The sequence below is a fragment of the Xenopus laevis genome, chromosome 5S, assembly GCF_017654675.1.
Source record: "Xenopus laevis strain J_2021 chromosome 5S, Xenopus_laevis_v10.1, whole genome shotgun sequence".
Classification (NCBI taxonomy): domain Eukaryota; kingdom Metazoa; phylum Chordata; class Amphibia; order Anura; family Pipidae; genus Xenopus; species Xenopus laevis.
The window spans coordinates 104,140,556-104,199,796 of record NC_054380.1 but is presented as its reverse complement, the minus strand read 5'-3'; the positions used below and the strand labels follow the sequence as shown (position 1 = coordinate 104,199,796).

The window sequence follows — 59,241 nt, the reverse complement described above, 5'->3', positions numbered from 1 at the left end:
ATAGATAGGCTGTGCAAAATAAAACATGTTTTCAATATAGTCAGTTACCAAAAATGTAATGTATAAAGGCTGGAGTGTCTAACATGTCAGTCAGATCCCATTTCTATTGGTCAAGTCCTTAGATTGGAAAATTGTGCTGAGCCTGCATTATCATCATTTATTTTTATAGTGCCAGCAAGTTACTCATAAGTTAATAATTGTCTTATAACACACAATAAATGATCAAACAAGGGTAAAAGAACTGCAGCATTAGAGAGTTAAAGAGCAAAAAATCAAAAACGAAGTTTACAGTGTATATTTGAAAGCATGATGATTATTATAAACTTAAACCAGTGCTAACATTTTCAACTGTTAAAATACTGTAGCATGAATGCTATTAATATAACAAAGAACCTTGATGTTACAGATTTTTTTGTAATACAATGTCTGTGTTATAATGTTCCCAGTGTCCATTTAAGGAAAGGGAAATCTTTAAAACAAATGAATGTAAAATTGGCTCAGAAGATTTTTCTAAGAAATTTTCTTACAAATGATGAATAGCTGTTCCATTCTAGCACTGTTTTTAAATTCAAAAGGAATTATCAGCTACAACCTAAACTAAACCAGCATTCATTGCTGTTGATTCATGTTATTATATGTCAATTCTTCTGCTGCCACCTTGTGGTCATAATAATCAATGGGTGTAAAACGAAAAAGACTTCTGGATTAGTATAGGAAAGATAAACATTAAATCAATTGCACTGCAAAATCATTATTTAAACAAATTTACCAAAGGGAGAACAAAGGGAGCACTTTATCAGCCTTAGAATATTAGCCAGAAATATGCATTGTTGCTTACTGCTAATAGATTAGGGTGTGTGAGAAATGAAACTAAAAATTGTTACAATATAAAGTGATGGGCCAGGCAAAACAGTTTAAAATGGCGGATTAAAAACGCTAAAAGAGTTAAATATAATGTTCTTGTTTTCAAGAAAAGATCTGATACACAGTATTCAACCCAAATTGATAGAAACCAAAACTGTCCACAGAAAATATTAAAATTTAACATTGACAGGTGGCAACAGAATTTATCAAAATTTTAATACTTCAAATGGAACATTCTCTGCTTACTAGTTCGGCATTGCTTTTTTACACTGTGAGCTTACATTTACACTGATTGGCTTGAGGGCCATATTGTGAGAGGGACAAATAATAAAAATAACAATAATAAATCTCCAGCTGATGCTAAACTACAGCTCCCTGCATCCTCGGAGCAGCATCGCCCAAAGGGCCGAAGACTAATGTGCAATTAATAAACACTATAATCTGTCCTTTGTTCTTTAATAAACATTTTCCTCTTGTGGCCCCTGTGATGCTGTTGGCCAAGGGTAAATATTGTCTCTAACTTAAACTACTAACATGTGTATGATAAAGTGATAGAAGCTGGAACATTTAGATGTTCCCTAAATGACTCCTAATTCTGTTTTGCTAATAAAATGGAATTTCCATTAAAAAACAGATAATGTGGGGTTATTGAATGAACTGAGATTCCCCCCCCCCCCAACATTTTGTTCAATGAAGCTAGGGGCATAAGAAGGAAAAATATTAAGCAACAGAATAGTTATTAGGCCTTATTGTATATAATTAGATTGATTTCCACCTATTATTCATAAAGAATGGTGACTGGGCAGTCCACCCATAGAACATCACATCCACAGAATTAGCACAGTCATACGTAAAATAAAAAACACTAAGGGGCAGGTTTTTCAAGGGTCGAATTTCGAAGTAAAAAATACTTCGAATTCGATATTCGAATTCAAAGTATTTAAATTCGATGGTCGAATTTCAAACTTTTTTCATCGAATTTGGATATTCTGCGGTCGAAGTAAAATCGTTCGATCCAACGATTACATCCTTTGAATCAAACGATTTTACATCGACTTCAAAAACGTAGAAAAATGCTGTAGAAGGTCCCTATAGGCTAACATAGCACTTTGGCAGGTTTAATTTTTCGAAGTACTGAAGTCGAAGTTTTTTTAAAGAGACAGTACTTCGATTATCGAATGGTCGAATATTCGAAGAATTTTACTTCTAATCGAATTCGAAGTCGTAGTATCCTATACGATGGTCGAAGTATCCAAAAAATTACTTACAATTTCGAATTTTTTTACCTCGAAAATTCCCTCAAATTCACTTCAACCCTTGATATATCTGCCCCTAAATAAAATAAATCCCATTAAAGGAAAACTATAACTACACACTGATTCTATGAGTATTGTGCAACTTGAAGCCAGTTGTAGATTCTCTTTAACGTTGTAGATGCTCTTAAAAGGCAAACATAGCTCAATCTGCTAATAACAGCACGCAATCTAAATCATTTTCATTATACTTTGTTTATGTGTAAGTGTGTAGCTGTGAGTTTTACCAGTTAGTAAAATTCACAGGTAACCTGGGTGCCTCCTACTATTAGCAGATGCACCCCTAGGACACAAGCTCATTAGAAAGATGGGGTGCACCTTCTACAATAAACAGTTAAAGGGATCCTGTCATCGGAAAACATGTTTTTTTCAAAACGCATCAGTTAATAGTGCTACTCCAGCAGAAATCTTTGGATCAAGTACAAGGTACTGTTTTATTATTACAGAGAAAAATTAAATCAGTTTTAAAAATTTGGATTATTTTGATTATAATGAAGTCTATGGGAGGTGGCCCTTCCATAATTTGGAGCTTTCTGGATAATGGGTTTTCTGGGTAAGGGATCCCATAACTGTACTAACTGTTGAACTGTGGAATTGTCAGATATAAAGGTAGATACAATAGAATTCTGCCTGTATCGGATGATTCAGCAAGAACAGTGGCTGATGTTCCTGGTGCCTTCAAAGGCGCCTGATCAAAATTTTCCGGCCGATATCGACTGGCTTGTCTCCTGCCATAGATGCACCGAATTGTGTACGAAATTATTGTTGCGTCTATGACCACCTTAAAGGGATTCTGTCGTGATTTTTATGGTGTAGTTTTTATTTCTAAATTACACTGTAGGCAGCCATCTCAGGTTACTTTGCCTGGTCATGTGCTTTCAGAAAGAGACAGTGCTGCACTATGGAACTGCTTTCTGACAGGCTGTTGTTTCTCCTACTCAATGTAACTGAATGTGTCACAGTGGGACCTGGATTTTTACTACTGAGTGCTTTTCTTAGATCTACCAGGGATTTGTAGACTAATTGATTCTTATCCCTACCTACCTGTTTACAAGTTTATCAATAAGACAGGGGAAACAACAGACGGAAGCATAACTGTAGGACAGGGTAATTATGTCACTATTAAGAGAAAAGTCTCACGTATGTCAAACAATTCTTTGTATTATTCTGCTAACGATTTTGCTGTAAATACAGACCACTGACAAACTGATATGTTTTAGCCTTAATTATACAGGTATGGGACCTGTTATCCAGAATGCTCAGGACCTGGGTTTTTCCAGATAATGGATCTTTCTGTAATTTGGATCTTCATATCTTAAATCTACTAGAAAATCATATAACCGTTAAATAAACCCAATAGGCTGATTCTGATTCCAATAAGGATTAATTATATCTTAGTTTGGATCATGTGCAAAGGTTCTGTTTATTATAAGAGAAAAAGGGAATCATTTTTAAAAGTTTGGATTATTTAGATAAAATGAAGTCTGTGGGAGACAGATTTTCCATAATTGAGAGCTTTCTGGATAATAGGTTTTCGGGGAATGAATCCCATACCGGTACTAGTGTGTGTGTAATCACTTTAAATGCATGGGGGCAAATTCACTAACCTCCGAAAATCCGCCTGCGCTGGCTTCGCTCACATTGCAACAATTCGCCAGGCATAGATTGCCAGGACAACCCGAAGTTGCGTCCAGGGTTCCGAAAGCTAGCGAAGTTGCGCTAGCGATAATACGATAAGCAGTTCGAAGTTACGCTAGCGTTGCCTAATTAGCATACGACGTGAAGTTAACGTACAATGGACGTATATGTTGCAGCAACTACATTACACTACACGAGTTGTTATATTACCCTACACATGAGCCCACTGTATAGGTGCCAAATGTTAGGAAATGTAGGGGGGAAGGAGGGTACCCCAAAAAAAATTTACTATCTATTTCAGCCTATCACCCTGTAAAAAGTAAAAGACGCCAGCGTTTTTTGGGACTTTTTTTCAACTATTTTTGAACAAACTCCTATCTACTCTATTGCACTTCGCTTGGTCTGAGCTGGCGAAGTAAACTCTGGCGCAAGAGGTAACGTTCAGAAAAATCCACATCTTAGTGAATTAGCGTAGTGGCGTCCCTTCACCAGAGTGCAACTTCGCCTGGTGTTAGGGAGAGAAGTACCGCTAGAGTCTGTCTACTTCGCTAGTGAATTGATGCCTGGGACCCTTAGTAAATCAGCGAAGTGGCAAAATGACGTCACACTGGCGAATTTTTGCCAGCGTTAGGCACTTCGCACTGAATTTGCCCCATAGTTGGCAGAACAGTGTCCACTCCATAACAGACAGTTCTACCCTCTGCAAGCACTTAATAGACTATGGGGGAAATTCACTAATGGGTGTAAATTTGCCAGCGACGGCTTTGCCGCCTTCACACTTCGTCAGGCGCAACTTCGCACAGACAACGCTAATTCACTAAGTTGCAAAGTTTTGTTGCCAGGGCCAAACGCTTGCGAAGTTGCGATAGCGTTACTACGGCAGGCATAGCGAAGTTGCACTAGCGTTAGACGATTTGCATACGATGCAAGATGCCAGCGCCCATTAGTAAATCAGCGAAGTGCCGGATATGACTTCACGCTGGCGAATTTTCGCCAGTTAGCCACTTAGCCCTTTAGTAAATTTCCGCCATAGACTCCACTATAATCAATTAATCCGAATTTTTACAAAGTATTGCCTATTTGTCTGTAATAATAAAACACTACCTTGTACTTGATCCAAATAATAATAATCTTTATTGGAATCAAAACCAGCCTATTGGGTTACATAATTTTTACATGATTTTTCTTTTCTTAAAGGTATGAAGATCCAAATTACAGAAAGATCCATTATCCGGAAACCCCCCAGGTCCTGAACATTCTTGATAACAGGTCCTACAGTATACCTGTATAAATTTATGAGACAGATAAAGCTAGGGAGGGCCACATAATTATTTTAGGGATATTTCTGCCATGATTCAAGGCGAGAACCTCACTTACAGGAGAAAAATAAAAAATATGCAATTAAATGATACGTTGGAGAAATAAACCATGCCTATATGTTTTACTAAGCAAATACAAAAAAACGGAGTGAATTGTAAACCCTACGATTTACCATTAAAATAACACTACATGTATCTAATCTCTGGGCCCTGTCTGTGTATGTTGGTCAAATTGTGACCCTCCCAAAACCAGTGCTGATTAGACCTTACTCCCAACCCGGTCTCACACTTATTAAATACACAAAAGTTAAAATTAAACTATAGCCCTGAACAATTTAGGTCTCTATAAAAAGATATTGCATAAAACAGCTCATATGTAAAACCCTGCTTCATGCAAATAAACCATTTTCATAATAATATACTTTTTAGTAGGGTGGGCCATTGGGTAATCATAAATATACAACTGCCATTTTAAAAAACAAGGGCAGTCCCCTGAGATCCTAAGATTCACTGTGCACACAAACAAACCATACATGTTAGGTCACATGAGCCAATTAATGGACAAAGTTCTGTCTTTTGCTTCCACACTTCTTCCTGTTACAGTTAGAGCTGCAGTATTTCTGGTCAGGTGATCTCTGAGGCAGCACACAGACCACCACTAAATGCTGGTTCAAGGCAAGAGATGTAAAAGGGCAATTTTTACTTAAATACATATAATAGGAGTTTTTTTCAATAATGGCTCATGGTAATACTTTGATTAAACCCAATAGCTCATCGCAATACTTTGATAAAGAACTGTATAAAAATATAACACAAAGAACTGTTCTACTGTTGAGCCTGATGTATGTTGAGCCCAATATAGTGTACAAGACAGCTTTATATTGTATAATTGTGTATAACAAAGCTTTGTATCATAGTATACAAGACGGCTTTATAATCCATAATCCTGTATAAAGAAGCTTTGTGCAAGAGAAGTCATGCAAACTAATCAACTCCATGACCTAATACTTTATAGTATAGTAGTTCTTTATTCTGGTTATCCGTATATGTATTATGTAATATGCTTATGATTTCTGCAGCCCTTATCAGACTCTTCTTTATTATAGCTAGGGGCACAATATGCTATTCAGCTACCAGTTAGCTAGATAGAATGTTTGCTTCAAACCAATAATCGTTTGACTGTTCGAAAGCCGAAGTACTGTCTCTTTAAAAAAAAACTTCGACCCCCTACTTCGCCAACTAAAACCCCCCATAGGCTTCCAAACAAATTTCTGATCGAAGGAAAATCGCTCGATCGAACGATTTTTCCTTCGATCAAAGTATTTGCGGTACATCCTTCGACTTCGATATTCAAAGTCAAAGGATTTTATTTTGACTGTTGAATATCGAGGGTTAATTAACCCTCGATATTCGACCATTAGTAAATGTGCCCCTTAGTGTTTTAGAGCATATATAAACTGGGGGTTACCATTTGGTCAGTTGATATTGGCTTGTGGGGTTTACGCATGCAACTACAGGGCCTGTGGTATAGCCATAGGATCTTTGAGCCTCGATCTGCGGATTGTTTTATGGATCTCCCAGGCAGAGAAGGGTTTGCTTGCACACTTTGCTCATCCGGTAATGTAGATCTTCTTCATCTATTGTCTGTAATAAACCTTTGCTTAGACGTAGCTGGTGTGTTTCAATTATTTCCGAGAGACTCGTAGAACCGCAATTAAAACAACCAGTTTAGCAAGATTCATTATTGGATATAAACTATCTGTTGCTTAAGTTTTCATTTTGGGGGTATAGTTTTCCTTTTAAGATATTAACACCAAATGTATAGCTTTTCCACACAATTTGACTGGTCTGACATTATTATTACTATATAACTGAAATATGAAAAAACTTACAAAGAGTTTTTCTTTCATATACAATGTAACTGTAAGAAACCTAAAGAGGTTGTTTTCTTTTAATCAGTGATTATAAGAAAATAGAACATGTCACTAATGATTCTTGTTTTTACAAACTGTTTCAATAGATATTTAAACATTCGGGCAATGAGCGACTTACAGATATTTGGTGTGTCTTAATTCATAAAAGCTTAGAAAAACACAAACCAAATTATAGTAAAATCACCTTTGGAGAAACAGGTTCCAGTAAAAAAAAAATATGGACAGCAAGGCTGGAATAAAAACTGTACAATCCTAGGAATGTTGCTTAACATGGGACTATGAACATTTCCTGAAGTTTTGTTAAAAAAAATTGCAATATATATCCTTCCCATTTGTGTTCAAATACTATGTACCACATGTGGTAGCAGTCAATATGACAGTACTTCAGGGCTCTGCTCATAAATAACCACACAATGATCCAAAGATTTGGAATAAGTTCTGCCTTAACAGACTGAAATGAGTTTACGCATGCTCTGGTCTGGGAATGGGTTCCTCCATGATCACATATAATTACATCCATTAGAGATGGATCCAAGCATTCATTTGTCTGCATTCAAGCTAAACTAGGAACCCATCTGTAGATCAGAGATGAAAAAAAATTGGTATTGATATAAACACTTAGGGGGTTATTTATTAAAGTCTGAATGCCAAAAACTGTTTTTTTTTTCTCTATAAAATACAAATTTTTAGTGGGAAAAAAAACGAGGATGGAAAAAGTCTGAATATGAAAATCCGCCTTCTCAGACCTGCCAATGTTGTATATAAGTCAATGGGAGAAGTCCCCAAGATATCCTGATTTGCACTGGGTTTCATGCAATAATCCAAAGACTTAGTGGTTTTCGGGCACAAATCGGAAAGAAATCTGAGTTTTCAGGTGGAAAATCAATTTGTATTATCCAAATTTTTTACAAGTTTTTCGAGTTTTTCCCCATAACAGGAAATATTTGGGAAAATATATTGATAACTAAGGGGAAATAACCTGTGCAGCTTTGGTCAGAATAGATTTCACAAATTAGAAATTTTGATAAATAACCCCCTTAGAGAAAGTGAATACCTACAACAGCTAGATCATTCACGTTCACTGTAGAAAGCTACTGATTCCAGTATAAACTCACATATTGCATATACAGAAAAAGGATTAAGTATCTGGCGTGGCGTGACATCCTGGAATTGCAGGATATTTATAGATGAGCCATACTGTAAATACAACAGTAAAAGAACAAACTTTGTGTGAGTGGAATGTTTGTTTGTCGGATATTCCTTTCTTTTTTGCTTTAGAGCAGTTTGCTGTATTGAGTAATATAAAACCCAAAACAGGCCCTTCACACAATATTTAGATGAGAATTAGCATTCATAAACAGACACACCCCGAGAATTATTTTTTGCAGTTTTGCTCCACATTAATAACAGCCACGTGATCAACTATTTGTATTTCCAGTCGATTTTTAGAAATAATTCCTCCGTCTACATTTCCATGAAGATTGTCCTTCATCCTGGAGTTTCTTAAACTTTGGGCCAAAAAAGTACCACCAGCAAAACCCAATGACAAAACATACAATTGATTCCACATAATATCCATCAATAAGGGTAACGCAAGAGCCACCAGATTTAATGCAGAGCTGGAATACAAAAGAAATTCAATTAAATAAGCTTTGCGTTTGAGGGCAGGTGACTAAAATGACCATTACTACCTTAAATGAAGTGGGCATTTTAAATAATACACAGTTAGAAAGAGTAAAAAGCTACAGTGGTGTGAAAAACTATTTGCCCCCTTCCTGATTTCTTATTCTTTTGCATGTTTGTCACAGAAAATGTTTCTGATCATCAAACACATTTAACTATTAGTCAAAGATAACACAAGTAAACACAAAATGCAGTTTTTAAATGAGGGTTTTTATTATTTAGGGAGAAAAGAAATCCAAACCTGTGTGAAAAAGTAATTGCCCCCTGAACCTAATAACTGGTTGGGCCACCCTTAGCAGCAATAACTGCAATCAAGCATTTGCGATAACTTGCAACGAGTCTTTTACAGCGCTCTGGAGGAATTTTGGCCCACTCATCTTTGCAGAATTGTTGTAATTCAGCTTTATTTGAGGGTTTTCCAGCATGAACCGCCTTTTTAAGGTCATGCCACAACATCTCAATAGGATTCAGGTCAGGACTTTGACTAGGCCACTCCAAAGTCTTCATTTTGTTTTTCTTCAGCCATTCAGAGGTGGATTTGCTGGTGTGTTTTGGGTCATTGTTCTGCTGCAGCACCCAAGATCGCTTCAGCTTGAGTTGACGAACAGATGGCCGGACATTCTCCTTCAGGATTTTTTGGTAGACAGTAGAATTCATGGTTCCATCTATCACAGCAAGTCTTCCAGGTCCTGAAGCAGCAAAACAACCCCAGACCATCACACTACCACCACCATATTTTACTGTTGGTATGATGTTCTTTTTCTGAAATGCTGTGTTACTTTTACGCCAGATGTAACGGGACGCGCACCTTCCAAAAAGTTCAACTTTTGTCTCGTCGGTCCACAAGGTATTTTCCCAAAAGTCTTGGCAATCATTGAGATGTTTAACAAAATTGAGACGAGCCTTAATGTTCTTTTTGCTTAAAAGTGGTTTGCGCCTTGGAAATCTGCCGTGCAGGCCGTTTTTGCCCAGTCTCTTTCTTATGGTGGAGTCGTGAACACTGACCTTAATTGAGGCAAGTGAGGCCTGCAGTTCTTTAGATGTTGTCCTGGGGTCTTTTGTGGCCTCTCGGATGAGTTGTCTCTGCGCTCTTGGGGTAATTTTGGTCGGCCGGCCACTCCTGGGAAGGTTCACCACTGTTCCATGTTTTTGCCATTTGTGGATCATGGCTCTCGCTGTGGTTCGCTGGAGTCCCAAAGCTTTAGAAATGGCTTTATAACCTTTGAAATTGAACTCAGGTGTGATAAACCACAGATAAGTTATTTTTTAACAAGGGGGGCAATCACTTTTTCACACAGGCCCATGTAGATTTGGAGTTTTTTTTCTCCCTTAATAACGTAAACCTTCATTTAAAAACTGCATTTTGTGTTCAATTATGTTATCTTTGACTAATAGTTAACGGTTTTTGATGAGCAGAAACATTTAAGTGTGACAAACATGCAAAAGAATAAGAAATCAGGAAGCGGGCAAATAGTTTTTCACACCACTGTATTTTCACAACACGGATACAAGTATCACTATTTACAATAGTAATTCAGGGACAAGGAGCATTGGCACAAAAGGCCATACAATGCCTACCACATTATGGTGGGTAAGCCTGATGGCTAATAGTCATACATGATATGATAAAATAAAAATTATTTATATTACAGAAATGTCAGATTCATGCATAGAAATCTTTAAAGGATAAGTAAACCTTTAAAATAAGTAAATGTAAAATTGATGAGAGTGTCCTTTTGTCATTTACATTCTTTATTTATTTTCATTCCAAGATATCAAGGGATACATGTGCTGTTAAAGGGCACCAATCATAACTAAAATCATTTACTAAGTAAATACACTATGTAAAAGTTCAAGAAGTCTGATTTTTAAAAGTTAGAATTGTTTGTATAATGTAAATCATCAGCTCACTATACCTTCTGCAGAATCTCCCCTATCTCCATTGCAGTTCGAGCTGAGGCAGTCATCTTGGATTTAACCGTCTCCTCCTACCTATATCTTCACAGCCAACTGCAGCTCTGAAATCTCGCACATGCTCAGTTGAAATTCATTGGATTCCTGGCAATCCTTCTAAGCTATTTTCAAATCAGCCAAACTTCTGTTAGCTGCTCTTCAGTAGTGCTTCCACCTACTGGAAGTTAGTGTGTGCCCTTCATTTGCATAATAACATCACCAGCAGGGGACAAGATAGGGAAATCTCGTGATACTTCTAGTGGAGGAGTTTACTAAAGCTAGGCATTCTGGGTAGAATACCCAGGGCAGTTCTTCAATCTGAGCATGCTTGTGAGCTCATTTGCATGTAATAGTCACCGTATGGACTCAGTAAAAGAACCCATTCGACAAAGTAAGGGATTTTTTTTTTTTTTTTCAATATATGCAGTTTGATTAAACGTGTTTAGGTTGTACTGGTCAGATTGTTAATATGTGTTTGATTTTGGCTGTGATAGGTGTCCTTTAAAATGAATTAATTTTGTCCCAACAGCGCCACCTGCTGGTCATTTTCTGACCGGTCTGACTACCAAGTAGTCAAGGAAGAAGATGTGAGGAGAAAGAAAGAGGCTCCTCTGATGTTCTTCTTCAGGAAAGATTTGAGAAAGGTTTCTCATTGTTTTCCTAAGCAGAAGAACATCAGAGCAGCCTCTTTCTTTCTCCTCACAACTTCCTGTTGGAACAAAATTCATTCATATTAACAGCACATGTATTCCTTAACATCTTGGAATAAAAAGAAAAGAAATAATGAATGTAAATTACAAAAGGGCTTAGAATATCACTCATCAATTTTACAGTCACTTATTTTAAAGGTTTACTTATTCTTTAATAGGAGGGTTTTTTGTCAAATAAAAAAAAAAAACAACAATGGGAAGTTATGGGACAACATTATTTTATAGTCGGAATATGCTGTTTTAAAACTTCATGCAAAGGTGCTGCTTACATGGTGCAGCTGAAAACAGAAACTGAATTATTATTTCTCATCTGGTTTACAACCATTAGACAATGCTGGGATTTTTTTTGTCTATACATTTAAAGCTTTCCCAAATTCAACAGTCTATAAGAAAATACCAATGTGCTTGACAACTTACTTCTGCAGCTTCATGGCCAATACAACCGTGTCCTTCTGCTCCAACACATTCCTTGCTTGTCAAGTGGTCTACCATCCCAAGGGCAACTGTAGCAGGCCAGTTTCCCCCCAAGTTAGACACTGTATTTAAAAGTGTCATGTATGTCCCTCCAATGAGAGGGTCACTGACTTTGGCGTTAAAAGCCATAATTGCCACAAACATGCTGTATAAAGCAATCTGGAACACAATAAAGAGAGAAGAAAGCATCCATTAGCATGCAGCAAAGTAATGACTGTTCTCAGAAAGCAAAAAAGTTCAACCAGTGTATATTAGAAAGCATTATAACATAATAAATCCGGATTTGAGTGCGGCTGCCTGAGAACATACACTGAGGAGAGCTGGGAGCTGAGTGTGGAAGCGGCTGTTTATGTTTCCCCAAAGGGAAAGGACTTTGCAACGGTACTGTGACTCTGGGGAGTTGTACTGTTTGTGTTTGACCGGAAATCCCAGTAGGGGACCGGTAGTAGAGAGGGAAACTACTCTGTGTATTAGTTAGAGAGTGGGGCAAGGATTTTGCTGGCACTTACAGGATTTGGAAAAAGAGAAATCATTGTTTAGTGAATGAAAAATAGGTTTATTAAGCCGACTTTACGGTTCTGCACAGGAACTTTTCTTTCCTTTCGCGGAACTGAAACGTCGGCTTAAAGGGATCCTGTCATCAGAAAACATGTTTTTTTCAAAATGAATCAGTTAATAGTGCTGCTCCATCAGACTTCTGCACTGAAATCCATTTCTCAAAAGAGCAAACAGATTTTTTTATATTCAATTTTGAAATCTGACATGGGGCTAGACATTTTGTCAATTTCCCAGCTGCCCCTGGTCATGTGACTTGTGCTTGCACTTTAGGAGAGAAATGCTTTCTGGCAGGCTGCTGTTTTTCCTTCTCAATGTAACTGAATGTGTCTCAGTGGGACATGGGTTTTTACTATGGAGTGTTGTTCTTAGATCTACCAGGCAGTTATCTTGTGTTAGGGAGCTGCTATCTGTTACCTTCCCATTGTTCTGTTGTTAGGCTGCTGGAGGGGGGGGGGTGGTGATATCACTCCAACTTTCAATACAGCAGTAAAGAGTGATTGAAGTTTATCAGAGCACAAGTCACATGACTTGGGGCAGCTGGGAAATTGACAATATGTATAGCCCCATGTCAGATTTAAAAATTGAATATAAAAAAAATCTGTTTGCTCTTTTGAGAAATGGATTTCAGTGCAGAAGTCTGATGGAGTAGCACTATTAACTGATGCTGTATGGTCAAATATCTACTTCCTTGCTGTATGCAGAGCTGGTTGCTACAATACAATTTCCCTTTTTAATTCTAAATACAATATATTAATTTTAAAAGAACAACTCTAGGTTGGGATAGAACAAATTACCTGGTGTAAAGCATAGCTCAGCAAAAGCACAAGATAATAATAGAGAGGGAATCCGGTCGCATGGCTTACTCTTGGAGTCCACCAAACTAAAAGGGCAAATTCCAAGCCCATCAATAACCTGGTAAAAGAAAAAAATAATGAATATTACGATAAATCTTAAGCACTGCCAAAATCACTACCACATTCCTGTTACCAGTAAAACATACTGTTCAATTTTGCTATCACATCATATGGTTACTGAACATCTGAAAGGATGTTTATCAGGTAGCTATATCTATTTTGCAAGACTGGTGGAATAACAGTACAACCCCCATTTTACAGCAAAAACGTGTAAAATCTGGGAAAATGTACAATGCGTTAAATGAACAGTAACACCAAAAAATTAAAGTGTTTTAAAGGAATGACAATATAATATATTGTTGCCCTGCTCTGGTTAAACTGGCGTTTGCTTCAGAAACTCGACTATAGTTTATATAAACAAGCTGCTGTGTAGCCATGGGGGCAGCCATTCAAGCACAGGATACTTCACAAATCAATAAAAAGATTTTGGTGGTCCCTCACTCCATACGTTTTAGTGTATTCTCAACATAGTAATGGCCCCATCAAGCTACAAAATCTTCCAAATCAACTCTGGAGACCCACAGCATGTTCAGTGTAATTTATTTCACAACATGTTTCGGATATAAATATCCTTCATCAACAAGCACCTGATGAAGGATATTTATATCCGAAACATGTTGTGAAATAAATTACACTGAACTTGCTGTGGGTCTTCAGAGTTCATTTTTAAGTTGATTTGCAAGGACAGGATATACAGCAGATAACAGATAATCTCTGTAGTTTACAATGGGATTCTTCAGAACGTATCTATTATCTGCTGTATATCCTTTGCCTTTTCTCCTTTTTCTGCTTTGAATGGCTGCCCCCATGGCTAATCAGTAGCTTGTTAATATAAACTATTATAGAGCATCTGAAGCAAACACACCAGTTTTACCAGCACAGGTCAACACTACATTTTCTTGTCATTACTTTTAGACACTTTCATTTTTTTGGTGTTACTGTTCCTTTAAAGCAACTTATTCTTCAAGTACTCTAAAGGATATAAGCAGAGGAGTCTTACTTTGAAATATGAACGTTGTTAATGACAAGGGTTAAGCATTGCAGCATGTTACACTATAGGGGACTAATATACAACTATATGCAGACTAATATGCACAAACTATTTACAGACAGAACCATGGTAAAATATGCATCTGGTTAGTATTTCAAACGTTCGGGGACAAAATGTTGGTGTAAAATCTGCACCCACTGAAATGCATTATACATTGGTGGAACCACAAAAAATGGTGTAAAAATGCAGGAAATGTAAATTGGTATGTAAAGTTGAGGTTTCAACATAGTATCTTACACAGATTGCAGCAAGATATTCATCCTAGCTGTATCACTACCAGTTCCCTTTCAGACTTCCTTTCCACTCTTTTTCTAAACTCTTTTATATGCCCTTCTACCCAGATTTCATGCTGTCTATATTAACAATCCCATATCCATCTCATATAAACCTCTTCAGTGGCAGATAGTAGCAGATAAATAGGTATTTTACTTCTGGTAGGGAACAACGGACTCATGAAATGGAAAGGATAATTGGATGGATGGCAAATATCAATTATGAAAATACTCCCTGTGGTATTGGTGTAAAGCACACCACTTTCTTGTGTTCCTCGGTGTGCAGGTGTTTTACTCTGATACTGGTTTTACCTTTGTTTTAGCCAAGCAGAACCAAAAAGGAACACATTTCTCGTATGTTATAGAACGTTTTATTCTTCGAAAAATTTCAGTTAGTCTTTTAATTGTTCTGAATAATTTGTCTTTTGCATCTTTTCAGCTTCCAGATGGAGGTTACCGACCCTAGAGGCCAAAAAATGATGGCTCTTTGGAGGCTACAATTTTATTATTACTTATCTTTTTACTCCACTCCTATCCACGTTCAAGCCTTTTTTTTTTTTAATTGTAAGCTCTTTTAAGTTTATATACTGTAAGGGGCCGATTCACTAAGGGTCAAATATCAAGGATGAATTAACCCTCGATATTCGACTAGGAATTAAAATCCTTCGACTTCGAATATCGAAGTCGAAGGATTTAGCACAGAAAGTTCGATTGAACGAACAAAGGATTATTCCTTCGATCGAACGATTGAATGATTCGAAGGATTTAAATCCAACGATCGAAGGAATATCCTTCGATCAAAAAAAGTTAGCCAAGCCTATGGGGACCTTCCCCATAGGCTAACATTGACTTAGGTAGCTTTTAGATAGCGAACTAGGGGGTCGAAGTTTTTTTTTTAAAGAGACAGTACTTCGACTATCGAATGGTTGAATAGTCGAACGATTTTTACTTCGAATCCTTCGATTCGAAGTCGTAGTCGAAGTTCGAAGTAGCCCATTCGATGGTAGAAGTAGCCCAAAAAAAACTTCGAAATTCAAAGTTTTTTAACTTCGAATCCTTCACTCAATGTTAGTGAATCGGCCCCTAAGTAATTGTTTTTATATGTTCAGAGTCTACACCAATTTATTGTACAGTGCTTTGGAATATGTATCAATTTGTGTTGATACTGCCAGGTAGTTATTGCACCTTAGGACCCAGATCACTGCTGAAATTCCAATTCAGAAACCACAGAAAATAAATATTGAATATCAATTGCAAATATCACTATCTACGTCATCTTAGGAGTTAAAGGGAGTTCTATTAACTGTGTCACAGTTTTATTTAAAGTTTATTTTAAAAGGAAAAAAAAATAAATTAAAACTATGCCACCTAAAACATATGTTTACATTTTTCCCCCCATGATTTTTATCATCCACAGCTTTCTTGAAAATGAATGGAAAAATGTAATTTGGGATTTTAAAAATATGAGCATACTAATGGCGGGGGGAAAAGAAATTTAGAAATGAAATTGTGCACCTGATGATTTGCCTTAACCCTGAGCCACTATAGAAGGTTGCAGTCTTGCCTCACTAACAAATATGGTCATGCAATGGCAGCAGCTATTTCATACTATAGGGTGAGATATGTAATAAAGAATAATGCACTTGGTGAAGATGTGCGATCTTTAGACTGCTCCGCAATAGTTTCATCATTCTGAGTGCAGAGAAAAATGGCTTATGTTGTCAGCATGATATACACAAGGGAATACACAGTGAAAAGTTAAGGCAGGTACATTGCACGTAGCATAGAAAGGCATCTGGCACAAAAAAGGTAATAATTATACTGATTAAAATACTAGTATCAGCTTTCTTGAGTTTATCTTGGTTAAACGGTTTAAAGAGCACTCTCTAATGTAACCCAAAACTTTGTTTTTATTTTTCTCCATAATAAGTATTAAGATCACATAATACAAAAATTAGTTAAACAAGCAATTATATAACGCACATAAATGAGCACAAATCCCTGTTTAAAGGAACAGTAAGGCAAAAAAAATAATACAGTGTTTTAAAGGAATGACAATATAATGTAGTGTTGCCCTGCACTGGTACAGATGGTGTGTTTGCTTCAGAAAGACTACAATAGTTTATATAAACAAGCTGTTTCAAAGCTGAAAAAAGGAGAAAAGGCACAGAATACACAGCAGATAACAGTATACAATGAGCGCTTTCAGAATTTCTGTTATCTACTGTATATCCTGTGCTGGCATAGCTGCCCACATGGCTACACATCAGCTTGGTTTATATAAAATATAGTAGAGTTTTTGAAGCAAGCAGACCAATTTTACCAGTGACAGGCAACAATACATTATATTGTCATTCCTATTATATTGTCAACACTTTCATTTTCTGGCGTTACTGTTCCTTTAAGCAGATATAACAACCACAAGCAATCAGGCTTACCCATTTTTCCTTGAATGCAAAGGAAAGGGGTAAGGGGTACATTGTACACCATAATCATTATTGTTAAGGTACAACTTTACCTGTGTATAACAAAAATAATCGAAAGAGATAGTTTTTTTTTTTTTTTTCAGAGATCACATCTAAAAGTTAGCCTTGTTTAAACTTACTAACCTAAAAGGAATGGCTTTGTGGAAGATATCCAGGGGTTTTGGGCCAGCAGTATACTTGCTGATTATCAAAGGCAAGAGAATCTGCAGGGGGACCATAGGCACTGCCAGAAGAGCCAAGTGTTCTTTAGGAACTCCCCTTTCTATAAGTTTGAGGCCTGTGACTGCATCAGTTGCTGAAAATCCAATCTGTAAATATAGAAACAAAAGAGATCACAGTGAAATATAACACATTGCAGGCGCAGAGAATACTTTGAAACAACAGAATTCCAATTTTAAATAAGGTTGACTTTTACCTGTGTTTCTAAGCTGGGTCATACACTAAGGGGAAGATTTATTATGTGGTGTAAAAACAGGGTGGAATAATTTTTCACACATCACCAGGCATTGCAGTGTTAAAAAAGCAGCGTAATTTTGTATGCACTTTTTCTTTGAGCGACTTCTGCCGGAACTTACGCACAAAGGTCTGAAGCAGTGTAAAATAATGGCGAAAAATCTGGTGTTCGTATGGAGTAAAATATCACATACACTCATAAATTTGACATTTATTTAACAGCTTTTTACATCATTGTTCTGGCAGCTAATCCCTGTTATTAGAAATATACTCTGTCACCAGTGATCTTGTCAGGTAAACAGACTTACAGTATTTACAAAAAATTGGCCAAAGAGCAAAATATAGACATAAAGGAGTCTGGGTTGCTTATGAAACGGTTGCAAATGTAGCTCATTACTACATACACCTGTTATGAACCGTGCTATGTTAACAGCCATAATATGATATCACAGATTAACCAGTAGGGTGTGATTAAATTTCTCTCCAACAAAGACGGCTGAGCCTGCCCAGACTGAGATAATTAGGGGCCGATTCACTATGGGTCGAATATCGAGGGTTAATTAACCCTCGATATTGGACTAGGAATTAAAATCCTTCGACTTTGAATATCGAAGTCGAAGGATTTAGCGCAGATAGTTCGATCGAACGATTTTAATCCAACGATCGAAGGAATATCCTTCGATCAAAAAAAGTTAGGCAAGCCTATGGGGACCTTCCCCATAGGCTAACATTGACTTCGGTAGCTTTTAGATGGCGAACTAGGGGGTCGAAGTTTTTTTTAAAGAGACAGTACTTCGACTATCAAATGGTCGAATAGTTGAATGATTTTTACTACGAATCCTTCGATTCGAAGTCGTAGTCAAAGGTCGAAGTAGCCCATTCGATGGTCGAAGTAGCCCAAAAAAAACGTCGAAATTCGAAGTTTTTTTTACTTCGAATCCTTCACTCGAAGTTAGTGAATCGCCCCCTATATCTGTTCATATATTGTATTCCACACTCCGGTGTAAAAAATGCATTAAGAATTAGGCACTTACTTTTGCTGTAAGGAGTAAGGCACAGAACTTGAGAACGGCCGGCATTCTCACTATGCGCAACAGGAGGCTATAGGCCTCTTTCACACTCTGAGTCTCTTCTCTGCTTGCTCTTTCATTCTTGTTCTCTTTTTTCATCAGCGCGACGAAGGTTGTAGTAACCAGAAATATTGCTCCCCAGTAGAACAAGAAATCTGAAAATAGACATTATAGGCATGTGTTAAAGACTCCCTGTACAACAAAAAGTGACAAATATCCCTGCAAACTTTTTCATTCATTATATACAGTATATAGAACAGCCAACTTTCTAAAAACAATGAAGGTTATTTCTTGTCATCTACAGGTAGCAGCTACTAATCTCCCTATAGGACATAAGTCCTATAAGCATAGTCCTATAAGCATAAGTCCATAAGTCCTGTAGCCCATGTGGCAGTTTGACCTCCACTCGGAAAAGAATGCGGTATTCAAAAAACACTTTTCACTCAGAAGCTTGCTTTGGTATTTTCCATTCTTTAGGATGAGAAACAGTGACAAGAGGGAAGGTTCTTTAAACCCAGAAATCCTCATGAAACATTGCCCAAATAATCTGGTGTACATAAAGCCTTAAACAGTACTGCTGCACCCAAAGTAATACTTTTATTACCGACTTAGTTTCACAAAGAATTCTTGCTTCTTTACATAGGCACTGATTACGCCAAATACTCTTCTTGACTGTGAGCCAGTGGGAAACAACCCAATGTGCAACGCTAGAATGCTCAGATTTGCTCATTGTTGTGTCCATGGCACTAAAAGAGTTTGGCTGACGTCTAACTTGTCTGAAGGTTTGCCCACTAACCTAGATACATAGATGCACATTTATCAAAGGTTGAATTTGAATTCATGCAAGTTTTTAAAAACTCCTAAACTCCCATAAAATCGAAATTTATAAAAAAAAAAAAAAATTCAAATTGAGTTTGAATTGATTCGAATTGAAAAAACTCTGAAAAAAAACTCGAATGTCAGGAAGGCTGCCAAAAACTCCAAATTGATCCCTGGACGTCTCCCATTGACTTAAACAGCAATTTGGCACGTTTTAGGTGGTGAATAGTTGAATTCGAGTTTTTAAAGGGCCAAAGTATGATAAAACTCAAATCAAATTCTAATTTTCAATTCGACCCTTGATAAATCTGCCCCATAGTGTTTTCAGGTTTAAAAAAAATGTTTCCTGTCCATGTTTAAGTCCTTCTGTGTAATTGTGAATCATTACTGACCCCATTAGTGGGGTGTGGGGGGGGGGGCTGCATCACATAGAGTACATATATCAATGCCCAGGTTAGAGTAACATTATTGGGGGGGGGGGCACAGAGAACTTGTACACATTGAATTCCACTGAATACATGGTGTGTGTTTAAGGGCAATGCCATACATGGCACTCAGAGTACTGTATTTTTTGGTAGCCCAAAATGTGGAACTGTAGAACCCACACTGACAGACAAAGTTTCCAAGCAAAGATCACCTGACAATTGTTAGCACAAGCTTGTCATGGAAATCACAAGTTATGGTGCTCTGTTTCAAGGAGCTCTCTAAACTGCACCATTCAAATATATGCCAGAAATGACAGAAGTGAATGTTAGTTTCTTGTGTCTATGGAAGCACGTTCCTCAGATTCTAGATATAAGCTGTTGAGACAGTTATATATCAGCTATAAGATGCAGATGAACCGTGCATCTTATTTATTTTCCCATGATATCCACAGAAAGAATTAACGATTATTCTGGCTTCTGCATATATGAGAAGTTTATACCCAATAAGAAACTATTCTCTCTTTATCGACCAGTCTTGTAAAGAAAAAGTTAAGAGGTCTAAATAATCAATCCTACCGGGCTGCATGGAATTACACTCTTATATCCACATTAGCTGGCTTATTGGGGGAGCAAAAGGCATATGTGGGGATAATGCTAATTATATAATAATGTCATACTCATTACCCACTTGTAATAAAGTTTAAAAGTATCTAGTAACAGTGCAAGCAAATAACCAGTTGTGTATGCCCAATAAGATTAACCTGCCATACTGCAAGAGTTGCAGTATTTCTGGGGCTGCACAGAGAATATCATAAAATTGGGGTTCAAGGGAAAAGATGTAAAAGGGTAACATTTACTTAAATATATATTCCAGTTTGACAAGATTCTTTAATATGCCACTTAATATGATGTAAACTGTTGCTTAAGTATTTATTTTGGGGGTATAGTTGTCTTTAACCATCTGATACTCTTGTGAAAGCAAACAATGATTATTACTTACATCGTTTTTGAGTCACAAATGCTAACATACTTTGTTTTTTTTTGGAATGATGAGCATTACCCTTTAAAGCTTGTTTTCACAAATTGCTTCCTGCACCAAAGTATGGGTGCTTAAAACACCTCTTTAAATGATGCTCCCTGTACTAAAGTGTAGTCACTTTAATTGAGAACGAAAGCCTAACTAGTAGGCTAGAAACTTGGGCTTCTGTACTAGCCCTAGGCAACCATAGCCTTTTAGCAGGGAACAGCTGTGCTTCTGAAGATGCCCCAGTAGCTCCTCATCTTATTTTCTTCTTATTCGCTGCACATGCTCCGTGCTGCTGTCACTTACTGAGCTTTAGGGACTGACTCAATATACAATATGCATAGAATTTAAATGTCACAATATTAGACTGATTAGTAATTAATACAGATGATTACTACACGGCAGCACAGGAACAAGTGCAACTAGCATTAGAGTTTAAAAATCAGCCTACAGCATCAGCTTATATGACAGGCCAACCTCATTTTCTGCTTGAAAATTTGGGACAACCCCTAAGCTTAGCTTCTCAACAGCTGCTTAGAGCCCACTCAACATTGAATGTCACAGACACTTTCCAAGATGGTGACCCCCTGTGACAAGTTTGAAGCCCTGGATCATTGATGCTATTGAGAAAGGCTGGTGCAATAAGGTAAATATATAAAATATGTCATTTTTAGCCATATTCATTTTTAGGGTTTAGTTCTCCTTTAAAGCTCCTCTTAACAGATCACACCCCATACAAAGGCATGGCTACTAAACATTCTACATAACATTTTTCCTCACTGAGCTGAAACATAGGTCATTAGAGACCTCCTTAAGAAATAGCCTGCTGTCCTACACAATGGCTAAACAAAGCTCAGCTTATATACTGTATATCCCTGTAACAGAGTTTTCACTTAAAGTTTACCTGGAAGAGTAACCAATCCCTTTGGCTGAGGAGTAATTCTTAAGTACTTGTTGCAAAAGTCTGCTGATTCCAGTGCAAGGAAGAGAACATTTCCCATGAAGTATCCAGCAGTCTGTCCTACAGAATTGCACGTTGAAGCATACCCCACATTCTCTTTGGAAAGCATGGTCAGAGCCCAGCCATCCACTGCAATGTCCTGAGTGGCAGCCAAGAATTCAAATAAAAAGAAAGTAGCTGTTAAAGCAAACATATCAGGGCCATGTTCTCCACCGAGGAGATCGTCTACTGTGGCTGCTAAATACATCATAAACAATCCCAAGATATACTGTGTAGGAACCAGCCAGGATTTCCTGCGGCCGAATTTCTTGATGTACAAGGAGTCCACCAATGGTGCCCAAAGCAGCTTGAGGCTAAATGGCCAGAAGACAAAGCTAAAGATTGCTTGGTCTGTGTAGCTAACATTTTTACTTTGGAGTATTAAAGGAATACTAGCAGCAAGTCCCAGGGGAATTCCTTGTAAAATGTATAGAAAAAGCAAAAAAAGAATATTCCCTAGCTCTGCTTTATAATTGGCAGTTTTTGGGGGAGCAGGCACTTCACAGTCTTGTAGTAAAGCTTCGCTGTCATCTTCTGCCATATCATCCTGACCACTGTATTCAACACTGTTCAAGCCAGGATGCAGGTTGTTTTGACGACGCTGCCTGCTCGATTTGTGAGTTAGTGATGATGACATATCACTTTCACTCTCTTTGGCTTCAAAGTTGAGGAACTGTTATCTCTGTGGGGTAGAGGGGAAGAAGAAAACAACCTTCATCAGTATAAACATTTACCTTTTAAAAAAAACTCTGCTTCAGTGTCTGTGTTTGAAAAGGTCACATGAAAATAAGTATTTTAAAATAAAGGAGGTAGCTTTTTTTTTTACCTGTTTAATCATTCTTTGAAGCACAGAAATTATGCTGAGGGAATAAAAGGGAGAGTACATAGAAATTAGAAAAGAAGAAGTGACTGTGAAAACAAAATAGGCAGAAACGGGTAGAGGCATGGGACCTATTATCCAGAATGCTCGGGACCTGGAGTTTTCCGGATAACGGATATTTCCGTAATTTGGATCTTCATACCTTTAGTCTACTAGTAAATCATGTAAACATTAAATAAATTCAATGGGCTGGTTTTGCTTCCAATAAGGATGAATTATACCTTAGTTTGGATCAAGTACAAGCTACAGTTTTATTATTGCACAGAAAAAGGAAATCATTTTTAAAAAAATGTGGCTTATTTGATTATAATGCAGCCTATGGGAGATGGTCTTTCCGTAATTCAGAGCTTTCTGGATAATGGGTTTTCAGATAACGTATTCCATACCTGTACTAGATGTAGGAAAGCAGCTCAGACACATGCATTTATGAATAATGAAATCACGCACACAAAAAAAACAAGCTTTACATTGGCTTGGCATATGCTGACAAGAAAAGAAAATTAACCAACCTCCAGCATGCCATATATAGGCAGATTATAGGAAAACCTCTGTCTATAGGGCCAATTTATAATTCTGAATATTTAAAATCTGTCCGGACCATGTTTCAGTAGAAATAAGTCAACTGAACTTGCTGCTTTTTTTAAAGACATTTCACCAGTCATCCGACTGGCTTTCTCAATTGAAAATTTCTCAATTGAAAATTGAGAAAGCCAGTCAGATGACTGGCGAAACGTCTTCAAGAACAACACAGCAAGTCCAGTTGATTTGACTTATTTCTACAGATATACCATGACTTGGATTAATGAGAATCTTCACAAACATCACTGTACAGAGTTGACTGTTCTAAGAACAAGACCCTCTGCTTGTAATGGTGTGAAGGGTCGCATTTGTTATTTTAAAGGACTCATTTGTATGTAACCTGTGGCTCCTCCAAAGGGCAACAACACAACCATATCCCCTGAATATGTGACTAAAGCGGAAAGGGAGAAAACAAAAGTTTTAAAATGTGGGGTTTATAAATTACACTGACATGCACCATATTTAAAAAAGGAATTTTAGGGTCAATTCTCATTTTAAAAGGAGACCTATAGAATAATTGAATGAAAAAACCCTAATTTTGTAGGCAATTATAAGTAATATATGGTGTTGCTTTTACATGGTGCTAAAAATTATCTTTAAAAATAGCCCCTTTATTGGAGCTCCCTATAGATGTTCACTGGTCCCTGTCAAATGAATGGTAGGAGTGTACTAACAGTCCATGTCAGAAGCACAGTAGGAGGGGGACAGCCAATCACAGCCCTGCAGTCACACAAGCACAGGCAGGCTTCAGTTTCCTATCAGGTCCTGCTAGCTGCTGATTGGTCCCTGTCCCTTCTCCAATTTAAAAGACTGACAATTTAACAGCCAGAGGTCAAGCCTAGAGGTGAAGGTCATGCCTAGAGGTGATCCCCAGGGAGGTAACAGCCGAGAGACTGTAGGAGGCAAAACCAATAGGCAAACCCCTGGGGGGCACCAGGGCTAGAATTAAAATTGTGGGCCTCATATACTCACAGCAAGGGCTACTCAGTTTGCTGCTCTCGAGTGATCCAAAGCCGCGGTTCCCAATAGAGCAGCTGCCACGAGATTCAGTACCAGCCAGCGCTAGAAAGTGGAGGTTCCAAGGTGGGAAAGCTAAAAGCCAGAGCAGGGTAAAGTGGCCCAACCTGAAGGTTTCCCAATGGACAGCGCAGGCGAAACAGACCCAGAGCATTACTCTCCTGCCTCTCACTGGCAACTCAGCATTACCATCGTTTGCCGGTCAGCTTAGAAAACCAGTGCATCCCAAATAGGGCTCCGAGTGCAACTTGCTCCCTCCTGGCTCCGAACGCTTTTCTGTACCGCCGCGCAAAAGGAACTATCAAGCAGATGTGCAGTTCATAGGGGAACGATCTATTAGCGCACATGAAACGCATTACTGTCCAATCCAGAGCGAGCAACACTCAGACCAACCAGCAAGGCCGAGGTGGCCATCTTTTAAGAGGGCAACACGCATTACAGGCAGCACTGCATGTGATCCTTATAGCCAGAATGACAACGGTGCAAGGCAAGGGTACACCATATTACACATTCTCCACATAGGATCAAGACTGTGCATGCTGAATGTTCCCGTAATAGATCACATTTTGCTAACAATCAAGAATCCACCACCCAGTGAAATACATTCATCATAAAGATTAAACCATTCCGCCAAAATGTATATACCAATGTTAGAAAGAGTATCAACACTACTGACTATCCCTAATGCAATATGGCGGCGCCCGCCTCACCGTACGGTCCCACAATGATTGCGCCAGGGCACCCCCTAGTGGTAGGACAGGAGGGGGCGGGGAAACTGCGGCTCAAACAGTCAGCACGGCTCTCCTCCTCAGCGCCACTAGCTGAGTCCACCCTGTGCTAACAGCCTTCTCCTCACCACCCTGCCGCCTATACCGCGGCCACTCATGGCTCTGTGCAATGGAGACTCCAAGGTCAGTGCCGGCGCTACGTTTCACATGAATGATGTATACAGCTGGCGCGGGGTAAACCAACCTGAATGGAGTGATAGGGGGAGACTTCAAAGTCCCTGTGCGAGGCCTTGCCCTGCGGCGCCTTTAAAAACGATATATTCTGACTGGGGCTCCCCTGTAACCCCTTGTACAACTGCTAGGGATGCTGGGAGTTGTAAACGAATGCAGACGATGTTTCGTATTTCCTTGTCACAGGCAGTGCTTAGTTGTAATAAGTGATGTCCCCCACAGGTGCTCTGTAATAAGCCAGTGGCTTGTTGCATGAATGAACTGGGATACAGTAGTGTAGGCGTCCATCGTGCGGCCCTCTGCATGTTCCATATAACCAGCAGTGGCCCTGATTCTGAGGCTGGATGCTGCTTCTTACTGCTGATGTGTTACCTGTGCCATTCACTAGCAGTGTGTGATAATGACTTGCCTTGTATGGCGAACACGTGTTGGGTACCTGTGCCTGGTGGAGACATGGAGGGTGATGGAGTTGAAGGAGAGTCGTAGGATGACTTGCCTCTGGCGTTGCTTTTTTATACTATGCGCAATCATTTGCTATTAAATGTATTTTACGTGAATTATACAATGTTTCCATCAGCCCTCCCCCCAGTGAATCTTACAGTTTAAAGGGATATTGTCATCTGGGAAAAATTTAAAAACACACCAGTTTATAGTGCTGCTCCAGCAGAATTCTGCACTGTAATCCATTTCTCAAACATGCAAACAGATGTTTGTATATTTAATTTTGAATTCTGACATGGGGCTAGACATATTGTCAGTTTCCCAGCTGCCACCAGTCATGTGATTGTGCTCTAATAAACTTCAGTCACTCTTTACTGCTGTAATGCAAGTTGGAGTGATATCACCCCCCTTCCTCTACCCCCCAGCAGTCTAACAGAACAATGGGAAGGTAACCAGATAGCAGCTCCCTAAAACAAGATAACTGCTCCCTGGTAGATCTAAGAACATCACTCAATAGTAAAATCCAGGTCCCACTGCGACACATTCAGTAACAGTAGGAGAAACAACACCCTGCCAGAAAGCAGTTCCATCCTAAAATGCTGGCTAAATGGACGGGCCCTGACGGCAACAGGGCGGGCCGTGACGATAAAGGGGGTGGGGTCACGATGCGTGATTGGCTGGGCAGGTCGTGCCGTCAAAGGGGGCGGGACCACTGCGTACGTTTGGCAAGAAGCCGTCAGGAAAAAAGTTAGTTTTGACCAGGCTGGGGGCAGCCCACGGGCTTTTGTTAGGTGTATTACAAATTTACCGGCAGCTACATTGCCGGTAAATTAGTAATACTGGCCCCGGCCTTGGCAGGTGTTTTACTGACTAGGCTGGTAAAATACCGGCCAGGTGGCAACACTAATGGCAGAGTGAATTATTTGCAGTATAAATAGTGTAATTTAGAAATAAAAATCATGACAGGATCCCTTTAAGGTCCCTATCACATACACACTGGTCCGTATTATCCGCTGCCAGTTAATCTGTCGGTATGGTTTTGGAGTAATGGAAGAAACCAACGCAGGCATGGGGGGAGATAACTTCCATGCACCCCCACCCCAGCCTAAACAATCCGCCTCCTCTATTTAGAATTATGCCATATATATTATCACACTTGACGCTAGCTTTTCATAGGCTGCATTTATAAATGTAAGAAAAAGAATCACATGATTAACCCCCTGTATTACACAATTATTGTGCCGTGCCTCAGATGTGTGTAAGCCATTAAATGGAACTAGTATGTCACTTGTTTTGAGAGCTGGTCGTTGTGCAACTAGAAATATAAAAAAAGCTCTGGAGCTGTGACAGTTATTAGCTTATCCTTTGACATTATGTCAATAGCTCACCCCTCCCCCCCCAAAAAAATTTACATTTTTGTGCAGAACATCTGTACTATAATTGCACCGGATAGACACAATAACCTAATACCATCCATCAACATCCAGGTGATAATGAAGAGACGACTATACAGTATCAACCAGACATACAGGGAATAATTTAGCCACTGTTGTAAAACATAGAGATATTAAAAGTCACTGAGGAGTTGAGAACATTTTGTATGGTTGTGTCTAAAGAAACGTGAAAAATTGACATTCCTTCTGCCAACGAGTAAAACTCACATGCCTTGTTGTGCTATTATAGACTGAACATCTGGGAAGAGGATGTATCAGTTAATCAAATTAGGAGATGAATCATGCGACTTTCCATTAATTGTGCAGTATTAATCACATGTATACAGGCATGCGTTGCCTGCTTGCTTCTCTTCAATGCAGCTTTTAAAACCTCACATCTAAATATTGTATGTTTGAAACTAAGGGATGAGATCTTGATATCACAATTTTTCGTTTAATCATCCTTTGTAGTTTCTTCTTATGGGCAGTGGTTAAATGAGAAATGAGCGGTACTGTAGTTCCTGCTTGCAAAATACTCGCCTTTCTTTTATAAATTGAGTGTAACTTTAACACTAGATATTGGCAGCCTCTAAACTGGTGGATTCCTACCTCATGCACATTTTGAAGATATCCTCACAGCAGCACTTTCAGCATAATGCTTGCCCATCGGCCCACTTATTGCTTGGCTAAGGTACAGGTATATGTAGCTTTTATTTAGCTGATCACCGCAAACAAATTATTGTTCATCTTCTTAAGGTTTGATATACTGTTATGTGGCTCCCGGTTGTTCCTTAAGGTGCTGATACATGCATTGAGGCTCATAAAGTTACATGCATTGTTAAGATATAATCACCAGAGTAGAGCTATATAGCTTATCTGTTACAGCTTGCTTCATAGCAGCTAAGACCTACGGCACACAAGGATTTTTTTAAAGGGGAACTATTACGAAAATGAAAATTTTATATCCGATTCCTCATAGTGAAGTAAGAAACTTTCTAAATACAATCGGTTAAAAATTCTGCATTGTTTCTGAAATAATCAAGTTCATCTTCACTATTCCTCTCTCAGCATCTGTTTCTCTTCATGCTGCAGTTGGGTGTCAGATGAACGATCCAATATATCTTATGGGGGGGGGGCTCCTTTCCTAGCAGATACAGTTAGGTCCATAAATATTTGGACAGACAATTTTTTTTTCTAATTTTGGTTCTGTACATTACCACAATGAATTTTAAATGAAACAACTCAGATGCAGTTGAACTGCAGCTTTAATTCAGTGGATTGAACAAAAAGATTGCATAGAAATGTGAGGAACTAAAGCCTTTTTTTAAAACAATCATTTTATTTCAGGGGCTCAAAAGTAATTGGACCAGGGGTTCAAAAGTAATTGGACATGGACTCAAAGGCTATTTCATGGACAGGTGTGGGCAATTCCTTCATTATGTCATTATCAATAAAGCAGGTAAAAGCCCTGGAGTTGATTTGAGGGGGGTGTTTGTATGTGGAAGATTTTGCTGTGAACAGACAACATGCGGTCAAAAGAGCTCTCCATGCAGGTGAAACAAGCCATCCTTAAGCTGCAAAAACAGAAAAAAAATTGCTACAATATTAGGAGTAGCAAAATCTAGCGTTTGGTACATCCAGAGAAAGAAAGAAAACACTGGTGAACTCAGCAACGCAAAAAGACCTGGACATCCACGGAAGACTACAGTGGTGGATGATCTCAGAATCATTTCCATGGTGAAGAAAAAACGCTTCACAACAGCCAACCAAGTGAACAACACTCTCCAGGAGGTAGGCGTATCGATATCCAAGTCTACCATAAAGAGAAGACTGCATTAAAGTAGATACAGAGGGTGCACTGCAAGGTGCAAGCCATTCATAAGCATCAATAATAGGCTAGATTGGACTTTGCTAAAAAAAAAAAAACCTCTAAAAAAGCCAGCACTGTTCTGGAAAAAAAGTTCTTTGGACAGATGAAACCAACATCAACCTCTACCAGAATGATGACAAGAAAAAAGTATGGAGAAGGCGTGGAACAGCTCATGATCTAAAGCATACCACATCATCTATAAAACATGGTGGAGGCAGTGTGATGGCTTGGATGTGCATGGCTGCCAGTGGCACTGGGACACTAGTGTTTATCCATGATGTGACACAGGACAGAAGCAGCCAAATGAATTCTGAGGTGTTCAGAGACACTGTCTGCTCAAATCCAGCTAAATGTAGTCAAATTGATTGGGAGGCGTTTCATCATACAGATGGACAATGACCCAAAACATACAGCCAAAGCAACCCGGGAGTTTATTAAAGCAAAGAAGTGGAATATTCTTTTAATTGCCAAGTCAGTCACCTGATCTGAACCCAATTGAGCTGCATTTTACTTGTTGAATATTAAACTTCAGACAGAAAGGCCCACAAACAAACCACAACTGAAAGCCGCTGCAGTAAAGGCCTGGCAGAGCATTAAAGAAGAGAAAACTCAGAATCTGGTGATGTCCATGAGTTCAATACTTCAAGCTGTCATTGCCAGCAAAGGGGTTACAACCAAGTATTAGAAATGAGCATTTTATTTTCAGTTTTTTAATTTGTCCAATTACTTTTGAACCCCTGAAATGAAGTGATTGTGTTAAAAAAATCTTTAGTTGCTCACATTTTTATGCAATCTTTTTGTTCAACCCACTGAATTAAAGCCAAAAGTCTGCAGTTCAACTGCATCTGAGTTGTTTCATTTAAAATTAATTGTGGTAATGTACAGAACCAAAATTAGAAAAAAAGTTGTCTGTTCAGATATTTATGGACCTAACTGGATATTAGAGCTCACTCAAATAACTGATTCCAGTACAAACAAAATCTAACAAAATAACTGCCTTTTGCACAAATTCTACATGTTGTAGACACATGATGTCTGGTGATTTTAATAGTGAGCTCTAATACATCAACTTCTAGGCAAAAGGAGCCCCTCTATAAGATATATTGGATCATTCATCTGACACCCAACTGCTGCATGAAGAGAGAATGAGGAGAAACAGATGCTGAGAGAGGAATAGTGAAGATAAACTTGATTACTTCAGAAACAATGCAGACTTTTTAATTGTATTTAGGTTTCTTATTTCAGTATGCGGAAGCTTATTACATTTTTATTTTCGCGACAGTTCCCCTTTAACAACCTTGGTGCCCCTAGGTAAAACTGGCTGCCAAATACCCTTCTCCTGCAGTAATGACTTCATTAGGAAACACTCTGCTGTCGGCACAAGCTGCCAAAGTCAGGCAGAGATAACTTGGAAATGTTTTGTGGCTTGGACATGATACAGGTTCTAATGATGTTTATTTGGTCTCTCCTGTTTTCAGTTTCAAATGACTTTAATTTTGATTTCCTATCTACAGGTAGACAAAGCCGGAACTGATGTAAAGGATGGTAAACATCGTTATGAGGGTTCGGTCGTGATTTTAGATGCTGGAGCTCAGTATGGAAAAGTTATCGACCGCCGTGTTCGAGAGTTCTTCGTCCAGTCTGAAATTTTCCCATTGGAAACGCCAGCTTTTGCAATCAGAGAGCAAGGATTCCGGTAGGAGGGGGGCAGTATGTTTCTTTTCAAGATGCTGGGTGTTTTTGTATTACTGTAGCTGTATTCTTGTTAAATATGAGTCTGTAAGTAGAATGTTTCAGATGACTTCTGGCTATTGGACAGTATCACATGGTTGGCTTGTTATAGTCATACAGTAGAACGTCAATTTTACATCCCCTGATTTTAAGTTTCCTCTCATTTTACATTGTTGTCCCATCTATATATTATGCATAATACATTTCCCTGATTTTACATTTTCCTGAATTTTACACCATTTGTTTCTGTTCCACTGAAAATTTTAAATTGAGGGTTCTACTGTATTGCTGTTGTTATCAACTTTGGTCTTATCGAACTAAAATAGACTGAGATTTCACCTGTGTGTGTGCCCAGCCCACCATAATAATATCTTTGAAAATCAAGCTGTGAAATGCAAAGCAACCTGTGACTCAAATCAGTGCACCTGTGGAATGTGTGGGCTCTTCCTCTTTGCAATACATTAGAATGGTTTATAGGCTGGTCCAACTAGCCACATTCATGGCCTGATTGCTCATATATCCAGCCAGTCTTTATGTAAACTGATTGATCCATTATTAAGGAACGTGACCAGTGTGTGGCAAATGCCGTCTATACAGCTATGTAATTCATAGATGTCAGTGATATTTCAATAATGAAAGCATAACACCCCCATAGCCTTGGAAATGTAGCTGCCTCTCTTGAGAAATTTAACGTTATCTTGAAATATATTGCATAGATTCTTTCACCCCATCTAGCTATGGGCGTCTCTTCTGAGCACTTTTGCTGAACTATTATTCTCTTCATAACTTATATTAAAGGAACAGTAACTCCAAAAAATTAAAGTGTTTTAAAGTAATGGAAATATAATGTAGTATTGCCCTGCACTGGTAAAACGGATCTGTTTGTTTCCGAATCACTACTAAAGTTCATACAGTATAAACAAGCTTCTGTGTAGCAATGGTGGAAATTGAAAAAAGGCTACATGGCACAAGTTAAATAGTGGATAACAGATAACACCATTATGTTTTTCAGAGCTTATCTGCTGTGTAAGCCCTTTCTCCTTTGAATGGCTGCCCCCATGGCTACACAGCAGCTTATTTACAGATTATTATCTAGTAGTGTTTCTGAAGCAAACACACCAGTTTTACCAATGCAGGGCAACACTACATTATATTTTTATTACTTTAAAACACTTGTTTTGTTTTTTGATGTTGCTGTTCCTTTAACTGCTTGACGCTGCTAATAACACGATATTCAACATCAGTGCTATGCTGATAGGGTTGCCACCTTTTCTGAAAAAGTTTGCCAGCCGGTGGGGGGGAGGCGGGCACAAAGGGGGTGGTCTGTGCTGCAAAAGGGGGAGGAGCAACATATGTGACACAAAAGGGGTGGAGCAACATCGCACGATGGGCAGAAGACTGAAAAAAAAGGTAAGTTCTGATCGAATTGTGGGCAGGCCAAGGGGTTTTTTTTAAAGGATATTACAAATTACCCGCAAATACATTGCCGGTAAATTTGTAATCCCGGCCTTGGCAGGTGTTTTACCGGCTAGGCCGGTAAAATACCGGCCGAGTGGCAACCCTATATGCTGACCATCCAGCACAGGGTTAAATGACTGCAATCTCCAGATGCACCTCTACACAGGTCTCTTCTGCTTCCCAATTATTAAGTATAGATGAGCAGACTGGAAGGGAGAGAACTGTGCAGAGAAGCATCCAGAGACACCAGGGCAGTGCTAAACAATACTCTTCAGCTTGTGAAGTGCTACATTTGTAGACTTATCAGTGTGGTTATCTTTTTGCAGGGCTATCATCATATCGGGAGGACCAAATTCTGTGTATGCTGAAGATGCCCCTTGGTTTGATTCTGCGATATTTGCAATTGGCAAACCAGTACTTGGAATCTGCTATGGCATGCAGGTATATATACCCAGTCTTATGTTACTTACACTAGTTTTATTGAATTGAATTTCCAAGACTAGGACTTACCAAAGATGAATCTTTCTGAAGCAAACTCACCAGTTTAACCAGTGCATGCTAACCGTATATTTATATGTTAATTACTTTAAAAAACTTTAATTTTTTTGTGTTACTGGCACTGGTGGCTATGGTCCAAATTCTCCTAGAAACCATGCATTGATTGGAATAAGAGACTGGAATATGAATAAGAGAGGGCCTGAATAGAAAGATGAATAACAAAATGTAGCAATAACAATACATTTGTAGCATTTGTTTTTTTTCGATTTGAAAGCTGATAAGAGTCAGAAGAAGGTAAAAAATTAGAAAACTATATTTAAAAAAATTCATGAAGACCAATTGAAAAGTTGCTTAGAATTAGCCATTCTTTGAACCACCCCTTTAAATACAAACCAAAATTAATTAAAGTATTGCTCTTAGAAACAGAATTGCTTCTGCCAGATCATCCTTTATAGAAATTAAGGATTTTTATCTGATTTTTTTTTTAAATAAAGAAGTCTGACCAAACTAGAATTTATGATGTGGCTTTATTTATTATTAAAAAAATTGATTTAATTGGATTGGGGACAAACTTGATAAAGTCGAGCGAAAACCTGAATCGTAGGATTTTTTCTGATTTTTTTTTTTCCTCGAATCATATGAAATTTTGTCCTGCCTTTTTCTCTAATTTTTCGAACTCAAACTTTTTTTTTTCCAGAAAAGTCCCAAATAGTTGAATTTCGGGCTAATATAGAACGCAGAAACTGCCAAATATGACAGAGACCTCTCTCATTGACTTATATACAACCTCGGCAGGTCTGAGATGCTGGATTTTTGGATTGGACTTTTTCCATAAAAAAAATATCTCAAAAATACAAGTTTTTTTTCCAATAAAAATTCGGACTTTATAGTAAAAAAAACTTGAGTTTTTGGCATTAGGACTTTAATAAATAACCCCTAAAACTTAAATCTGATTTGATTATTTTAAGTAGGTATGCACCGAATCCACTATTTTGGATTTGGCCGAACCCCCAATCCTTCTTGAAAGATTCGCCGAATAACGAACCGAATCCGAATCCTAATTTGCATATGTTTAAATGGGCAGCTTACCTTCCGAGAACCTTTTTTTGGTTCATTTGTTTTTAATAGTATACAAGACATACTGTATTAACCTTTTTTTCAATTGATTTATACTTTTTTTTTTTGTTGACCATTTGTATAAGAGTTATAGTTGAAAGTTTTTCTAGCCTGTGGAGACGGACTGCCCCGAAATTACAGAGACAGCTGGTCAATAGGGATTTCTTTTCAAACTTTTCCTTCTTTACAATACTCAACTGCAATATATTATTGTTTTCTAGATGATGAACAAAGTTTTTGGAGGCACAGTTCATAAGAAAAACGTTAGAGAAGATGGAGTATTTCCCATAACTATTGATAATACATGCTCTTTGTTCAGGTAAGCGTCTACCTATGTTGACAAAGACAAGAGGGCCTCTGCACCCAACCCTTTATCAATATATAAAGGTTATTATGTCTTTTGTGAGGTTATGTAATAAAAGGCACTACGTTTGCCCAGGTTCAGTAACCAATTAGCAGGTAGCATTTACTGGTCAACTGTTCAAGGTAAAACTACCTGTGTAAAATGAAGCAGTAGAATTCTTAATGAATCAGATTAAAAGGGAATGTAGGACAAGCCAGACCATGGAAGACTGACGTAGTTGGCCAGCTTAAATATATTGCAATATATGGACAAACAATCGCTGGGGAGGGCATTTCTTTATACTTACCCCTCATCGCAGATTCTGGCAGCGGACTTCACGGCATCCATCTTCCGGGTCCTTGGTAAGCTGACTGGGAGATCGTCAATCTCCGTCAGTTTCGGCGAATGCGCGGTTGTCGAAAAACCAGCAAATTGCTCCAACTGCATATGCACCAACATAGCGATCTCCCAGTCAGCTTACCAGGTCTCCCAAATGGTTGCACTTTTATTGGCCACAGCTGGGGTATCCTGACTGTAGCGGGAAAGGGTGGGAGCTACATCATGGAGCTGGCCACTGCTCTTGTATAAGCTATTAACAAAAAAAGAGAAAATTGTGCGCACTGCTAAATTTTTAAATTTTTAGATTGGGGTGCAATGAGGCTGTGACCACGCAATGCATACAGACAAAAGCAAGAGGTCCTCTGCACTCAACCAATTATCAATATATTAAAGACATTGAGACATTTTGTGCATTAGATTACTAAAAATGCTTTATGTCCTTTAAAGCGGGAAAGACATGCAGCCATATTTCTTTCTCATGGATGGTTTTCATTGATTAAAACAGTAATCTGCAGTTTTCTGGTTACAGAGCAGAGCTGTTAATGCAAAATGCAGGCCTGTAATACAGGAAGCATATAGATTATACATAAAGATGTTGGAGAATAGTCTGAGAATCCATTACAGATGTCATCCTCCTTTGGGATCTTCCACAGGCTCTCCACATATAATTCAAAATGATATAAAGAATATGGTCACCTGTTAGCAGAATTAAGCTGCAAGTGTTTATTATTGCTCACATGCAGAAGTCTGTTTTCCTCTTCTTTTTTTCTAAATCTCTTTTATTTATGCATTTCAATGAAAACAGGTGCAGTCATCGATTGCACAATCTTGTTGTAGTAGCATCTACGTTTAAAATGACCATTTGGGTAACAACATTAATATTGCAAGTTGGGGGATGGGGCAATGTTAATATAGGAGAACAGAGTAAAAAAGGAAAAGGAAAACTACCGGTACATTTTTCTTATATTCTGTAGCCTTCACCATTTACAATTTGGATTTGCAGTAGGTGTTTCATGGGGACCATATTTCCATATGTTTATCCATTCTGTTTTCTTCTTCTGTTACTACATAGAATCATAATTTTGCTGATTATATTTGGGTTACTGGTCTTGTCAAGGCTGAGACAGTGTTTGCATTTTGTTGTGTCGTATGGTTTTATGTAATAAAAGGAACTTTGTTTGCCCAGGAGCAGTAACCCATAGCAACCAACCAGCAGGTTGAATTTGCTGGTCACCTGTTTAAAAGCAAACTTCTTATTGGTCACTATGGATTACTGCTACTGAGCAAACTTAGCGCCTTTTATTACATATGGGGGTTTGTCTTGTAATTAAGAATTTATAATTTCAGAGGCCTGCAGAAAGAGGAGGTTGTGTTGTTGACACATGGAGACAGTGTTGACAAGGTCGCGGATGGCTTTAAAGTTGTTGCACAATCTGGAAACATAGTAGCAGGTGTGTTTATAGTTATATATTTGCTCTTTTTTGGCAGTTTTTAATTTGAATAAATCAGTATTCTTCTATAATCAGTTGGTGTTGCCATGTCATTTACAGTTACCTCCAGCATTTATCAAAGCAACCAGGGGCCTTAATCCAGATATAACTTCCTTTATTCCTAGTGTGCATTTAGCATGTCCCCAGAAAGGGTACAGGCCTGCTATTAAATTGTTTGTTTTACTTTTTTCTCTTTTTAATTTATTTATTTTTAAATTTTCACTTTACTCATTGATTAAAGGAAGATGTAGAATTTTTCTGCAGCCAACCGTTATACAGGTATGGGACCTGTTATCCAGAATGCTTGGGACCTGGGGTTTTCCGGAGAACGGGTCTTACCATAATTTGGATCTTCATACCTTAAGTCTAATAGAAAATCATGTAAACATTAAATAAACCCAATAGGCGGGGTTTACTTCCAATAATGATTAATTATATCTTAGTTGGGATCAAGTACAAGCTACTGTTTTATTATTACAGAGAAAATTTGGATAAAATGTAGTCTAAGGGAGACGGAGCTTTCTGAATAACTGATTTCCGGATAATGGATCTCATACCTGTACTATGTCCACACAGCATATCCAATTTAAGACAATATTATACCCTATATCCTGCAGCTGTGTTTTAATCTCTCATTGTAGTTACACCAACACAATGCCCTTGCCTCTCCAATCTCTCCCAGATATACTCTCCTAGTCCTATCAGTAGTGGTATAGTTGCTAACAGGGGCGTAACTACAGAGGAAGCAGACCCTGTGGCTGCAGGGGGGCCCAGGAGGTATGAGGCCCCAATTCATATGCAATTTCAATAAATATTAGTTAAACAGGTCAACCTCTAGACATTTTGGGGGCCTGAAAAATAATTTGCTGTGGGGCCCAGTAATATCTAATTACGTCACTGTTTGCTAATTTGACATGTTATGGGTTTCTAATTCACCTATTACCAATTATTTAATTAAAACAGAGTCTATTGAACATGGCCTTCCTGGATAATGAAATAACAGATGTCATACCTGTACCATGAAATATACTTTAGGGAGTGAGATGCAGCCCTTTAAGAGAGGGAAAGCCCAGAAGTATTTATTAAGTCCTTCTTTTGAGCAGACATGACTGATAAGTAGTGATGGGCGAATTTATTCGCCAGGCATGGATTTGTGGCAAATTTCCACACTTTGCCACCTGTGAATTTTTTTTTTTTGCGAAACCGCTGCAAAAATTCACAGTGGAAAGATTCGCTGCAACAAAAAAAAGTTGCATGCGTAAAAATTGTGGCACGTAAACGTAAAAAAAAAAATTTGACATCCATTGACTTATGCATTTGGACAAAAGATTTGCGTGTGTAAAAATTGTCGCGAGCATAAAATTGCTGTGCGTTAAAATTATTTTGACGCCCATTGATTTCAATGCATTTGGACAAATAAATCCCACTTAATTGTTATACGGCAAATTTTTCTGTGAAGCAAAACGGGACAGATTCGTCATTACTACTGATAAATCAACTACTATTAGATATTTTGTACATGTTCTTTAATACTTCCTTTCTTATCACTACTTGGATATACAATCATGTAGTAGGACTATTTTCCTTAGAGTGATCGTTCTTTGTAGTTTATTTCTTGTTTATAGTTTGTGTAACTAAAACTGGGAGTTATGACGGAACATCTTCTATTAATTTATAAACCTGAGCTCTACTGATTTAAGTGCACTGACTTCCACATTTCAGTTTAACATGAAAACTAAATATGCTGCTTGCATGATACAGTACAGTCAATTTTGCCATTGAAGATATAGAGGCCCATTTATCAAAAGTCAAATTTCGAATTCATGTGAATTTTTTTAAATTCAAATAGACAGTACTCACAATTCGACTGGGAGGTTATTTAAGAAAAAAAATTGAATGTCTAATATTCTATCGAATGATTCCAAGCCAAAAATGCTAATGGTCTTCAATTTGTATAAATCGAGTTTTTTTCCTTGAAAAAAAACCTTGAATGTCAGACTATTACCATCTTCAAATGGCTCAACGGACATCTGCCATTGATTCGTACAGGAACTCGGCAGGTTTGAGGTATTCGAATTAGAACTGTTTACGTGGTCGAGCTGTGATAAATCTCGCTTTCTTATTTACATTTGAATAGGGGGATTAAAATTTGAATGTTTGAATTTTGACACTCGAAAATTCTAATTTACTATTTGACCCTTGATAAATCTGCCCTGTAATGTTGACTTCCTGAAGCCCACCTCACGTGTTTAGCCCACATTTTGGAAAAAGAACAAATTTTATAAAAGTGTCCACACCATTCATTGTTTTCAGGCTTACTTTTGATGTTCCTCCATTAAAGAAACGCAAAGTAAAGGCTGTATTATTTGTTAATGTGTTCCATTTGTATATCTAAAGGAATAGCTAACGAGGCCAAGAAGCTTTATGGCGTGCAGTTCCACCCAGAGGTTGGTCTAACAGAGAATGGGAGAGTTATGTTGAAAAACTTCCTGTATGATATTGCTGGATGCAGCGGTACCTTTACTGTACAAAACAGAGAAATAGAATGCATCCGAGAAATTAAAGAAAAGGTTGGCTCCTCCAAGGTTTTGGTGAGTATTTGCATGCAATCTGTGCTAATATCTTCTTAGTTTTTGCTATATTTTTTACAATTGTGTTTTTCCCCCACTACTTTTTTTTTTTATATACATGAATGGCTTTGAAATAGTCCAATGGACATTAGAGTTTAAGCAAAATTGTATATACAATGTGTGAAATAAATTGATTTGTGATAGGCTTGCCACACTAGTGTTTTCTGGGCTTCACTTCGATACAGTAACATCTAATGCTGAAATTGGAGCCGGACTTATTTTTTTTTTTTCACTAAATTGCAGGATTACCAGATGCAGGGATTGAGAATACTGGAGCTTTTTTATTTTCTGAGCTTTTTTTTACATTTGGAGTGGCAGAGCACAGGGGGGAATAAACCGTTTAATAAATCGTTTAATAAATCAAGTCCTAACCCTGCCTTTGGTGCCCTAAATCTGTTTATATAGCCAGCAAAAATATGAACTTCTCATTTCATGTCCCCTGAAACAGTTAACAGCAGCTGGTAAGCAGGCACAGCGTGTGGGAGTATTGGACTGCATGAGCACCTGTAGTTCTTGTCTCAAGTGCGCTGTATTTGAGAGAAGTGCAAGCTCTTATCGGCTGCAATTTAAAAGTAAATGGACAGGAGATGATCATATTCTTGCTGGAATGTGAAAAGATTTATGGTATCAGTGGCAAGGTTAGGGCTTGCTTTTAGCAGTCATTATTTATTTACTGGACTTCCTCGAGAGATTGAAGAGGGCAAGTGGAGTCACATTCCAAATTGAAAGGGGAAAATGGGAGATAAAAAGAAAAGGGGGTGCTAGCAGAAACCTGGAAGAGGCAAAGTTCTGTATAAAGAAGTAAAGAAATGCTCGAAGACAGAAAAAAGACTAAAGTGGAAAGCAAGACAGATGTATAAGAATATAAAAGGGAAAGACAAGCAGAGCAGAGAACAAAAACATAAGTTTAGTAATAGTTCTGGGGGAATTATACATGGAAGTGCCACTCTGTTTATTTATGTACTTATATTTAAAATTTTAATTGTCTGTAAAATGGGGAGTGGTTTGTTGGGGGCGTGTTGACAAAAGTGGGTTTGGCTTAAAATTTGGCGCAATTATATTCTCCCTGCTTTTTTTCCTGTGGCCAGGATAAACACTGAACTGCCATCCCTTCACCTTTTTTTCCCCAATTCATGCACTTATGACATCCAAGTCTTTCCTTGATTAACATAATGTGATTGATAAAATTACTATGGATCTAAAATTTCCTGCAATGTTTTACAGGTTTTACTGAGTGGTGGTGTTGACTCCACAGTATGCACCGCTCTGCTTAATAAGGCCTTAAACCAAGATCAGGTAATTGCGGTGCACATAGACAATGGATTCATGAGGAAAAGAGAGAGTCAGTCTGTGGAGGAAGCCCTGAAAAAGCTGGGAATCCAAGTCAAAGGTGTGACAATTCACTCAATTTGTGTTTGCTTTCATTTTAATTTTAAATAATTTGCAAATAAAAAGCTATAATATACAATTTCTATTATGTTCGCAGTTGTGAATGCAGCCCATTCATTTTACAATGGTACAACAACATTACCAATATCAGATGAAGACAGAACACCACGTAAAAGAATTAGCAAAACACTGAACATGACCACAAACCCCGAGGAGAAAAGGAAAATTATTGGTGATACGTTTGTCAAGGTATATAGGTGTTCTGAGAGCAGCCACATAAGTTGAGCTGCGTATTTTATGTTATGTAACCAATAACACAATTTTTGTAGTTGCATCTAAATACTTGTGTTTTCTCATGGCACACACAAATCTATATATATATATATTTATATATTGTTTGTACATTGTCAAGATTTCCTTTTTCTTATAAAAGTGTTTTTGCTAACAGATTGCCAATGAAGTTATTGGTGAAATGAACCTGAATCCTGAAGAAGTATTCCTTGCGCAAGGGACACTAAGGCCAGATTTGATTGAAAGCGCATCTCTAATTGCCAGCGTTAAAGCTGAGGTTATAAAAACACATCACAATGACACAGAACTCATCCGGAAGTTACGGGAAGAGGCAAGTGAATTCTGATTATTTCTTTTATAAGTATTACAATATAATGGAGTTGGTTTCATTTCAAATTCTTTATCGCATTTTACAATAAATAAGCGTACTGTTTAGCTGAATAACATTGTACGGATGCGCACATAGATGCTTATATAGCTGAAACAAGCACTAACTACAAAACAGAATATAGAACCCAACTAAGAAGAAACTTATACCTTTGTGTTTGAGCCTTTCCCTAACTCACTATATTCAAATCTAGTTGGGGAATGGTATCCCAAGATTTCATGTATGAATGCTCTACTATTATCATCTAATGAATCTAAATAAACTGCCCACCCTTTATTAAATTGTTGTTGAATTGGTTGGCTACCATCCCTATATGGAGTTGTTTTAGAACACTGGGCAATGATGGTTTATTGGTAAAAGAAGCAGGTGAGTAATGTAATGTGGGTTTAATAAGGAGATTTAGGGAGGATTCTATACAAAAAAAAAATCACTCAAGGAGAGTGTGATTCTAATGATACAGACTAGAGTCCTGCAGCTGGTTGGGTACCCACAGGTTACCTGCAAAAAAGCGGGCACCTTGCAGAAACGGGAGGATTTTCAGGTGAGGGTATATCTGCGGGTCTCATCTAAATTTCTTATGTAATATTGTCTATATTTTACTCCATTTACGAAACTTGTTTCTGTCCCTGCCCACTTTTTATGACGTCTCTTCCGTTTTGCAGAAGCATCACTTCCTGTTTGATGGTGGTCGGCAGGTTGCATGTCGGGTTGCGGATCAAAGTGGGGAAATATGCGGGTCGGGTCTGGGTCTTAGAAATTGGTTCCGCGCAGGACTCTAATACAGACAAAGGGGCAAATTTACTTCAGGGTGAATTTTCACCAGAGTATGCACCGTCACACTTCGCATGAAGTTTCACTAGCGTTAATTCGTCGAGCATTTCATAGCAAACTTTCACTAACGTTCAATTCTGCCTATCGAAACTTCATAAGTACACTTACACTTAGGTTAAATTGAATAGGGCAGGTACATATAGGTCGTATAGACGTCTTTATTAGAGATGTTGGTGCAAATGCTTGAAGTTGCCACTTATTACAAATGTTAAATGAAGCAAAATGAGACAAAAGAGATTCTCTAATGTCCTAGACAGGAGCCCACCCTTAAGCTGGCCATAGATGCAAAGATCCGATCGTACGAATCATCGTACGATCGGACTTTCCCATCTCCCGACCCGCCACTAACCATTCAGATCAAAGTCTTACCAGTCAGATTAGTTAAAGAACAGATCAGCAATGTTCTGCCCCTGACAGCAATCGTACGATATCTATGTCCAACCAAAGCTAGTGACAGTCTCCCACTGAAAATCGTACGATCGGCAATACATACAGAGATATTATCGGCAGCCGACAGAAATTTTCCAACCTAACGACCGATCTCCGCCGGACGAAAAATGTCGGGACTCTCCACACACGGTCCGAATATCGTACGAATTAGATGGTAAAAAAAATAACACAAAATCTAAAATAGTTAGAACTTTTGAAGGCAATCCCGCTTTAAAATATGAAATAACACCAGCGTTTTTTAGAACTTTTATGACTTTTCGGCATACAGGATATGATGTCACTGACTTAAGATTGAGGAGGATGTAGCTTCATCTTATCAGTTTGCCATGTTTAAGGTGGTGAAGGAAACTCTGGCAAAAGGAAACATTCTGTAAAATTCGCAGTTTAGTGAATTTGCAGAGTGACGTTTGCCTGAGCGCAAATTCGCCCGTTGATGGGCACGAAACTACGCTAGTGACGGTCTCTTTCGCTAATGAATTGTCACCTACGCCTGTTAGTAAATTGGCGAAGTGCCTGCGGATGGGATTTCTGGTGAATTTTCACTAGCGATGGCCACTTCACCCTTTAGTTAATCTGCCCCAAAATATCAAAGTCTGTAGGGAATAAAGGAACAGGTGGGGGGGAGCACTGGCTTCCCAAGATGTAAGGATGCTTAGCAGGTTCACTGGTGCAATATCTGCTATTGTGACCTTACACTTGAGCCATAGCAGATGAAATCACTGTTCTATAATTGGAGAATAATAACCAAGTTCCAACTCAAATGGCTTCAAGCAGTTATTAGCAAACTGCAAGTGTTTGGCTTTTTGTAAACACACTGCTTACTATGTTTAGTTGGAGTACAAAGAATTTACTTACCTATTATTGCTAGAAACCAGTTGATTTGTTTAGAAAGGAAATGAAAACCCCTGACCCTATTGATTACAAAGTTGCAAAAAAAAAAAGAAGCATTTTAAAAATGGAGAGTAGCCAGAGGAGGAAGTTAACTACACTTTTGGTTAAGGCAAATATAATTTGAGAAGGAAAGTACATCTACTGTGATTCACTGGTGAAATGCAACAATATAAGGGGTGTTTTCTAAAAATCCCAGCATGAGCAGTACATGAAAGTCATTTGTTTTACAGTGGTGACTGTTTAAACATAGTGAAGTTCATTTATAAACACAGGGCAAATTTGCACCTGGGCAGTAACCCATAGCAACCAATCAGTGAGTGGCTTATTTCACCTATGCAGGTTGGACAATATAAGCAAATTTCTGATTGGTTGCCATAGGTTACTCCCCTGGTGCAAATTTGTCCTCTGTTTATGAATGATACCCAGTGAATTGTTGCAAAATATGATGGCTGTTATTTTGCAAAATGAGGCACTAATCGCTTAAGGATATACTTTCCTTTCACATGCAAATAACTTTTCTTCTTCAGGGTAAAGTGATAGAGCCATTAAAAGACTTCCATAAAGATGAAGTAAGAGGGTTGGGTAGAGAACTTGGCCTCCCCGAAGAGCTCGTCTGCAGACATCCGTTCCCAGGTACCTTTGTGCGTCTTTTCAGATTTAGAGAAATACAGATTTTTCTCACGTCTGTTTAGTATCTTGGGAAAGTGCTTTAATAGGTAGCACTTGCAAATCCAGTGTTTGAAAGCAAGTATTAAATATATATATAGAACTTTGAAAACTTTCCTGCTACATTACCCTGTAAATGTTATGAAAGTTTGCTGGAATTACCATAATTCTTTGGTTACCGTATATACTCGAGTATAAGCCGACCAGAGTATAAGCCAAGGTACCTAATTTTACCTACGAAAACTGGGAAAACTTATTGACTCAGCAGCGCACATTCCGCCAAAGCGACCCCCCCAGCGACCAACTGGACTTGAAAAGTTGATGGTGACAGAGAATTGCCAAACGGATTACTGTGTGCATTGTCCCACTGTCCCACTACCATGTGCAGAGGGTGCTGTGTGATATTGTCATCACTGTTACTCTTTCATATAACCAACAGAGGGCACTGTGTGATATTGCCATCACTGTTAATCCTTCATATAACCAACAGAGGGCACTGTGGGATATTGCAGTCACTGTTATTCTTTCATATAACCAACAGAGGGTGCTGTGTGATATTGCAGTCACTGTTATTCTTTCATATAACCAACAGAGGGCGCACTGTTATTCTTTCATATAACCAACAGAGGGCGCACTGTTATTCTTTCATATAACCAACAGAGGGCATTGTGGGATATTGCAGTCACTGTTATTCTTTCATATAACCAACAGAGGGTGCACTGTTATTCTTTCATATAACCAACAGAGGGCGCTGTGTGATATTGCAGTCACTGTTATTCTTTCATATTACCAACAGAGGGCGCACTGTTATTCTTTCATATAACCAACCGAGGGCGCTGTGTGATATTGCAGTCACTGTTATTCTTTCATATTACCAACAGAGGGCGCTGTGTGATATTGCAGTCACTGTTAATCTTTCATATAACCAACAGAGGGCACTGTTATTCTTTCATATAACCAACAGAGGGTGCTGTGTGATATTGCAGTCACTGTTATTCTTTCATATAACCAACAGAGGGCGCTGTGTGATATTGCAGTCACTGTTATTCTTTCATATAACCAACAGAGGGTGCTGTGTGATATTGCAGTCACTGTTATTCTTTCATATAACCAACAGAGGGCGCACTGTTATTCTTTCATATAACCAACAGAGGGCATTGTGTGATATTGCAGTCACTGTTATTCTTTCATATTACCAACAGAGGGTGCACTGTTATTCTTTCATATAACCAACAGAGGGCGCTGTGTGATATTGCAGTCACTGTTAATCTTTCATATAACCAACAGAGGGCGCACTGTTATTCTTTCATATAACCAACAGAGGTCGCTGTGTGATATTGCAGTCTCTCCCCAAGTGAACTGTTGGTATAGGAATGATTAAAAGTGACTGCAATCTCAGCTACTGCTCGCTGACCTGAGTATAAGCCGAGGTAGACTTTTTCAGCACATTTTGGATGCTGAAAAACTCAGCTTATACTCGAGTATATTTTATTACTTTATTACAGCTAAGGGATCTGTTATCCAGAAACCCATTTTCCAGAAAGCCCTGAATTACGGAATGGCCGTCTCCCATAAACTCCATTATAATCAAATAATCCAAATTTTTAAAAATGATTTCCTTATTTTCTGTAATAATAAAACAGTAACTTGTACTTGATCCAAACTAAGAAATATTTAATCCTTATTGGAAGCAAAACCAGCCTTTTGGGTTTATTTAATGTTTACATGATTTTCTAGGTATTGTGATCCAAATTACAGAAAGATCTGTTATCTAGAAAACCCCAGGTCCCCGAGCATTCTGGATAATAGGTCTCTAACCTGTATGTGTAGATGCAATTAAAAAGTAATAGATTTTATTTTTCCTGCATTTCTATACTTCAACTTTTTATTTTGGCCCTTCCAATTTGGTGGTGTTTTGTTTTGTTCTGCTTCATATTGCCTTTGATTGATAGACAGTTTTCTTGATAATTTCTTTTATTTTCAGGGCCTGGGTTAGCAATTCGAGTGATCTGTGCTGAGGAACCTTTCATCTGCAAAGACTTTGCAGAAACCAATAACATATTAAAAATAGTTGCTGACTATTCAGCAAGTGTTAAAAAGGTACATTCTTGTATGTCTTCTATCGTATCTAATATGAACTTATTCATCTTTATTAAACTTTTTTTCAGTAGTGCAAGAATCTTAGCATGGGGCTATAGACATATTTTTGTTCTTTCCTTGCAGCCACATACACTATTACAGAGAGTCAAAGCATGTACATCTGAAGAGGACCAGGAAAAACTGATGCAAATTACAAGTCTAAATTCACTTAATGCCTTCTTATTGCCTATAAAAACTGTTGGAGTGCAGGTGGGTCTTCATTAATATTACTTGAAGCATATTTTAAATGTCCCTTGCTGTATTTGTACAGATTAAAATAAAAAAGGGACCATTGAGCAGAATGTGCTTAGCTTATTGGGGCAACTTCTGATCTAAGTTGGCAGTCACTATCAACTAAATTTTGCAAAATTGTCACCGTTTAGAGTCTGCACCTGAACCTGAGTTGCCAGACTCAAACACCAGAGACACGAACATTCAACTTTAAACTTAGATTTTGGAAAAACAATAAAAAATAAATAATGGAAAGTAATTGAAAAAAGTTGTTATTTCTGGGGAACAATCTAAAAACAACTGAATTTAAAGTAGTGTTTTGAAGGTGAACAGCCCCAGGGCCGGGCCAAGGGGTAGGCAGAGTAGGCACGTACCTGCTCCATCGCCTACCCCATGTCCGGTCCCCTCTCCCTTGCGCAGTAGCGGCCTTTTTGAGTCCCACGCATGCGCACCCGGTAGCGCCAACTCATACAGGAGTTCCGCGCATGCGCGTCAGTCTCAATTTGCTTGTGTGTACCAGCGTCAATCTGCGCATGCCCCTTTGAGGGATATAGTTTTAGTCTTGGAAAAATACTGCTATGTCTCAATGAAATCTTTGGGAAAGGGAAAACAAGTTTTTGTTTTTTTTTCCTGCAGGGGGACTGTCGCTCTTACAGTTATGTGTGTGGAATTTCCTTCAAAGATGCCCCACACTGGGAATCTCTAATGTACCTGGCCCGGCTAATACCTCGCATGTGTCACAATATCAACAGGTAGATCATCCATCTGCTGTTTTTGTTAATATTCTAAATGCCACATTGGGGGCACATTTACTATTGGTCTAATATCGAGGGTTAATTAACCCTCGATATTCGACAATCAAAGTAAAATCCTTCGAATATCGAAGTCGTAGGATTTACCGCATTTCATTCGATCGAACGATTAAATTCTTCGAATCGAACAATTAGAAGGATTTTAAATCATTGATCGAACGATTTTCCTTCGATAAAAAAATACTTAGAAAGCTTATGGGGACCTTCCCCATAGGCTAACATTGGTGCTCGGTAGGTTTTAGGTGGCGAAGTAGGTGGTCGAAGTTTTTTTCGAATAGTCAAACGATTTTTAGTTCGAATTGTTCGAGTCGTAGTCGATGGTCGAAGTAGCCAAAAAAAAAAACTTAGAAATTCGAGGTTTTTTTCTTTCTAAACCTTCACTCGAGCTAAGTAAATGTGCCCCTTGGTGTACAGGGATATCATGTAATGTGTTTAATATTGGTATGTGCGTGGGCCAGATATTCCAAACTAATTCTGACTGGACAGGCACAGCTGCCATAATGTAACCACTACATTAAGAGGCACATTTATCAAAGGTGGAATTTCGAATTCATGTGAGTTTTTTAAACTCCTTTAAATTGAATATACTGGAAATTCAATTGGGCGGTTATTTAATAAAAAAATCAAATATTTAAAACTCTCACAAATTTTACCAACTCGAATCGAATTTGAATCAAATTAAACTAAACTGGATGCAAGTTAAGGACAGCTATAACTTATTTTTTCCTTAATACAGTATATGTTAAATGGAAATATTGAAGGCTACTGCTCATCAAAATTTTTCTCATGTCCTTGAGGGCAGATACTGGCTGAAAAGAACAGGCTCTTTTTCTTATAATTATCACATACAGGTGTGTTCAGAATAAAAGCAGCCTGACATCACTAACCTAATTAATCACTGTTTTTAGTAGAAATAATATTTCTAGATTGCAAACAATTTACTAGTAGGTGTAGTAGAGTAATAGAAAACACACAGACCCAACAGTCATGACATGCGTGCTGCTGATTCTGTGTTACTGAATCATTAATTGTGACTTGTTCAAACTAAAAGCTTGTTCCAAATAGCAGTATGGAGTTCAATTAGTGAGGTCATTCATTCTGTGACAAAACAAGTGACAATTATGGCCCTTATTTATGGAAGGAAGGAAGGAGCAAATGTTGTGCTTGCTGGTTATAGTGTATTTCTCTCTGAGTAAAATGGATCATTCCAGATATTGTTCAGAAGAACAGCGTACTTGGATTTAAAAGTGAATTTGAGAGGGGGAAACATATAACGATAAGCAGAAAACCATAGGCTGCTCAGCTAAAATGATCTCAAATGCTTCAAAAATTGCATCCAAAACCTGAAAGACATAGAAGAAAACTGAAAACTACCATTCAAATGGATAGAAAAAAGTCCAAAATGGCAAAGACTCAGCCAATGATCAGCTCCAGGAAGATGAAAGAAGGTCTAAAGTTTTCTGTGATACTGTTACAATTAGAAGATACCTATGTGAAGCCAAGCTATTGGCAAGAAGCTCCTGCAAAGTCCCATTGTAGAAAAAATAATGTGCTGCAGAGGTTACAATTTGTCAAAGAACACATTGACTGGTCTAAAGAGAGATGGTAAAACATTTTGTGGACTGATGAAAGCAAGATTGTTCTTTTTGGGCCTAGGGGCTGCAGACAGTTTGTAAGACTGACCTCAAACACTGAATTCAAGCCTCAGTACAGTGTGAAGACAGTGAAACATGGTGGCACAAGTATCATGATATGGGGATGTTTCTTATACTATGGTGTTGGGCCTATGTATCACAGACCAGGGATCATGGATCAGTTTCAATACATCAAAATACTTGAAAGGATCATGTTGCCTTATGCTGAAGAGGAAATGCTCTTGATATGGGGGTTTCAACAAGACAATTACCCCAAACACACCAGTAAATGAGCAACATCTTGGTTCCAGACCAACAAGATTGACATTATGGAGTGACCAGCCCAATCCCCGGACCTTAATCCAATAGAAAACTTGTGGGGTGACCTCAAAAATGCTGTTCTTGAGGCAAAAGCAAGAAATGCAGAAGAATTGTGGAATGTAACAGGTGCCAGAAGTTGGTGGACTCCATGTAACACAGATGTGCAGCAGATCTCAGAAACACTGATTATACAACTCAATATTAGTTCAGTGATTCAAAGGAAAACAAAATCTTGAAAAAATTTTCAGTTTGTACAGTGAATGTTTGAGTTTATAAAGAAGAATGCAGACACTGCTTTTTTTGTTTTTTGGAACAGCCTAATATTCCCTTTTTTCACTTTATGTAAAGAAATAACACACATTTGATACATTTCATCATGTTTTTATTTGAAATAGAATGTGCAGTGTTCCTAATGCATTTGTGTGTATGGAAATAAGATAGTATAAGGATTTCTGAGTTTTATTCACTTTTTTTTTAAACACACTGCTATTATTCTGAACACATTGGGGCCGATTCACTAACCTCTAATGAAGGATTTGAAGGTAAAAAACTTCGAATTTCGAAGTTTTTTTTTGGGCTACTTCGACCATCGAATGGGCTACTTCGACTTTCAACTACGACTTCGAATCGAAGTCCCCATAGGCTTGGCTGACTTTTTTTGATCGAAGGATATTCCTTTGATCGTTGGATTAAAATCCTTCGATTCGAAGCATTTTATTGTTCGATCGAAGGAATTATCCTTCGATCGTTCGATCGAACTATCTGCGCTAAATATTTCGATATTCGAAGTTGAAGGATTTTAATTCCTAGTCGAATATCGAGGGTAAATTAACCCTTGATATTTGTCCCTTAGTGAATCGGCCCCTTTGTGTATTCTAGGCAGAAGTAAAACCATCATTATTTGTATTTGAATTTGAATGGTTTTTCATAAGAACTAATATTAAACGGATACTGTCATGAGAAAGCATGTTTTTTTCAAAACGCATCAGTCAATAGTGCTACTCCACCAGAATTCTACACTGAAATCCAATTCTCAAAAGAGCAAACAGATTTTTTTATATTCAATTTTGAAATCTGACATGGGGCTAGACATATTGTCAGTTTCCATGCTGCCCCCAGTCATGTGACTTGTGCCTGCACTTTAGAATGGAACTACTTTCTGGCAGGCTGTTATTTCTCCTACTTAATGTAACTGAATCAGTCTCAGTGGGACTTGGCTTTTACTATTGAGTGTTGTTCTTAGATCTACCAGGCAGCTGTTATCTTGTGTTAGGGAGCTGTTATATGGTTACCTTCCCATTGTTCTGTTGTTTGGCTGCTGGGGGGGGGTGATATCACTCACTTGCAGTAAAGAGTGACTGACGTTTATCAGAGCACAAGTCATGACTGGGGGCAGTTGGGAACTGACAATATGTCTAGCCCCATGTCAGATTTTAAAACTGAATATAAAAAAATCTGTTTGCTCTTTTGAAAAATGAATTCAAGTGCAGAATTCTGCTGGAGCAGCACTATTAACTGATTCATTCTGAAAAAAAAAACACGTTTTCCCATGACCGTATCCCTTTAATATGTTAGAATTTGGTTTTGTAACTAATGGTATTTTTATACCCACCCACCTTGTATTAATGTATACTGATTGCTTTGATAACTTGGTTTATTCTTCTTTTATAGAGTTGTATATGTGTTTGGGCCGCCAGTCAAAGAGCCCCCCACAGATGTTACCCCTACCTTTTTAACAACCGGTGTGCTAAGTACTTTACGGCAAGCAGACTTTGAAGCTCATAATATTCTGAGAGAGTCTGGTAAGCAAACCACTTTACTGAATATCACCTCACCTTAACTATATTCTGTCTATATAATGCAGAATTCAATTTCACAAGCAAGTCGCTTACAAGAACAGTACAAGTGTGCTTGGTGTTGGCTTGTTACTTTGAATTCTGCATTATCGTCGTTCTGTTTTTTCACTATTGATTTGCATTTCAGAGTTACCCTGTCTTTCTGTGGCTTTTAGCACTTTGCTGACTCCACACTGTATTCTTTTTGTGGCCTGTCGTTCACACATCTCCACAATAGCTCACAACCTCACGTCGTCTAGTTTCTAGCCATAAAGTCACTTTTTGTCGGGCTAAACTCTAAAGGTAAAATATTTGGGACTCCATGGCTGAAAAGAAGCACACAGGATAAACATCTGGTCTGGGAGAGACAACAAACTGCATTCTAAGGGCTCTTACGAGCGGTTGTAGCTGCGCTTCCCTTTCCGTTCCGTTTTTCTGCGTTCAGCCGCAGGGGAGCGCAGGAATAGACGCATTACATTTTTTCCAATGGGGCTGTACTCACACAGGCGTGTGTAGGCGCCGAACGCAGGTTGAGACGCAACATGCTGCATTTTTCCTGCGTTCGGCGCCTGTGTGAGTACAGCCCCATTGGAAAAAATGTATTGCGTCTATTCCTGCGCTCCCCTGCGGCTGAACGCAGAAAAACGGAACGCAGGGAAGCGCAGCTACAACCGCTCTTGAGTTAGAGCCCTAAGGGTTCCCTGCTACTTTACTTTGTCAGAAGTGTATAGATTTGCCAATCTTCCAGGCTGTGATGTTCTAAAACACTGTATATTCTCATCTCCATTCTTCACACAGGTTATGCTGGTAAAATCAGTCAGATGCCAATTATATTAACACCGCTACATTTTGATCGCGATCCGTTGCAAAAGCAACCTTCATGTCAAAGATCTGTGGTTATCCGTACATTTATCACCAGCGACTTTATGACCGGAATTGCTGCAACTCCGGGCATTGAGATTCCAGAAGAGGTATCGTTTTTCTAGAGTGCTGCTTATTGTCTTAAGTTATCAAGCCACTAATGCGTGAAAATCTTTGTCATTCCCAGTATGGATCTAGATTTAAATTATTTCCGTTCAGCAAATTTCACCATTACTAAAAGAAATTGAAGAGGCCTGCACCACAAGCAAAACTGCTCATGCCAAATTAAGGAACAAGGGCCTATAGTTTGAAACTGCAGTTTTAAATGTACTTTTTTTCCTTTTAGTCTAATCTCACCTGTACGCCAGACTGAATTAACGCTTCTTTCTTTTGAATAAGATTGGAGGTTGCCAGTAGGGATGCACCAAATCTAGGATTCGGCCTTTTTCCAGCAGGATTTGAATTTGGCCGAATCCTTGTGCCTGGCTGAACCAAATCTGAATCCTAGTTTGCATATGCAAATTAGTAGTGGGAAGGGAAATCATGTGACTTTTTGTCACTTAATAAAGAAGTAAAAAAAAATGTTTCCACTTTTTCCTTCGCTAATTTGAATATGCCAATTGCGGTTCAGCATTCAGCCGAATCTTTCACGAAGGATTCGGCTGCATCCCAAATAGTGGATTTGGTGCACCCCTAGTTGCCAGTTATGTAGTGTTGCTTTTTTTTCACCCAGGGACCGGTGTAAAGGAAAATCATTTTTGCAACGACCGGGGGTCGAGGGGAAGCAGCAACTGTGCGTCCAATTCAGCACTCCGGTGTTAATTGCGGGCTAGGCTCGGCGGCCCAGTTCTGGCCCACTGCCCCGTTGTTGGGGACCCCTGACATAGGGGGTGGTTTATAACGATTCAAATTAGAATTTTTGCCAAAATTCAAAATTTTGGACAAAAACTCACAAATTCAAATTGTATTTTCAAAAATTCGAACGTGAAAAAAAAATTGGCATCTAAAAGCTGTCGAGTTCATGTAAAGGTCAATGGGAGTTGTCCTAGGAAAAATTCATTTTTTTCATTCAAGTTTAAATTTGAGTTTTCGAGTTTGTAAACTCACAAGTTTGTTTTTAAGCCTAAAACTTTGAGGGTTTTTTTTCACGATTGTATTCAATAGTTTTTTTACATTCAGATTTTTTCATAGATAAGCAAATATTCCGTTTTTTTTTTTAATTCAAAGTAGAAAAACCTTACAAATGTGATTTATGATAAGCTCAAAAGTGTAACAAATTCAGAATTATTCAACATCAAATTGACTGTCTAGCTCCTGGTTATTTTGTTGAATATTTTTATAAATGTTCACTTAAACAAATGCAATTCATTTTAAATCCACTCCAGCAAACAATTACCTGTGACCTTCAACGCCAATATCATTTTACTTTCTGTATTTTAGGTTGTATTGAAAATGGTTACAGAAATCAAGAAGATTCCTGGAATTTCCCGAGTGATGTATGACTTGACATCAAAGCCACCTGGAACTACTGAGTGGGAATAATTGACATTTTGTATGGTTTAAAAGTACTGTGTGCAGCTTGATTAATATCACAAACCATTCCCAGTGTTGACATGCAGTACTGTTTTACAGTTGACTGGAGCTGCTACTGTACATGACATCTGATTCCGTTCCCAGGGCTGAAACCTTCAGTAAGCGTTATAGTGGGGTATATATACCTTATTGGGGCAGAATATTTGTACGGGTAATAAAAAATGGCAGCATTGCCTCACTTCAGACAGACTCATCTTGCTTTGCCTTTTGTCTTATGGATTCTGCCTGTTTTCATGTGTTTTTTTTTTTCCGTTGTTGCCGTCATTTTAATGTTTTTTTTTTTTTCTTTTCTTAACTGTATAAATAAAAGCAGTTCATTTATATACATGTATTACGACCATTGTTATAGCCTAATGTAAAATGATCAACTGATGTGACCAACTGCTTTTGAAAAGATTTATTATAAATAAATATTTTGCCAAACGGAGTTGCCATTGTTAAAGAGATACTGTAGTGGTTTTTCTTTACTACACTGTGAGCCTTGCAGAAATACTCATCCTACCATTTAAATGGGTTTTTCACCTATATATTAATTTTTAGTAAAATGTACAGTGATTTTCGGAGACAATGTGCAATTGGTTTTCATTTTTTATTATTTGCCGTTTTTGAGCTATTTAGTTTTCTATTCAGCAGCTCAGTTTGCAATTTCAGCCGTCCGGTTGCTAGGGTCCAAATTATCCTAGCAACCATGCATTGATTTGAATAAGAGACTGGAATATAAATAGGAGAGGGTCTGAATAGAAAGCTGAGTAATAAAAAGTAGCAATGCCAATACATGTGTAGCCTAAGGGCTCTTACTCACGCGCGTTTTTACCTGCGCTCCCCTGCGTTCCGTTTATCGGCGTTCAGCCGCAGGGGAGCGCAGGAATAGACACATTTCATTATTTAAAATGGGGCTGTACTCACACAGGCGCATGTAGGCGCCGAACGCAGGTTGAGACGCAACATGCTGCATTTTTACTACGTTCGGCGCCTACACGCACCTGTGTGAGTACAGCCCCATTTGAAATAATGAAATGCGTCTATTCCTGCTGAACGCCAAAAAACAGAACGCAGGGGAGCGCAGGTAAAAACGAACATGAGTAAGAGCCCTTACAGAGCATTTGCTTTGTAGAAGGGGTCAGCGTCGCCCATTTGAAAGCTGCAAAGAGTCAAAAAAGTCAAAAGGCAAATAACTATAAAAAATCAATAATGAAAATCATTCGAAAAGTTGCTTAGAATTGGCCATTCTATAACATAATAAAAGTTACTTTAAAGGTGAACCACCCTTTTAAAATGTTATTTTCAATCATTTCATTTTTAAGGTTTTAATAATGGGGTGCTCATTCTGTTTGATTCTTACAAAAACAGCCAGCACAACACAATGCAAGTCTTTTCATTTCAAAGCACAAGGCCAAAGTAACTTTTGGGGGGTTATTTTTCTGATTTTCTTTTTTTAATTAAAAAAGACCAAACTAGAATCCATGATTTGACCTTATTTATTAGGACTGATGGGGACCTCTCCCATTGACTTGTATACAACCCTCGGCAGGTCTGAGATGCTGGATTTTCGGATTCTGACTTTTTGCAGCCTCTGGGTTTAAGAAATCCGAAACATTAGAGGGTTTTTTTCCCACTAAAAATTTGGATTTTATAGTAAAAAACAAAAATCAAAATTTTTTTTGGCATTCAGACTTTGATAAATTACTCCCTAAATATCTGTATATTTTAAAGTTGGGGATACAATATTTATTCTAACACATACACTTCCATATATCATGTGACACTGGAGAGGTCACTAGGCATCAATAATAGATAAAGACTGGGTTTATTATGCTGAATTGCATCAATGGGCCGGCTTTGTTCTGCTTCGAGTATTCAGGTGTATCAACCCCCTGCAATGCTGTGAACTAGGCAGATATAAGGAGAGGAGTTTCAGGTGTTTCTGTGCATGCAAGCACCAATAAGAATGAAAATCCACATCTCACAATGTAATATTGTTCCTTAAACTGTTATTGCATTGTGAATTGTAATTGCGCACTCTTAAGAAGTGCTTGAAGGTGTCGTAATCTTTTGGAGAAAACAAGGACTTTTTCAGTAAGTTTTTTTTTTTTTTTTACTATAAAATCCGAATTTTTGGCAGGAAAAAAAAACCTTGAATTTGTCAGGGTTTATTAAACCCTGAGGCTGCAAAAAGTCAGAATCCGAAAATCTAGCATCTCAGACCTGCTGAGGGTTGTATACAAGTCAATGGGAGAGATCCCCATCAGTCCTAATGAATAAGGTCAAATCATGGATTCTAGTTTGGTCTTTTTTAATTACATTGACTGCACATTGGCGCAAACTATAAAATTTGCAAACGGTCTTCCACTGTCGGAAGTGGTCGCTAAACAGTTTCCGTGTTAAATTCGCACAAAGTAAAATTTGTTCTTGCAAAGGCATAACTTTTCGCATTGCGAATAGTTTTTCCATTACCGACTTTTATTACATTCCCCCGAAGGAGGCCAAAAAGCAATTGGGCCTGGATTTATGGTGAGGCCACAAATGCCCGGGCCTAGGATGGCAAAAAGTTAGGGGTGGCATGCTGCCCATCCACATAGCAAGGTCCCGGGTGCTCCAGCGCATGCATACATGCACTCGCGGGGGCATGCACAAGAAAGGCAGATGGTGAGTGCTAGGACCCAGCAGCCTCAGGGCGCTGCCGAGGAAAATCCGGCCGTGCTAGTAATAGCTGCACTAATCTCTTTCACTATTATAGCTGAACTGAAAGGGTTAACTCACTCCCTGTGCTCTTACTGAGGTTCCCTAAATGGGTAAAGGGTCTACAGGTTAAACCCTACTATTAATGAGCGGATTTTTTTCAACAGGCATGGATTCGTGGCAAAATTCTGCATTTCGCTATCTGAACATTTTTTCACAAAAGTGCCGCAAAAATCTGCCGGAAAAAAGTCCACAAGGCAAAATTGTCACCAAGACACAAAAGTTGCCATAAGAAAAAACATTTGGACAAAAAAGTTGGTGCTATCAGAGGAAAACTATCAACATGACCTGTAGGTAATTGTTAATATACAGTTACATTTTGAAGAGCAGTTATATAGTGCCAATATCACTTTAAAGCAATACCGACACGTTCCTATAATAATCATAGGAACGTGTCCATATCTAGGAGCTGAATAGTTTCCTCTAAAAGCCCCAGCTCAGCGGCACTGAAGCAATGCAGAAGATCCATTAGCTGTGTCAGAGGGTCGGCTTCACAAAGGTTTGCGGAGCTGGGGGGGCTTTTAGTGGAAACTATTCGGAGCACAGCACCTCCTAGATATGGACACGTCCCTATGATTTTTATAGGAACGTGTCGGTATCGCTTTAAACAGTCACAGAACCTTACTAGTCTGAGCAATATTGTCTTTAAGTGCTAAACAGATTTATATCCACAGTGACAGCGCTGCCGCAGACTCCTATTTTATTTCATTGAACCTGATGGAGTTTGTCTTTTTTCAACCCAATTTAACTATGTAACTATTTGGGAATATTTGTGCGCAATGCAAATGTTTATAATTGACCCCTACTGTGTTTTCTCTGCACACAGAGGGGCAAATTTACTTAAGGGCGAAGTGACTAACGCAGGCGGAAATTCTCCAGCGTGATGTCATTTCATTACTTCGCTGATTTACTAACGGTCGCTGGCGTAACTTTGCTAGTGAAGGAGATAGACTCTAGCTCTACTTCGCTCCCTAACGTCTGGCGAATTTGCACTCTAGCGAATGGACGTAACTACGCAACTTCACTAAGATGCAGATTTTACTGAACGTAACTCTTGCGCCAGACTTGCCTTCGCCACCTCAGACCAGGCGAAGTGCAATAGAGTAGATAGGACTTCCTCAAAAAATAGTTGAAAAAGTCCCAAAAAACGCTAGCGTCTTTTTCAGGGTGATAGGCTGAAAAAAAGCATACATATTTTGGGGGGGTAACCGGCTTCCCCCCTACAAGCTGTACTAGTTTATACATTTTGACAAAAAATGACGAAAAATGCCAGAACTTCTGCAAAGGGTCATAGTAAATGCCCCCGTGGTATCTCTTTGTAAAGGTTATTTGTCTTTTCAGTACATAATACTATTAATGGCATTATTTGAATGCCCACTGGGAGGGAAGATCGTTCTTTCTGGGCACACTCAATATTACTGGGCTCCATTTATTTACTAGGTCTGGGTGTTATAGATATTAAAGATAGAATTACCATAACCTTAAATCTGCAATAGGTAGTCGGTGAGTCTTGTACCTTTACAGTTACAGGTAGTGCCTCTACAGGTTATTCACTTAATAAGTGCAAACAGAACTATGTGCACAGTAGTAATGGGGAATCTGAAGTTCCCTGCTGTAAGCTTCTGTCAAAATAAAGTATCTCAACATTAGAGGGCAGTAAAAGGTTACATTGCTTTCTCCATATATTAGTACCTGTACTGCTATCCCAAAGTTTCCTGCAAACAATAAAATAATGTTTGTTTTCTCTGGGGTCCGTTTACTAAAGTGCGGTAAATCTGACTTTAAGTTTCCGCATGTTATCGCTGAGAATATTTTTACGCCAGAATATTCGCAGCGACTAAGTTTACTAAACAGCGATGCGCTCAGAAGTCATTGCGATCACTTGCGGTAACTACGTTAACGTACCAGCTTACATTAGCGGTAATTTTAGAGAGTTGCGAATTTTCTGGCAAAAAATTTAGTTTTTGCGAATATTTATGCTATAAAATAGTCTTGTTTTATGGCGGTTATTATGGCAATTTTTACTGTGACATTTATGGCCAGAAATGCATCTTCAAAACTCATAAACTTTATTGACTGATGATTATACCATCCAACAACATCACAAGAGTAACACCAATCAAACATGTCTGCATCATATAAACCCTTCTGCCAATAGAATCATATGAACAAGAAATGATACCAGTCAATCTCTTTGCTTCATAGAAATGCTCAGTTTAATGTCGCCAATCACAATGAAACCAAAAAAGTGTAGAGGCTGACGAATCCTTGGACTGTGATGCCGCTGCCAATAATACGCCTCTGAGCTGAAACTGCTGCTGTTGCAACAGATAGAAGCAGAAGCCAAAATATCCTGTCAGCAATAGCTACAGATCTCTCTCCTGTCAGCAAAGAATGATAGGTAAAAAAAAAACAGTATTATGGGATATTTCCTGCCCCTTGAGAATTTTCTGGCAGAAAAAAATACTTTTACGCCACTACATAGGTGGCGGTAAAAGTTTGCGAATATTCTGGCGTTAATTTTGTCTTTAGCACATTTCGCTGTTTAGTAAACCATGCGTTAATGTGTACGTAGCGTTATTTTCAGTGAATGCGATAACTGGCGAACAATTATTCTTGCGCAAGAATATTCGCAAATTTATATTTACCGCAGGTTAGTAAACTGGCGATAACATATTTGGCGAAAATTCTGTCTATATATTGTGCGAATATTTTTAACGCACTTTAGTAAACGGACCCCTCTGTCTGTATGTTATTGCTGTTTCGTAAGCATTACATTGCCCCTTTGCAAAGCTCTGTACTGCAATACAATATTGTACTAGAAAATCACTTAAGTTTGCGAAATAATTTGGCTATTATAGACATTATTCTTGAAGAACAACGTACAACTGAAGTAAATACAGGTATGGGTTCCATTATCCAGAAACCCCTTATCCAGAAAGAGCGGAATTACAGAAAGGCCGTCTCCCATAGACTCCATTTTATCCAAATAATCCAATTTTTTTTTTAAGTGATTTCCTTTTTCTCTTTAATAATAAAACAGTACCTTGTACTTGATCCGAACTAAGATATAACGAATCCTTATGTTAAGAATTATGGAAAGATCCGCTATCTGGAAAGCTCCAGATCTTGAGCATTCTGGATAACAAGTCCCATACTTGTATTCCCTACTTGTGAATTCATAACATTTACTTGTTTGTTGAATAAAGAAGCTGTGTGATTGGCTTCTATGATTGCTAGCTCTCTAGCAAATGTACTGTAGCACCTGTTGTTATACTACTCCTTTGCACTTATTGTGGATGAAGAACTTGAAGAACTGAACATGGAAGGTTTTTTTTACCCTTCCAAATACTTTGGAAACAACTCAACAATGTTTTTTGTCAACGTAACCTGGTGGAAATGGAATACTACAGTATTTCATGAGGC

The 59,241-nt window shown here is 38.3% G+C and overlaps 2 protein-coding genes across 3 annotated transcripts; one reads left to right on the top strand and one right to left on the bottom strand.

Annotated features, from left to right (window-relative positions):
- Positions 1–7,052: 7,052 nt before the first annotated feature.
- On the bottom strand, positions 7,053–25,076 carry slc33a1.S (solute carrier family 33 (acetyl-CoA transporter), member 1 S homeolog). 2 transcript variants are annotated; one of them, XM_018265743.2, is made up of 8 exons: positions 24,392–25,076; positions 22,787–22,820; positions 21,865–22,642; positions 18,657–18,847; positions 17,293–17,477; positions 13,241–13,358; positions 11,832–12,047; positions 7,053–8,687 (listed from the first exon to the last, which is right to left on the bottom strand). In XM_018265743.2, the coding sequence occupies exons 3-8, from the start codon at positions 22,595–22,597 to the stop codon at positions 8,514–8,516; spliced, it is 1,617 nt and encodes a 538-aa protein (XP_018121232.1). In that variant the 5' UTR covers positions 22,598–22,642; positions 22,787–22,820; positions 24,392–25,076; the 3' UTR covers positions 7,053–8,513. The 2 variants fall into 2 exon arrangements, with proteins under 2 accessions (XP_018121232.1, XP_018121233.1); XM_018265744.2 differs by lacking the exon at positions 22,787–22,820.
- Positions 25,077–25,183: 107 nt separating this feature from the next.
- On the top strand, positions 25,184–53,503 carry gmps.S (guanine monophosphate synthase S homeolog). Its single transcript, XM_018265742.2, has 16 exons — positions 25,184–25,347; positions 30,654–30,835; positions 32,655–32,769; positions 34,164–34,261; positions 35,972–36,075; positions 38,512–38,705; positions 39,969–40,134; positions 40,231–40,382; positions 40,582–40,755; positions 43,512–43,617; positions 45,635–45,750; positions 45,874–45,999; positions 46,657–46,772; positions 50,459–50,589; positions 51,421–51,593; positions 52,924–53,503. Exons 1-16 carry the CDS (start codon positions 25,321–25,323, stop codon positions 53,023–53,025), a joined length of 2,082 nt encoding a protein of 693 aa, XP_018121231.1. The 5' UTR covers positions 25,184–25,320; the 3' UTR covers positions 53,026–53,503.
- The last annotated feature ends 5,738 nt before the right edge of the window (positions 53,504–59,241 follow it).

Coding starts and splice junctions, on each gene's coding strand:
- gmps.S (XM_018265742.2), top strand. CDS start 25,321: ATGGCTCTGTGCAATGGAGACTCCAAG. Junction 34,262..35,971: donor AATACATGCTCTTTGTTCAG/GTAAGCGTCTAC, acceptor TTATAATTTCAG/AGGCCTGCAGAAAGAGGAGG. Junction 40,383..40,581: donor TTGGTGATACGTTTGTCAAG/GTATATAGGTGT, acceptor TTTTGCTAACAG/ATTGCCAATGAAGTTATTGG.
- slc33a1.S (XM_018265743.2), bottom strand. CDS start 22,597: ATGTCATCATCACTAACTCACAAATCGAGCAGGCAGCGTCGTCAAAAC. Junction 17,478..18,656: donor CCTTACTCCTTACAGCAAAA/GTAAGTGCCTAA, acceptor CTATATTTACAG/ATTGGATTTTCAGCAACTGA. Junction 8,688..11,831: donor TTGGCCATGAAGCTGCAGAA/GTAAGTTGTCAA, acceptor TTTGTATTCCAG/CTCTGCATTAAATCTGGTGG.